At 37.3% G+C, this 72089-nt stretch overlaps 3 protein-coding genes across 3 annotated transcripts; all 3 read right to left on the bottom strand.

The window, feature by feature from the left end:
- Window positions 1-21484: 21484 nt before the first annotated feature.
- Window positions 21485-22616, bottom strand: LOC149176336 (uncharacterized). Its single transcript, XM_089419905.1, has one exon. It carries the CDS (start codon window positions 22434-22436, stop codon window positions 21672-21674), a length of 765 nt encoding a protein of 254 aa, XP_089276031.1. The 5' UTR covers window positions 22437-22616; the 3' UTR covers window positions 21485-21671.
- Window positions 22617-55693: 33077 nt separating this feature from the next.
- LOC149176335 (ethylene-responsive transcription factor ERF018-like) lies at window positions 55694-56327 on the bottom strand. Its single transcript, XM_089421442.1, has one exon. The coding sequence runs from the start codon at window positions 56325-56327 to the stop codon at window positions 55767-55769; it is 561 nt and encodes a 186-aa protein (XP_089277568.1). The 3' UTR covers window positions 55694-55766.
- Window positions 56328-59580: 3253 nt separating this feature from the next.
- On the bottom strand, window positions 59581-60711 carry LOC149176334 (replication protein A 70 kDa DNA-binding subunit E-like). Its single transcript, XM_089421441.1, has one exon. It carries the CDS (start codon window positions 60709-60711, stop codon window positions 59581-59583), a length of 1131 nt encoding a protein of 376 aa, XP_089277567.1.
- Between the last annotated feature and the right edge of the window lie 11378 nt (window positions 60712-72089).

The raw sequence follows: 72089 nt of genomic DNA, 5'->3' as shown, positions 1-72089 counted from the left end.
TCCTTGACCTCTGACCAGCTTGGTGGGCTTCAATTCTATGATGAACTCAATAAGTTTGGCAATCCATTTAGCCCTCCTTCCATCAACGTTTGGCTGCGTTAGGACATCGTTTACTAAAGCAGAAGGCACATATGCAACTACCTTTGAATGCAAAATGTATATTTTGAAAGCTTTCAAGGATTTGATAAGAGCATAGGCCTATTTCTCAATGATATCATACCTTAGTTCAGCATCCCTTAATGTTTTGCTGAAGAATGCCACTGGATGCTCTGAACCCTCATCATCTTTCTGTAACAATATTGCTGCAAGGGTGTCACCTGAAGCAAAGGAGAAAATATGGAACTCCTTGCTATAATCTAGGCTGATCAAAGTAGGAGCTTCCATAATGGCTCTCTTGATGGCTTCAAAGGGTCTTCTAGCTGCATCAGTCCATTTGATATCATACCCCTTTTTTAGTATGGAGGTGATGTGCTTTACCAGTTCTGAAAAATTGGGGATGAACCTGCTTACAAAATTTATTTTGCCCAGAAAGGATTGGATGTCCTTTTTTGATCTTGGAACAGACAAGGTCTGTATTGCTTTCACTCTTTTTGGGTCAAGTTTGACACCTGCAACAGAGATAATGTTTCCTAACAACTTGCCTTCCTCTAAAGCAAACTGTGACTTCTTAGGGTTCACTGATATCCCAAACTTTCTGCACTTCAGGAACACCTTCTTCAAATGTTGCAAATGATCTTGATGGTTGCTGGAATATATTGTTATATCATCTAGGTAGACAAGGACAAACTTGTGCTTCTCTCCTACAAATGCTATATCCATAGCTCTCTAAAAGGTGGCTCCAACATTCATCAGCCCAAAAGGCATCTTAGAGTACATGAAAGTGCCCCAAGGAGTGGTGAAAGCAGTCTTTTCTTAGTCATCTGGATGTAGAGCAACTTGGTTATACCCAAAAAATCCATCTAGGAAAGACATCACTTTGCCTCCTGAGACTTACTGGTAGCAAATGCTCCATCTTGGGTAGAGGATAGTTGTCTTTCTTAGAGCATTTGTTTAAGTTCTTGAAATCAACGCACAACCTGATTTCTCCACTTTTCTTCCTCACCACTACCAAGTTGGCTACCCATTTTGAATATCTCAGAGGGACTATGATTTTGGCAGCCAACAACTTCTTGATTTCCTTTTCAATCAGAGGGAGGAGCAAAGGATTTATGGGTCTCAGTTTTTGCTTGAAAGGAATGGTGTCTTTTTCCAATGGGATCTTATGCTGGATGATATTTTTGTCATAAGTTTTGAGGTCATTGTATTCCCAGGAAAATACATCAACAAACTGCTTCATCAAGGTGCAATATTCAGAACTTTAGGCATCAGACAAATGGGTGGACAGATTTATATATTTTGGATGATCTGGGCTCCCTATGTTATGCCTATGGACTGCACACTGATCTTCTTTTTGGGAAACCTTATGAGGCACGTCATTTTGGTTAAGTAGCTTCTCTAAAGGCACTAACCCTTTAGGTATGTAATTGCTAGGCAACTGAACAATGTTGTCTTGGCCAATTCTGTTCTTTAGCTGGGACTGGGGACTTTCCTCCAAGGTTTCATTCTCTTGATCGATTTGCATTTCAGAGAATTCATCAATGACTTGCAGAAACCTATTTACTTCATCATCATCCTCAAAAACTTTCCAATGCTGGACATTATCGGGCAAGGATGGTTTATATCTTATCTGGACTTCATAAACCAACCTAGGGGGCATGGGAGGGATGAACATGCTAGCAGACACAGCAAGGGAATCAGCAAGCTGCTTTTTTACTCTAGGAATATATGAGATACAAAAACTATCAAAGGAGTCTTTGAGTCTCCATACCTTGTCTCTGTATGCTTTCAGCCTTGGGTGCCTTACTTGGAATGTTTTGTTCACTTGCTAAATGATGAGATCAACATCTCCAAACACCTTTATATATATGATTCCTCTGTCTTTGGCAGTGTTTAAGCCCAATATCGGAGCCTCATACTCTGCTATATTATTGGTGACCTGAAAAGTCAGCGTAAAAGACATATGTGTGCTTTCTTGCTTTGGATACACCAGCACCACTCCTACTCCTGCAGTTTCCCTTGAACATGCTCCATCAAAGAACATATCCCAAACCTTATTTCCTTCTTTTTCCATGGCTTGGCCTACTGGTTTCTTGAGCTACACCGAGGCCTTCTGGGATTCTTCAATTTGGAGGATACATGCCCCAAAATCAGTGTCCACATAGTAAATGGGATGATTAGTGGGATTCTTCTCATCACTGATGATGTAGGCCAGCTAGGGTTCCCTGTACAGTCTTCTGCTTTCCCCGCCAAAAACTGGGATAGTGGCATAAGATAAGTCATTTTGTAATGTCCCACCCAACCTTTTAATCCACCCTCTAGAAAGATTCATGCCAAAATTAGGGGGGACATCTGCTACCACAATATCCACCATCATGCTCTTCATGGGCAGCTGAGTTAGGGTGATAGCCAAGTCTTTGATTAATCCCAGACATTTCACCTTTCTTGAATCAAAGGAGAATAAATCATGATAAGATCTAGTAATGTTAAGGCCTAACTCTTACATGACAGATTTGGGCATCAGATTATGGCTAGCACCTGTGTCTAGCAAGCAGTTATGGAGGGTTTTGTCATGAATGGTCAAGGAGACATAAAATGATGGGGAGCTATTATCAGAGGGTTCAGTCATTGGGCTAAGCACAACTGCAGGTTTATCATCTTGCAAATTTACATAGTCATTGGAGGCTTGTGTGGCTTTTAGCTCAAGGGCATCAAGGATAGGCTTCCTAAAGGCCTCACTCTTTACAAGTTCTATCAGAGGTACAGATATTTTTAACTTCTGGACTTCTGATTCAAAGCTGAAAGGGGAAGGGGACTTGTCAGGGCCTCTTACCTCTTGAGCTGGTGCTTTGAGGATGACTGGATCAGCTACTGGTTTTTTCTGCTTGTTGCTCTGCTGCTCTGTGGGGACAACAGCTCTTTGGGTAGGGTTCTCTTTGACATTACTTGCTCTCGACCTCAAGTTATATCTTTGTTGTTCTTCAATTTGTAGGACAACTTCTCTGTCCCACTCTTGGCTGGTCTGGTCTTTGAGTAATGACTCTTCATAAGCAGCCAATGTCAAAAAGGTAGCACTGCCCTTGTCTTCCATGTAGTGAATCTCATCCTCTTCATCAAACTGCTCCTCCTCCATGACTACGTTTTGGAAAGGAGCCTTAACCCTTTGTTCTTCACTGGCCTCTTTTCCCCTCTGAATGATCTACAATTGTTCATTTGCTCTTCTGAATGGATTTGGATTTCTAGGAGCAAATGTGCTAGGCAGCCTTGCCTTCCCAGAACTCTGCTCAACCTTTAGTTTGGATATCTCATTAGCCAATGACTCTATCACTTTAGTCATTTTATCTAATTTAGGCTTTGAAGATGAAGAAGAGGAAGAAGCCTCACCTCTCTGCCTCCTTCTATCAGCATGGCCTTTGAGTTTCTCTGCAGCCATGATATTAGATTCCACCTCTAAGGCTGCATCTTTCATTTCAGCAAGAGTAGCACATCTTATTTCTCTTAACAGCAGGCAGAAATCATAATCAAAGGCATTAGCATAGGTGAGTTTTGTAGAGGTGGGGGTAGGCTTTACTTCAGCTGGTATCTTACTATACATACGGTTGAATCTCTTATTAAAATCAGGCAATGATTCCCCATTTTCTCTTTTGAGGTTGCCAAACTTAGTATGGTACTATAGCAAGTCTTTCTTATCTCCCCAATGCTTTAAAAACACATCATCTAATGCTTCAATGTCTGCTATAGACCTAGGGGTCAGTTATCTAAACCACTTTCTAGCCTGTCCATCAAGGCTTTGGACAAATACTCTCATCCATACATCATCTTCACTGATATCAAGGTTATCTGCATAGCTATAAAAAGACTCAAGGTGCTCTTCAGCTGTTACTCCCTCTATACCAGTGAATTTAGGCATGTATTTCTGGTATTCTCCTACAAGCATGGCATTCAAAGGAATAGGCAGAACCAGGGGTCCATACCTAGCAGCTATGATTCTTTCCATCTTAGTAGGAGCTTGTGGGCCTGCCATGACTGGGGTAGATGGAAGGATACTGGTAGTTTGAAAGGTAGGGAGCTGTGAAATAACTGACAAGGATAAAGGAATATGATGGACTGTAGGGGAGGTTTTCTTTGGACTGAGATCCAAAGGGGAACTTATTGAACAAGGAGCTTTATGAATCTCTGAGGGTATTTCTTCACTGACAATGCTAGGCTCTATATCTTCAAAATGAACATGCTCAGTTACAAGCCTCTCTTGCAGAGATACATAAGATTGTTTAGGCTTACCTGATCCTGATGCTCCTTTCTGAATGATCTTTTTCTGCTTAACAATCTTCTTAGGGTCAGGCACTGGGTCAGTTGGTGATTTCTGAGGATTTCTCTGAGTGTGCCTCACAAACTGAGCCAGAACTGTGATGTGGAGTCACCAAAAGGTTGGTCCTCCAGTAGAGTCACCAGATAGATGATTACAACCAAAAATGTGTCCAGACTTTGTCTATCATCAAAGTTGGATCTGTGTCGTTCTCCCAGGGAAGCTGAGCTTCAATCTCCTCTCCCCGGCAACAGTGCCAATTATGTTAAGATTCCAAGAAACTCTCCTAGGTTGTAGCTTGGAGATGCCTGGTAACATATAAATTCAACTATTGTTGCAATGGATGAATGGAAGGAATGATGCTTGTCCAAGCCAGATAACCACTTCTACTTTGTTTCACTCCAGACATGCGTGAACACCCCCAGACTACAAGGCTTTAGACCACCAACTACTCACAGTTTAGATATTGGGTGAATATGGAGAATATTGACCACACCAGCAGATGCACAAGACCATGTGATGGCCAGCTACAACCAATAGAGATGTTTGCAAATCTAATCTACTAATGCAAAGACAGGATGACAACTCTCCTGCATTAGATAGAAAGAAACCTGGACCACCTATTCAATGATGCATACGAGATTTTAACACAAAGATAGGATGACAACTATTCTAATGCTAAATATCAAGAGCTTAAGAACACAGCATATCAGGAACAACTTAGAATAGAGGAAAATGGAGAGTGAGAAGATAACAGCAAAAGAAGCTTGTATTAGCTGAAAATGAAGACGAGACGCTGCAAGTGACAAAATATCTACAGTCTCCAGAAGTTGAACCTTACATCAAAATGCCAACCATCCACCTTGATTACATCTTGTTTATGGGTATTTATAGATTTACATTACAAGGGCACTTTGGCCATTTAGGTATGGAGGGGTCATAATTGACCACCAACTGCATTTAACTGCCTGATGGAGTCTTTGACTATGTTTGTTTGCTGCAGTGGATGAATCTGATCTGCTCAGGTGTTGTGTTGTCCTCTTAGGCAGTTGGAGTGCTCGTACCAATGAAGTTCCATAACTGGTAAATGCAGTTACATGGTCGTTCTCTGTAATTTTCTTCCCTGGCCATACTATCTGTTAAACATGGTGGTTGGGGTATGACTATGACTGGTACTGGTAAGCTGGTCATCTTCCTCCTTTGGGCAAGCGGAGTGGTCAGAGAACATGGACCGCATGGGCGAGTGGACGAGTTGAATGAGCGGAAAGGATGGCCGTCCGATTGAGGAAACAGACGGTGGAGATGGCTCGGTGGAGGCTATAGGCTGAGGTGAGAGCGGGATGAATTATGGCCGTCAGATCTTCGACAGGCAGATCGGACGATGATCGAGCGACAGAGTTGCATAAGCGTTAACGAGTGGGAGTGGATTGGATGGGAAGTAATGGTTTTGATCGCACCGCTTTCGGGCCCTAAGCGGTAAAAACCGAAAGTCGCGCGATTCCACTCAACGACCGACACGTAGTGGCAGATGAGAGAGAAAAACCGCTCTCATCACTCGCTAACGTTCGAGTGAGTTGCGGGCGCGATAAGTGCGAAAGCTGTCAGATCTCGGCGGAGATGATCTGACGGTGGGGATTTGTGGAGCAGGTCGCTTTATCGGGCACAACGGGAGCCGTCGAATCTACGGGAGGAAATCAATGGCAGGGAAGTGATGAAAGGTTTTAGCCAGCGCGCAAGGGCGTATGGCAAGGTTTCATGAGGATTTGGGCTTTGCGCTCAGGGCTAAGACCAAAGGGGTTAATTTGTCGGGTTTTAGGAGAAAAAGAGAGGAATGGAGGTGGCGGAGAGGAAGCAGGGTGAAAGAAAAAGGAGGAATGACCAATTGTGAGCCTTCTTTTGGACACAGATCAACAGAACATGCTTCTCTCTGTCAGTAAGAATTCAGCACTACATAGCAGAGCTAACAGGAACAACGAAAGTTTTAATTAAAAATATTAAAATGAAACATTTGCAATAATAAATTTGGCTAGTAATGTGTGTTAAGTTTTTATAACTTTTCCCTCCAATCACAATGGTGTTGGCATAGTTCAATATGAGAATCCCTAACATAATGCTTTTATCAAAATTATTGAATTTGTATGGCGTTGGTGCAATAATTTCGATGGGAAAACAATTTGCATTTGTATTTTCATTAATGACTATGATGTAGAATTTGTAAAATTCAAATTTTAATTAAAATGTATTAAAATGAAACATTTGCAATAATAAATTTGGCTAAAAAAATGTGTGGTAACTATTTTTGAATTTTCTCTCTAATCACAACCATGTCATCCCAATATCAACATCAGCCTCCCTAACACAATATTTTATCAAAATTATCGAATTTGTATGGATTTGGTGCAGTGGTTTGGATGGACAAACAATTTACATTTAAATTTTTATTAATGATTGTGACGTAGAATTGAATAATTCAAATTTTATTAAAATGAAATATTTGTAATAATAAATTTGGCTAATAGAATGAGTGGTAAGTCTTTTTAACTTTTCCCTTTAATCATAATGGTGTCAACCCATTGTCAATATGAGCATCCCAAGCACAATTGTTTATCAAAATTATTGAATTTGTATGGCTTTGGTGCAATGGTTTGGATGGGAAAACCATTTAGAACTTTGTATTACTCAAAAATTAAATATACATGGTTTTTCCATATTTCCCTCTGAGGATTTGGACTTCCTCAAAACACTATTCAAAATAGAAACAAAGTTGGATATCCCATACAACACCAAGCACCAAGAGCCCATACATAGTTAGACGCCATGGCCAACACTTACACATCATCAAGCACAAAAATCGATACAAAGACCAACAAACAGAAATAGGGTTGGATATTCGATACAAACACTAAGTACCAAGAACTCATACACAGTTAGACACCACGACTTGCACTTAACCCACCGTCAAGCATTAAAATCGGTACAAAGACTAACAAGACTAGTAACATCAAAAGTGCCATAACCAATACATAAGAAACCTCCATAAAAAATATGACCATCAAAAACCAAGATCATCAAAAATACTGACCCCTTTTATTAGGCCGAAAACAAACATATGAACCAATAGATTGCACATTCGACCAACTAAAAATCTAATAATTTTCTGAAGAGGAGATAGTCGTAGGAACCCTCACACTTGACCCTGAAGGATCCATTAGATCTCCACTATCAGATTCACAGGCTATATGACCCTCCACATGTGCCAGACGGGAATCAATCCTATCCAAACATAATCTCTAGTTTCTAAGCATCCTCTTGATGTATTCCAAGGTGGCTAAGACATTACACTGCTCCACTTGCTTATCTTTCAGGAACAAGCCTAACAAAGTTTTCATTTTCTAGTGCAAAGCTATAGAATTCAGTTATTGCTTCTTCCTTCCCTTGGTGTACCCAGAGTCAGGAACCCATGGCGACATGTCCTCGAGGATTTTTGAATCATAATGGGATTGACACTCAACCCCTACTTGAGTCTCCAACTTATGAATTTTTTTCCTTGTCTCTGTCAGAACAACATTGAAGTAGGTGGTAGCCAAATCATGAGCGAAGAGTCTCGCCCCTCTTTGCCCCTACGAAGCGCTGCCACCTCCCCCCTGTCTGCAACACATTCTCGGTCTTGGTGGCATAACTAAGACACAAGGGGTACACTTGGAACACGCACTATAAATTCCTCTACCTACAAAGAAGCAAGAGAAAAAACCAAACACATCCACTATAGGACCAAGAATCAAACCGACTAAATTGTCCCCGTAGATCAAAATACAAGTCGTAAACTCAATAGGGGTAGTTGCGTAGACAACAAAGGTTGCAACACCCTCAATGAAAGACCCACACCTTGACACCATGAAATAATCGCACAAAACTAGATAAAATACAGAGGCCCAACAACTTGATACATGCAGACATTCACAATAGCCAACCCCCAAGAGCCCAATCGACGAGACTATGAAATTCGTACATTGACACCCCAATTCTTTAATCAAAACAATAAATTCTTGCTTAGACATTAATAGAGCAAAGATGCCCTAAAGCTGACTACTAAGGCCCCTCAACCCCTTTCTATAGACTGATACTGGAGTGAAAACCATGAACATGCTAACCCTAACAACTCAGACCTAGACAACAAGCTATTGAAAACCAAAATAGGTAAACAAGAAAGGAAATTGACATGAAATTTCACGCTGCAATAAACAATTGATGTCCTCATCAACCCATCAAGAAACCAGGGGACCAGATAACCATGCAAAAACTTGTTTTCCAAGGAAAATCCTTTGCATCCTCTCAATCCCACGTAGATCGACAAATTCATGCTTCAACACCTCAATTATAGGTCACGCCAGGACCCAAAACACACCACTATCACACCCAAAGCAGAATACATGTGACAGGAGGTCGAGTAACAACCCTCACCTCCACTCAAAGCACCACAAACATATTCTAGAGCCTTCATGAGACAGGTACTAAGTATAAATTGCTAATTGTAGATTTTCATGCAAATGCATGTGAGGGCAGGGCACACCCCACCTTGCTTAAATGCACATCACATCTAGGATGTGGTGGAAACTGCCTCCAAAGCCCTTGTTTCATCCTCATTAACATCCCCATCAAGGATTTAATAAAAAATATTTAAACCAGTGTAGATCCAACTTAACTTTGGATCTATAAGCACGGAGTGGGATAAAATCTATAAAGGTGCAAACCTCTTTTTTGAAAGCAAAACTTGAGGAAATGTTTGCAGCTAGAAAGTTTTGATCCCTCTCGGTGCTCGATAGATCCAAAATTAAAATAGATCTACGCTAGTGGATAATAGACAACCATAACTATTCCCACAACTAATTAACAATTAAATTATAATATTTTTTAATATAAATAATAATTATTATTGTTATTATATATATATATATATATATATATATATATATATATATTCAATTTGGAAAAAAAAAAAAAACATAATATATCTATTTGATTAGATTTATGTTTTTTCCTTTATAATATGGATAATATGCGTTAACATTATGCACAATATATGTAAAGTTATATCTCGGTTTATATTTCAATTATAATAATAAGAATGTTTGTTTTATTGTTTAAAACATTTTAGTAAATTAGATTGGGTGATTTTTCATCTTCTTAATATGTGAATGTGTTTTTCATAATGATGTAAAAAATTATTAATAATTTTAGTTCTAAGAATACGGATTGATAAAATGTATAAACTCGATATATATATATTTTTAATAATTATGAATATGTGTTGTTCCCATGTTAAATGTGGCTTGTTATCTTTTGCACCTAATTAAAAAAAAAAATCAAAAACAAGTTGAAAAAATATCAACTTGTTGGAAAACATTGACATGGAAATAGTTAGCTTTACATGTATGTAAAGTTGTGTCAAAAACTTCTAGTTTCTTTGAGGCTATGAGAGATCTGAGGCATGGCATGTAAAGTTGTGTCAAATGTTGGGTGTGGAGCATGATTACTTAGAGGTCTTTGTTTTAGCCGGATGTATACCCTAGGAAGATTGTACACCCCTCCACGTGCGGGGGTGCGGGGGGACTTGTCCCCTCGCGGGGGTTCGGGAGGGGCCGATCTCCCTCGGCTGGGGGGTCTTGGGGCCAGCAGTCCCCCGGCGGGGATTTCGGGGGCAGCGCCCCTGAAGCTAAAAACAGATGTAAACTTGCCTTGTAAAAGCATAGTAATTTCTAGCCAATCTGGGCCGTTCATTAGGCGGATGATCTGACAATAGAACTTATGTTTAGTTTAGGTTTTTTTTTTGCCTTAGAAGGCAACCCCTCTCTTTATATGAGGGCATTGTATTGAGGCTGTGTAATAGATGTGTATTCTCAGAGCAAGAAACAGATAGGTGAGACTGTGAGAGAAAACAGAGGATATTCCAGCGGATTTGTTGTAGGTTGTGTTTCTTCATTTTGCTGGATAATAGAAAGGAAGCACTGGTTGTTCGAGGTGGACGTAGACCAAACTGGGTGAACCACGTATATCTGTGTCTCTCTGGTTTTATGTGTTTGTGTTTTTCCGCATATTATATGTCTTGCATTTCTCTGTCATATATATAATTTTTCTAACATCAAAAACTTCTAGTTTCTTTGAGGCTATGAGAGATCTGAGGCATGGCTATTCTTCATCTTCTATTATTTTTGTTAGTTATAGAAGGATTGCAGAATGATAATTGAGGCAAAAATACTGGATACTTTGTGGGTATTAAGATCACCAAATTTGTTTACATAACCCATCTTATATTCGTGGATGATGTTTTCATTTTTTTGTAATGTTTTTAGATTTGAATGAAAATATCTACATCAAATCATTTCTATTTTTGGTGATGTTACAAGTATTCTTATGAGAAACTCAAAATCACTGATTATTGAAGCAACCTTTGAATAGAACATTGTTTCAAAGATTGTTGATCTATTTGTTGTTGAGGTGGGTGCGTTGGACATGGGTTTTAAATATGTTAGTTTTTATTCGAAACCAAACAATTATGGAATTAGACACTGGTGTTGGTTGATTAAAAAAGTTGAGAAAAAACTAGCTATTTGGTCTATTATCACAATCTTAGTTAATAGTTTTAAGGCGTCGACACTTTAAGTGTCAACACCAATTTGTAAAAAATAGTATAAAATATCAGTGCTATTGTGAATTTGTAAAATAAAAAGTGTTGACAGCTGGAGTATCAATGCCAAAAAAAAAAATTATGTCAAAAGAAAAACACTAACAGATTCCACGTCAGTGAAGGAGTGGGCACTTGATCAAGGGAACGTTGGCTAAACAAATGGTGACATGTTGTGTCATGATTTCATATTGGATTATTTCCACTGCCGAAGGGTAATCATCATGGTAAACTAGTGGTGTAATTAATCATTTTTATGTATGATTGATTTATTGTCACGTTTAATCTCAAGTGTTTTTGGACGGTGGAAGTTATATTGTGCAGAGTTAAGAGTCATGTAGGGTTAATCCATTCTATTATGTTATTCACCAAGGTTACTATCTCAAACATAATGACACAAACTCATTACTAAAAGGGAAAGGGTGCCAAAACATGTTTTGTTTTCACTTGTCAAAACTCTATTTTTTAGACTTTTTTTCCCTGTAAAAGACAATAACTTCAGGCACGATTTTTGAACAAATGGGAACGAAGTTTTGAAAACAAAAACAGATTTTTTTGGGAATGGGCCCATTAACAAAAACCTTTCTCATATTTTTCACATCTATGATGGTTGTGAAGATTCAATTGGCTCTTTGAGGCCTACTTTTCAGGATTTCGCCAAAAAAGGTTCATGGACAACTGTTGATGAGCCACCTCATCAATTCGATTTGGGCATCAAATCAAAAGGTGAAAAAACACTTGTCAAAAGAAGATCAATAGTCAAGGATGAGGTGGAGGTCAGTTACATGTGGAAGAGCTTTTCAAGGCCAAATAATCAATCAATAGTTTAACTAATTGCAAATTCGAGACTTCAACAATTCTAGATATTTTGATATGAAAATAAAGATTATATCCCCGATTTTTAGTATTTTTTTCATTAATGACAGAGCGTGAGTTCAACAGATTCAAGAGCTCGATAAACATTCAAAGTAATAAGTGGCATAACATCATCAACAAATAAAATAAAATCCCATATTCAAGGGCATTTGGAAACTTAAAAGTCAAAAGCATCAACAAAAGACTAATTTTAGATTCAAATGATCAAATAGTTCCAATTTTGGGGCAACATTGAATTATGAGTGGGAACAGATGGTTCAGGTTTCAAGGCGAGATATCACTCACCATATCAACAAGGTATTAACGAGTCCAACAACTCCAATAGCTCGAGACACTTGCAACAATTTCTCATTTTTTATTTTTTATTTTTTATTTTGAAATCATTTGAGATTTTTTATTTTTCTAGAACAATAGTAGTAGTTGGTTTTTACAAAGTCTATAAAGACTGTGATTTTGTAATGAACAAGGGTTCGATTTTTGTTGAAAAATCTATTGTGCTTTATATATTTTGGAATATTTTAATGAAGAAATCCTGAAGCTACAACAAAGATTCATGTGTTGGGTGTTTTGAATTTGTTTTCTCCAGTTTGATGTGTTTCTTCTTGCCATGATGTAGCATCTTCTAATGATTGAATGAAAGAAAATAAACAAAATTTGTTCATTGCAATGGTTTGTTCATAGATTCAATTGTTTGCACTCTTCTTTCTAAAGTTGGTTTTGGAATTCATCTATTTGATGCTCCTTCTCAGTGGATAGTTCCTCTCATATTTTTCCTTTCATTAGAACAAATTGATGATTCAGAATTTCTTAGCTAACTTTCCTTTGTTGATTGTTTTAGTTTGATCTCACATAAGCCAAATTAGACTCCATCACCCAATGGTGTTTATTTTTTCCCATGTTCCAACCAACACAACCAACTTTTACATTAATCTGGTCATAGAACGTTTAATGGACTTGCTACTATTGTGACCTAGGGTAGTTGAGTTTTAGGAAAGATCACCCTCTGGATTGAGGGGCCAACTTCAATCCCAAAGCAGTTAGAGGTTACCTTAGATTTTTTCCCCCACAACCAGGGTTTTCTCTAAGTGTTAACATTTTGGCGACGTTTTCAGCGAGCGAAGGTGAAATATTCCCTGGGAGGACGATAAGATCCAAATCTGATTGCTGACGATGAACAACGGTCAGTCATCATTGAGTTGTACATCATTCACCTGGCGACTCCATTGTCAGATTCCAGAAGTCGTAACTTTCATGGCAGCTCCATTGTTCGAAGAATTCAGAACTTGAACTGTAGATCTAGTTGCCTAATCAATCAAGATGACTGGGTATGTTGAAGATCTTTTTTCTATTAAAGGCTTTAAGGAATATTGGGACAATTTTGATGATGATCAAATTGATGAAGCCTTCTCAAGTTTCTTATCTATTTATTTAAATTCATGCAAATATAGTTTTGAGGATAAAATTAATTTCTTAGAAGCATTTGCTAAGAAACTTGAAAAAGATCTCGAAGCCTTAGAGATTCAAATACAATCCCATAATTCCCAATATCAGAATCAATCTTTTGAAAGCCTTTTTCAACCAAGTCAAGAGGAGGTAGTGTTGCCCTCGGTTGTCAAGATTGAAGAGTGTTTTATTTTTTGGAATGAGTTTGACAATTCACAGTTGAAGTCATGGTTTGACATAGTGAATAGATCTGAGAAATTCAACCATGATTATCCAGTCATTCAATACCTTGAGGGTAATCAAATAGATAATCATTTTTATGATCTTGTAGTTGAATACATGGAGAGTTTTTTCAGTTTGAATTTTCAGCCATGTTTTCCCTGTGGAGACAAATTACATCATGAGTTTCCTTTGCCACTATACTATCCAGTTTTGATTTTGCTGAAGCATAGTAAAAAAACCACGATATTTGAGCAGCTATTGGATTGGTTGTATTGGAATTTTTGTATTATTTGATTGAGCAGTTATTTCAGTAGGTTAGAGTAGGAAATGACATGCAATAAGCTTGTTGGGGCAAGCATGAATTTCAGTTTGGTTTTTCAGCAGTGGGTTTTTCAGTTTTAATTTTTAGTTTGCAGTAAGCAGTGTGTGGTTTTCAGTTGCAGAGTTAATTGATTGCAAGTAAGGTTTTCGGTTTTAGGTAAAAGGTTGAGAGCATCCAATGGATTAGGGACCTGGTCTATAGGGGTTCTTGCTGCCATCTATGATCGACAACATCCCTGTGGAGCCAACTGTTATCATAATATTAGTTAATAGTTTTAAAGCGCTGACAGTTTCAGTGTCAGTGCCAATTTGTAAAAAATAGTATAAAATATTAACGCTATTGTGAATTTGTAAAATAAAAGTGTTGACAACTGGAGTATCAGCGCCAAATGTAAAATATAAATTGTTTATGTCAAAAGCAAAGCGCTAACAGATTCCATGTTAGTGGAGGAGCGGGGACTTGATCAAGCAAATGTTGGATAAACAAATGGTGACATGTTGTGTCATGATTTCACATTAGATTATTTCCGCAGTCGGACGGTAATCATCGTGGTAAACTAGTGGTGTAATTAATCATTTTTATGTATGATTGATTTATTATCACGTTTAATCTCAAGTGTTTCTAGATGATGGAAGTTATATTGTGCAGACTTAAGAGTCATGCAGGGTTAATCCATTATATTATGTTATTAACCAAGGTTACTATCTCAAACATAATGACACAAACTCAACTGTCAAAGGGAAAGGGTGCCAAAACATGTTTTGTTTTCACTTGACAAAACTCTATTTTTTAGAAGTATTTTTCCTGTAAAAGACATTAACTTTGGGCATGGTTTCTAAAAAAATGGGAACACATTTTTGAAAATAAAAGAGGCTTTTGTTAGGAACGAGCCCATTAAAAAACATCTCTCCCATAGTTTGCACAACTGTCACAGTTTGGAGATTCGAATGGCTCTTTGAGGCATATTTTTTAGGATTTCGCCAGAAAAAGTTCATGGACAATTGTTGATGCACCACCTCATCAATTCGACTTGGGAATCAAATCAACAGGTGACAAAACACTTGTCAACAAAAGATCAATAGTCAAGGATGAGGTGGAGGTTAGTTATATGTGGCAGAGCTTTTCAAGGCCAAAGAATTAATCAATAGTCGAACTAATTGCAAATTCGAGACTTCAACATTTCTAGATATTTTGATATGCAGATAAAGATTATATCCCTGATTTTCAATCATCATTTCATTAATGACAAAGCACAATATCAATAGACTCAAGAGTTCGATAAGCATTCAAAGTCACAAGTGGCATAACATCATCAACAAATAAAAGCAAATCCCATATTCAAGGGCATTTGGAAAATTAAAAGTCAAAAGCATTAACAAAAGACTAATTTTAGATTCGTATGATCATGAATTTTGGGGCAACATTGAAGTACAAATGGAAACAAAAGGTTCAGGTTTCAAGGCAAGATATCAGACACCAAATCAGCAAGGGATTAACACCTCCAACAACTCCAATAACTCGAGACACTTGCAACAATTTCTCATTTTTTTATTTTATTTTTTTGAAATCATTTGAGATTTTTTATTTTTATAGAACAATAGTAGTAGTTGGTTTTTACAAAGTCTATAAACACTGTGATTTTGTAATGAACATGGTTTCGATTTTTGTTGGAAAAAATATTGTGCTTTGTATGTTTTGGAATATTTTAATAAAGAAAGCCTGAAGCTACAACAAAGATTCATGTGTTGGGTGTTTTGAATTTGTTTTCTCCAATTTGATGTGTTTCTTCTTGCCATGATGTATCATCTTCTAATGATTGAATGAAAGAACATAAACATAATTCGTTCATTGTAATGCTCTATTTATAGATTCAATTGTTTGCATTCTTCTTTCTAAAGTTGGTTTTGGAATTCATCTATTTGATGCTCCTTCTCAGTGGATTGTTCCTCTCATATTCTGCCTTTCATTACAACAAATTAATGATTTAGAATTGCTTGGTTGTCTTGCATTTGTTGACTATGTTAGTGTGATCTTAAATTAAGCCAAAATAGACTCCACCGCCTAATGGTGTTTCTTTTTTCTCATATTACAACCAACACTTGAAAATTTTACATTAATCTAGTCATAGAGCGTTTAACATACTTGCTACCGTTGTGACCTAGGGTAGTTGAGTTTGAGGAGAGATCCCCCTTCGGATTGAGGACTCAGCTTCAATCCCAAAGCGGTTAGAGGTTATCTTAGAGTTTCCCCCCCACAACTAGTGTTTCTCTAAGTGATAACATGATCACTAAAGTGGCTAACACTTGGGGGAAGGTTGATATTGGTATAACCTATCTTGCAAAATCTTTTTGTATATTGGATGCATCTCTATTCGATGCCTAAACATATCATTAAGCATATTAATTCTCTAATCTCAAACTTTATCTAGTCATGTGTAAAAGATGTTAACAAGATACATTTAGTTTGATTGGAGGATATATCTATTAGGGAAGAGGATGGAGGCCAAGGTATAAATAACATTGAAAAATTTGGATGTGTATTGACAGTGAAGAGCTTATGGCAAGCCTTATTTGAAGAAGGCATATGGCAAGGATAATCATGGAAAAATACTTAAAAAAGCAGTATGTACAAGATTGAATAAAGTCTGGGTCTCGAGTTCCTAACAAAGTCTCATATATTTTAAACAATTTTATGAAGGTTAAACATTGTTGTTAGAAAACATGAAGTGGAAGATAGGGTAAAACACATCGATGGAAATTGGCTTGGATCCTATCAAAGGATTCTTGGATAATAGTTCTCTGCCATTCCATCTCATACTGTTCATCCATGATAAAGGTATTTATTTTTTAAATCAGTTTTAGATTGCTACTGATTTGATATTCTATTATCTAAGTTGTATATGCTCAAGAGACTTGGGACTATTTGATGAATTTGCTGAGATTTGGGATAGGTTTGTGATCAATTTATATTTGGTTGGTATCACTTTGTTAGAAAAGGATGACCACTTTACATGGGATGTAAAAGCAGTTCAAGGGCATATCACTGTTAAGGAGGCCTACATGTATATTACACAATCACATCAGAGGTTTGGGGAAAGGTGGTGGTTCAGGGAGGTCTAGAAATGGAACTTTCCCCTAAAACTCAAATGTTTTGGGTGGTTGGTTTGGCAGAACAAGATATTAACTTGAGAAAATTTATGCAGGAGAGGTTTTATAGGTCCTGGTAGATGTGTCACGTGCAAGGATGATAACGAGGATGTTTCACACCTTTTCCTCAAGTGTCCCTTTGTAGTTTCCATTTGGATCGATGTTTCAAAAATTTTAAACATCAATGCAGGGTGGGATTCAACAACAATGGAAACAAGCTTGATGGAAGGGAAGAAGGAATACAAGGAATGCATAACACTTCCTTTTTATATTTTTGGGGGCATTTGGAGGAGTAGAAATACACATATTTTCAAAAACACCCCACTCGACATTAGTAGAATTTGCATAAAAATCTATGCATATTTTAATGAGATTGGGCCTGTGGCACATAAGAGAAAACATAGATACCTTCAATAATTAGAGATCTAGAACATATATCTCGTGGGATTCTTTGATGGTGTTGCTAATCATAACATGTGTGACAGTGGGGCATACATTGTCTTACAACCAGACCAATTTTATCATTTATGTTCGAACAATGGTACATGTACAAATATCGGGGTAGAGATTATTGCTCTTCGGGGATTTTTATATTTTGTGGAGTGATTATCCATAGAGATATTAGTTGTCTACAAGGATTCAAAGCTGCTATTGATAGGGCAAATGAAAGGCATACATGCTTCAATCCCCCAATGCTCATAAATTGGAGGAATAGAATCAAAGAGTTGATTGGACATTTTATTGGGGTGACATTTATACATATATACAAGGAACTGAATAACATTGATGATACACTCTCAAAGAAGGGACACATATATCCACTATGGGAGATCAACTTCAAATTATAAAGGATTGGAAACATTTAGTTTACTTAATGACCACTCTTATTTGATGTTGATCTACAAGATTTTATGTTAAGATAAAGTTATATGCTTAGATTGATTTACAACGAGCTTATGACTGCATGGATTGGACATTTATTCGTCTTGTATTACAAAAGATTGGGCTATCAATCCAGATTATCGAGTGGATCATGGCATGTGTATCAAATACTTGGTTGGAGGTGCTCATTAATGGTTTTCCTACCGAGTTCTTCAGGGCGGGTCAGGGATTACATCAAGGTTGTTCTCTATCGCCACTATTGTTCATTCTTATCATGGATGGGATCAATCAGAAGATCCAGCTGGCTAAATCAAGTGGCACTTTCAAGGGCATTCAGATATGTCGTGAGGTTTGCGTCACTCACTTATTTTTTATTGATGATATTTTGACTTTTGACATGTTGTCGTTGTCACAATGGGAAAATCTATTTCACTTATTCCGACGTTATGGTCTTGCATATGGTTTGATTGCAAATGGAAAAAAGTTTGTGCTCTTATATTCATTTGGAGACACAAATGAGATCTGTATTATTGCTGCTACATTTGGGGTCAAATCCAAACCCCTTCAGGATGGTTTTACATACTTGGGCTACAGACTGAGGCCTAATAACTACCGTTTCCAGGACTGGTCTTGGCTGCTCTAGAAATTTCATAACAAGCTGACGAACTGGACTCATCGGGCTCTATCTCTGGGTGGTCGCTTCACCTTGGTCCAATCTGTACTCCAACAGTTGGCCATCTATTGGATGCACTTATTTACTTTTCCTGCCTGTGCTATTACTAAAATTCAGTCGATAACTCACTTCTTATGGTCTAATTCTGTGGGAGATGGTAAGTTTCACCTGGTTAAATGGGCCGACATAGCCAGGCCCCGCGACCTTGATGGGTGGGGCACTCTCAACACAAATATTTTTGGCAAATCCCTTATTATAAAGTCTATGTGGAGAACCCTCTTCGGCACTGACATATCACATCAAATCTTTCATTTCAAATACTTAAAAGAAAAACCTATCTCTGACTAGATCTGTAGGGGTGAAATAGGTATCAGAGGTGGATCGTATATATGGCGCAGTTTCCAAAAATCCAAACATTTGTTCCTTTAGCGTATTAAGTGGACCTTTGGGGGTGACAACAAGATCATGATTGGAAGGGATGATATATTGGGTGTGGATGCGGATTCTTGTCCCAGGGGACATTTACTGGAGACAATTCATCAACGTGGTTTGTTTTTATTGGCACATATTATATCAAAATGGAAGGGACCATTTCTGGTTTGGCGGGATGCTTCACAGATTGGATTGACGGGGAATTTGGCCCAACAATGGTCTCACTTCGTCCAATGTCTGAGAAATGCTGGTCTTTGCCGCTGTCTTGGTGGTGACTCCCTCACTTGGGGGGAAAGCTCATACAACACTCGGTGGTAGTATTTGACTGTTATTTTTTTCTCACATATTAATACTTCTTACTCTCCTCGGTCCTGGTTTCTCCCTATCTGGAAATCCCACGCTCCTCTCAAAATTATACTTTTTTATTTGTTGGATTGGAGAAATCGTATCCTTACTTGAGGCAACTTATGCAAACATGGCTTCTCTAGACCGGGCTACTGCGTTATGTGCCATGAGGGGGTGGAATCAGTAATCCATCTTCTCATTCACTGTAAAACTGCTTTACACATTTGGTCTATTATATTGTCTTTTTGCAGGTTACCCTCCACCACATTTTTGTCTATCGAACACTGTCTAAGATGGGGAGCATCCGAGGTGGGTCTTCAGGCCTACATCCCACTATTCACTTTCTGGGAGATTTGGAAAGCCCGCAACCACTACATTTTCCAAGGGGTGCCGATCAACACTCACTCCATTGTTTCAAAGGTCCTCTCATGGTTGGACTATATGTCTCTGCGGTGTGTGGACATCTAGGACATGTCCAGAAGATTCACTTCGCCACACATCGCTTTACCGACTGGATATTTTGATGGTGCTTCCCAACGGGGTCTATGTGGATGCGAGGCTTGGCTCCGTATTGATGCACTCTCATATTACAAGCTGCATTGGAAGGGTGGGAGGGGCTCAAATACCAGAGCTGAGATAATTTCCTTTTGGGGACTACTTTGGTTCGCACTATCAAAGAATATCCTGAACATAAACATATATGGGGATTCTAAGACCATCATTGATGGCTTCCTAGGCACATCGACGTTCGATCCACCCTACCTTTGGAGGTGGCGAGTGCAGATCAGGCACCTGTTGCGTCAGTGTCTGAGCTTCACAATCGCCACATCTACAAGGAGTCCAACTGCGTTTCAAATTCTTTCTCCAAAATGGGCATTCAGGATCTAGATAGCTTCATGTATTTCTCTTTTTTTTACTACAGGAAACATCTCAGAAGATGACAGAATTACCATTCCGTAGTAGCGTTTTTTGGTTTATACTATTCTCCAACATACTTTTATCTAGATACTCTCAATATTTTAAATTCTGTATCATTCTTTCGAAAACATTCTCACTATTTTAAAACTCTACACGGAATATTTAAGTTTTAGATATGTCTTCTACCTTTATACTCTTTTGATTCAAATAATATATATATATATTTGTTTATGTGAGACGAGTGCAAAAACAAATTTCTAAAATCCAATATATATGATATCTATTATGTTTCACTGTAAACACGGAATATGGTCAAATTTTGAATATAATAAAAAATGTAAGTTTTTTTTAAAACAAAACCTGTTAATTTTTACTTTTCAAATAACGTCAAACACTTTGGTCATAAGCTACCATACAAATTTAGGGAGTTGTCTATAATGCGACTTTTTGGAGATTCCGGTGACGGAATCCGGCGGAAGAAATTGAGCTTAAATCTTGATTTGTTGCAGTTAAAATGGTTTTTTAACTGCATATTTGGATTCAGCACCTTCGAAAACCCCTGAGACGCTTTCATTGTGCAGAAACTAGCTATCGAACTTGCGATTCCAATAAATTCCTGCCGGATTTCGACCGGAAAAACCCGCCGAAAAAGCTTTCAAAAAGTCGCGTTATAGACAACTGCCAAATTTAGCATTCAAATTGCATAACACAACCTCCTTTGAAAAGTTAAACAACCTATACAACATAATGTTTTCTCTAAAATGAAGAGTAACAAAACAATGTTATACGTGTGAATATTTAGATTTAAGAAAGAATATCATAATTTTTATTTTAAACTTTTTAAAAGGATAAAATGTAATTGCTTTGAATTAGTTGGTTTTTGAATATTAGTCTGTCAGATTAATCATATTTTTGGGATTTAGTCGACGAAGTAACTAATGTGTTCATCGAAAGAGTACTCTATTAATTTTTATTTTTTTATATAAATGATAAAAAAAAAAAATTAGATTATATATTTTTTAATGCAGGGATAAAACGCATAAAATTAAAATGCGCAAATGAAATATTTATTAAATAAATAAAAATAAAAATAAATAAATAAACCATAAATATAAAATATCATTTTTCCTCAACGAAAGAATTTATAATAATAAATAAATAAATTTCATTATAAAAATAAACAATTAATAAAATGTCACTCCGCTTAGGGACTTTTCTGTTAAAAGAAAAGTATATATTCTGATTTTTTGTGGCAGAAATCTCCAGCGGCCGTAAAGAAACTTTAGAAACCCCCTGCAACCAAGTCGTCTGTAGGTTGGAAGAGACTCTCAGAATCCTCCATGGAGATATGTAAGTGCGTAAAATCCTCTAAAGGTAGACTCGTGAATGTCCATATCTTCAAGAACTGAATCCCAAATTGCTGTATCCTGCTCCACCGAAATGTGTTGCCCTTCAATGCCGGATCCCGCTTCCGATGGGGAAAAAGAGGACACCGCATCATCTTCCAAAGGCAGCCGGAATTCTTCTGCAGCAAACTTGGACGCGGCGGCTTGAATTTGCGGCGGAGATAGAGAAGAGGCGCACAGAATTTCCGGCGGGGACTCGGAAAGATCCTCTAAAGGTATAGACTCGAAATTGTCTAGGTTTTCAAGAACTGAATCCCAAATTTCTGGACCCTGCTCCACCGAAATCCGTTGCCTTTCAATGCCGGATTCCGCTTCCCAACGGGAGGAAGAGGACGCCAGATCATCTTCCAGAGGCAGCCGGAATTCTTGTGCGGCAAACTTGGACGCGGCGGCTTGAATCTGCGGCGGAGATAGAGAAGAGGCGCAGGGAATTTCCGGCGGGGTCTCGGGAAAATTGAACTTGGCCTTGGATCCTCTCAGACAATAGACGGCACAGTCATAGGCGCGGGCAGCCTTTTCCGGGCTGTCATAGGAGCCCAGCCAAATTCTGCCCCTCGAATTGGGCATTCGAATTTCCGACACCCATTTCCCCCATTTTCTCATTCGAATTCCTTTGAACTGCCTCGACTTTAGTGAGCGTATTTCGGGTCTACTTTGGCCGTTCCGATTTGAAGGAGGTTTAGCCATGTCGGGTTGTTGTTAAGGTATTAAGAATCTAACTCAGAGCGTGGTTATGACGCTAAGAATCTTTAAAACAAAGATTATGATGGTGGCAGGATTCGAACTCGGGACGCACAGAGTTGCTACTACACTAGTGCAGTGAAGATTCGTGAACGAATGAGGCTGGGAGTGTATGTAGTAGACCAGCGGATTTATATAAAATGAATGCCCGAGGATTTTGTTTGGACAACTGGCTGTTTAATCAGTAGCGTCTACGCGTTTTTCGAAATCTGATTTGATCACTGAATTTGATTTCATGAGCGCCTCACTTTCAGTTTCATCACGTCAGACATGACATGGCTACTTATCAATTTTTCTTTTCTTCCTCTTAGTTGGCAGACAACCAAATTTAATTTCTCCACTTGACATGGTTCATCTGGACGCAACTAGAACTTTCATTCGTCACTGATATCGCCTGGAAAGCCAACTCAGAGTCAGCGTATGAACTTTATAGGGTTTGAATTTGGAAACCCTCGCACATGTTCTAATACTTTCCAGGGAGTTGGAATTTGGAAATCCCATTTTCTTGCTAATTTGATGGCGTTAACGGTTTTTGAACAGCCACCGGATTTCCCTTTGATGGTTTTTGTTTCTTGGATGGCTTTAACGCTTTCTAAAAAGCCATTGTCCACTGATATTTCAAGTGGACGGCTTTTGTTAATTTGACAGCTGTAGCCGCGATTGGAAAGCCGTGGATGGTTTTATTAAGACTGCGATCTGACGGAATAAAAAGACTCATTCGAAAACGACATCTTAATTTAATTTTCTTTGCAAATTAAATTGACGTTTGCATAGTGGCTGAAATATATTTTTATCTGAAAATATTTCTTAAAAATAATTTGATTATCTATATATAATTTAATTATCGAATTATATTTTATATTATAAAATAGTATAAAAAATTCCCCAGATTCGAGTGCTCGTTAGGACATTGACCCGAATCTTTCAAACCAAACGACGATGATCCCCACGCATGAGCCTCCCTCTAAGTGGCATCAATGAGTCTTAAATTCCTCACCAAGGGAATTATGGTTTCTTATGGTTTCTTACCCTAGTCTATCTTTCTCGCTGGTCAAGCTTGGGTGTGTAACTTTCTGCGCAATGGTTTCTCGATAGTGTTTATTCTTTTGGTTGTCTTATTCAAACACTTTTCTACTTCTTTTGACTCTCCCTCTACTCCCTTTGACCTTTGTCGCCTGGCCATGAATCTCAATAAACACTGTGGTCGTCATCCTGGCAGGGGGAGGGGCCATGGACAACCACCCACTACCTTCGATGAGTCCTTTGTTGAAGCTCTTTTCAATTATGGAATTCTAGCGTACATTAGGCATCAGGGGTTGGATCTTGAGGAGGAAGAGACAAGATGAGGCCAGTGAACGCTTTGGGCTCTCTGCAACTTTCTGGCTCGCCTGCTCAAGGAGAGGGAGCAGGGGAAATCGGAAGCAACAGGGTGGATTGTTGAGCTCTCTTCCTTTCACAACCATTCCTCCTCCTCCCTCAAGCGACTAGTGAGGGATGTAAGAATCGACTTTCCTCCTAACGTGCCATCCCCTCCTCTCCTGCTCCCTTGCCTTCACACTCTCCTCTTGTGGGCTCATCTTCACCTCCCATCACCCACGCTGATGGCTCATCCCCCTACCTCCCATGATTTGTCTCCTCTTGTCGCTGATGCTCCCCCCTCTTCACCACCCTGTCCGAGTCCCTATGTGTAACGCCCTGCAGTTGATACCAATTGGGCGCACGCTCCACCCACTCCACCCACTCCACAAAAGCAACTAAGGCATAAAACAGTACGCAGAGCGACCAAGGATGAGGCGGTATGTTGATATGCGCGGGCAGAATGGCATTCCACACTTATATGGCGAGTTGGGGGAGCTCGTCTAGTCAAGCCGACCGAGGAGCGAAGGCAAACGAAGGACGGATTGTGGGGCGGTCCCGCACCATGGGCGAGCCGACCTCCAAAGACGTTGAGCGATTATTTGGACGCAGCGGTTGGAGATATGTGGAAGGGTCGGCCGAGGGCGCGACCTCCACGCAAGGAGGTGTATAAACAAGCGGTGAGGCTGGACATTTGAACCATCGCTCTTCGCACTTGATCTCAACAAGAGATGCGAGGGACAAGAGGTGCAGCGCGGTATTGATACAAGAGATGTGCCCGCCCGCCGGGCACGGCTGCACGATGAACTCGGCATAGTGTTGGGTGGACGAAGGCGCGGGTGGAGGGCGTTCTAAGGCACCCGCCCACCGGAACGTTGAACAAGTTTTGGGTTGTGTTGGGCGTGGGTCGTGCACGGGCGCGCCCGCCCGTTTGGGCAAAGAAAACTTGTGTTGTAATTTGGGTAAGTCATGGTGAGACCACCGTGCGCTCTTGCACGGGTGGGCGCCCGACTTGGGTAAAACGCCGGTGGAGCCAAGCTCCCAGTCACTTGTAAAAATTCTTCATATATAATAAAAGAATTCTCTTGCATATGAATGTGTTCATGCTGCTGTTCTATGATGTTGTTATATTAATGGTTTCCACACATTAATATGTTATTCATGTTTTATGATGAATGTTAAGGCGTAGTTCGTAAAGTAAGATAACAATGGTGAATGTTAATTACTTAGGCGATGCCGCACCCAGCCAATTTAACAAAAAAAGAATTGGGGGCGTGACAGGTGGTATCAGAGTAGGTTCACAGGGAGTGAAGTCGTTGCTTGATGAAAGCAGAGAACAGACATGTATGCAGGGAAAAGTTATGGAGAAATCATGGATGAATAGTCTGGGTTTCGTGGACTTGATGGGGCATGGCAAGACCATTCAAGCTCTGGTGGACACGGGGGCCACTCATAACTTCATGACGACACGGTTGGAAAAAGAGGTTGCACTGATGATCTTCCCATCAAATGTGGAAGTCAAGGCAGTGAACTCTAGAGCTAAAGTGGCGGGTTTGGCACACGAAGTGCCTGTGCAGATAAAACACTAGAAGGGTCAGTTGGACTTCACAGTGATGGAGATGAACGACTTTGATATGATACTCGAACAAGATTTCTTGAAGGGCAACAGGGCTATTGTTGTCCCCTTCTGTGATGAGGTGGTGCTGGTTAGACAGTCACAAACTTGAACTTTGCCCACTCATAGGCAAAGGAGGGAAGTCAAGGTGCAGCATGTTTCTGCACTAAGTTTGGAGAAGGCTATGAAGGAATCAAATATGGAGACATATGCGGTGATGTTCAAGGATGTCGAAGGTGATGGAGTGAGGACGCTTGCTCCAGCCGAGATTTCTGATGTGCTGACCAAATGTGCGGATTTGATGCCTAATGAGCTACCAAAGAAGCTTCCACCAAGGCGTGCAGTGGACCATAGCATTGAGCTTGAGCCAGGAAAGCAACCCCCGGCTAAAGCACCTTATCGGTTGTCAGGACCTGAGTTGGAGGAATTGAAACGACAGCTAAAGGAGTTAGCTGATGCAGGTTTCATTAGACCTTCAAGGTCCCCTTATGGAGCTCCGGTATTGTTCCAACGAAAGAAGGATTCGAATGAGCTACGGATGTGCTGTGATTACCGTGCATTGAACAAGCAGACAGTAAGGAATAGGTATCCTTTGCCATTGGCTGCTGATTGCTTTGACAAGCTTGCGAAAGCCCGAGTGTTTTCCACCCTGGACTTGAGGCATGGGTATTATCAAGTGCGGATAGCTGAAGGAGATGAGAAGAAGACCGCAATAGTAACAAGGTATGGTAGCTTTGAGTTCCTTGTTATGCCATTCGGGTTGTGCAATGCTCCTGCTACGTTTTGCACTTTGATGAATGATGTCCTACAACCATACTTGGATTCGTTCGTAGTAGTGTACTTGGACGATATAGTGGTGTTCAGTGACAACATGGAGGATCATAAGAAGCACTTGGCGATGGTGTTCGAGGCACTGAGGGCAAATCAGTTGTTCTTGAAGAAGTCTAAGTGTGTGTTCGCTCAGACCGAGATTCTGTTCCTTGGGCATATTGTTGGTCAAGGGTACATACGGATGGAGCCGAGCAGAGTGAAGGCGATCGAGGACTGGGTTGAACCGAAGAATGTCCATGAGATGAGGGTGTTTTTGGGCATGACCAACTACCAACGGAAGTTCGTAGAGGGGTACTCCAAGGTAACATCATCACTGACAGACCTATTGAAGAAAGACAAGAGGTGGAGTTGGACGGATAAATGTCAAAAGGCATTTGATGACTTGAAGAAGAGGATGGTTATAGCATCGATACTGAAGTTGCTTGACTTCGAGAGACCGTTTGAGGTACACACTTATGCTTCGGATTTTTCCATAGGAGGGGTTCTTACGCAGGATGGGCATCCGGTGGTGTATGAGAGTCGGAAGTTGCAGGATAGAGAACGAAGGTATCCGGTTCATGAGAAGGAGATGACTGCAATCATTCACTGTCTTCATGTGTGGAGGCATTACCTGATTGGGAAGCCGTTTGTTGTCAAGACGGACAACGTTGCAGCAAGTTATTTTGCATCACAACCGAAGCTTTCTGCGAAGCAAGCTCGTTGGCAGGACTTCTTGGCAGAATTCGACATGACTATCGAGTATAGACCGGGAAGACACAATGCGGTAGCAGATGCCCTTAGCAGGAAGGGACAACTTGCAGCATTGGAAGGAGAAGACCGGGCAGCTAGGAGTAGGAGTCGAGTTCAGATGTCAGAAGAGATGCAGAATAAGCTCAAGGAAAGTGTTGAAACTGATACTTTGGCGCAGAATATAGTGAAGCAGATAAAGGAGGGGAAGACACGAAAGTTCTTTCTACGAGACGAGTTCTTGTTCTTTGGAAACCGACTCTATGTTCCAAAGTCATCTGGGCTCAGGAGGCACCTTTTGAAGGAGTGCCACGACTCACCATGGGCTGGCCACCCAGGGATGCGTCGTTCTTTGGCATTGTTGGAGAGAGGATTCTTTTGGGAGAAGATGCGAGAGGATGTAGAGGAGTATGTACATACATGCATCATTTGTCAGCAGGACAAATCGGATACTCAGAGGCAAGGAGGACTGTTGCAGCCTTTACCGATTCCTGAGAGACCATGGATGAGTGTCTCGATGGACTTCATCACTCAGTTGCCACAGGTTCAGGGGTATAATGGGATCATGGTCGTGGTTGATCGTTTTTCCAAGTATGCTGTCTTTGTTCCAACAAAGATACCTTGTGGAGCCGAGCGGACTGCGGAGTTGTTCTTTAAGAACATAGTGAAGTATTGGGGGATGCCATTAAGCATCGTGTCAGATAGAGATCCGCGTTTTACAGGCAGATTTTGGACCACATTGTTCAAGTTAGTCGGGACAGAGTTGTTGATGAGTTCGAGTTACCATCCGCAGACAGATGGGCAGACCGAGAGGATCAACGCATTGCTGGAGGATTACTTGAGACATTATGTGACGGCTGATCAGAAGAATTGGCTTGAACTCTTGGATATTGCTCAGTTCAGCTACAATATTCAAAAGAGTTCTGCGACGGGGTATAGTCCATTTGAGTTGGTGAATGGGCAGATGCCGGTTGCACCGCATACCGTAGTGACAGGAGGTTTCTTGAGGAGTCCTCATGCGAAGAAATTCATGAAGGCTTGGGATGAGACCTTGGAGTTGGCACGGTTGCGCTTGCACAAAGCTGCAAGGAGAATGAAGAAATGGGCTGATCGAGGAAGACGGGATGCGCACTTCAGTGTGGGAGATATGGTGTTTCTCAAGATTATCGGGGAGCAGTTTCAGCTAGCCAAGGGGACTGCGAGCAAACTGACACGGAAGTATGAGGGACCATTCCAAGTGAAGAAGAGAGTGGGGGAAGTTGCTTATGAGCTGGAGCTTCCGCACCATATGCACATGAAGCATCCAGTTTTTCACATGAGTCAGTTGAAGAGATGCAGACTTGATGCTGATCATCCAGAGAGAGCTGAACCGCCGAGAGGACCAGCCGGGATTGTGGACAAGCCAGGACTGGAGTTGGATAAGATTTTGAGCTACAGAACTACAGGGATTGGTTGCCACATGAAACGGGAGTATCTTGTCAGATGGAAGAATGCACCGGAGGAGGAAAGCTGGGAATCAGAGGACTCACTTTGGAGATGGAAGAAGAAGATTGCAAAGTATGAACGGAAGATACTGAGGCAGTCGGGATTGTCGAGGGCAACAATGATTTCGAGTGGGGGAGGATGTAACGCCCTGCGGTTGATACCAACCAGGCGCGCGCTCCACCCACTCCACGAAAGCAACTAAGGCATAAAACAGTACGCGGAGCGACCAAGGATGAGGCGCTATGTTGATATGCGCGGGCAGAATGGCGTTCCACACTTATATGGCGAGTTGGGGGAGCTCGTCTAGTCAAGCCGACCGAGGAGCGAAGGCAAACGAAGGACGGATTGTGGGGCGGTCCCGCACCATGGGCGAGCCGACCTCCAAAGACGTTGAGCGATTGTTTGCACGCGGCAGTTGGAGATATGTGGAAGGGTCAGTCGAGGGCGCGACCTCCACGCAAGGAGGCGTATAAACAAGCGGTGAGGCTAGACATTTGAACCATCGCTCTTTGCACTTGATCTCAACAAGAGATGCGAGGGACAAGAGGTGCAGCGCGGTATTGATACAAGATATGTGCCCACCCGCCGGGCATGGCTGCACGATGAACTCGACATAGTGTTGGGTGGACGAAGGCGCGGGTGGAGGGCGTTCTAAGGCGCCCGCCTGCCGGAACGTTGAACAAGTTTTGGGTTGTGTTGGGCGTGGGTTGTGCACGGGCGCGCCCGCCCATTCGGACAAAGAAAACTTGTGTTGTAATTTGGGTAAGTCGTGGTGAGACCACCGTGCGCTCTTGCACGGGTGGGCGCCCGACTTGGGTAAAACGCCGGTGGAGCCAAGCTCCCAGTCACTTGTAAAAATTCTTCATATATAATAAAAGAATTCTCTTGTATATGAATGTGTTCATGCCGCTGTTCTATGATGTTGTTATATTAATGGTTTCCGCACATTAATATGTTATTCATGTTTTATGATGAATGTTAAGGCATAGTTCGTAAAGTAAGATAACAATGGTGAATGTTAATTACTTAGGCGATGCTGCACCCGACCAATTTAACGAAAAAAGAATTGGGGGTGTGACACTATGGATGTTATATTATCGAAGAAGTTCTAGCTGACTTAGGTAGCGCGCAGGCTCAAGGCAATGCTTAGGTGCATGGTGGCTCCAACATGGCCTTAATGCAACTCCAATGCGACTCCTCCACAGGCAAGCGTTAGCCTCTCAAACTCCATGATGTGCTTCAGGTTGGTCAATTTTGGCGTTTTGGTTTGGTTTGCATGCATTTGACACATAACCACTAGGCTCATTGCTTCAAGTTTTGGTTTCTATCAACTTCTTGCCTCTCAGACTCCATGATGTGCCTCAGGTTGGTCAATTTTGGCGGTTTTGTTTGGTTTGTATGCATTTGGCACATAACCACTAGGCTCATTGTTTCAAATTTTGGTTTCTATCAACTCTCTTCTAGATGTAAATTGTTTCAAAGACTTTGACTTTGGTTTCCTCTTCCCGGAACAATTTTTTTTTGAGTTTTCTCTCTAGTTTCCTCACACACAGATAAAGATTCTCAATACTCTAAAAACTATAAATTATATATTTTTGCCATAAATATAATTAGTTAAAAAAAATAATATTATAAAATAATTAAAATAATATATTTTAAAATTTACATCTTTATTTATTAAATATTATTTCTTATTTTTTATATTAAATGTAAATATTCTATTATTATTGAAAACATAATATATAATTTTGTTAATTACAAAATATTATATAACTAAAAATTAACAATATTTTATTTAAATATTCACCCACAAATTCTGTACACTAGAATTCATACTTTACTTATTAAATTTATTAATAAAATTATAAATTATAAATTTATTTAATTTGATTTAAAAAAACTAATTAAAAATATGTACCAAGCTCGGAAAAAAGACACCACTTTATATCATTTGAAATCATAATCTCGCTTTTATAATCATAACTTTCAAAGCTTGTATTTTTTTCTAACCAATCTGGACTTTGTAGTGGAAAAACAATAAATCTCATAGTCACAAGTTTAAGCATTTTTTCCAAATTTTTAAAATTAAATAATATTTTAATTTATGATTTTTTTTTTTTAAATTAAATAAAATTTTAATTTATGATTTTTTTTTAAATAATAAAATTTTATAATTAATATTAAATAAGTGTAATAGGTTGTTTAGTACTTGGTTTTTATACAAAAAGTAATTGACAATATAAATTATTATAACTAAGATAAAAAATACATTTAATATATATATATATATATATATATTCAAGTTTTAGTGATCCATAATGAATTAAGCAAAGTTTTTAAGTGGAAATCACATAAAATAAATTTTAGGCATGGCAAAGGCTTAAATAGATAGCAATATAGATGCCAAAATTTTTAAGTAACAATTATATTTGAAAAATAATATCTATATTAAGTAACGACTATATTAAATGGCTAGTTTTTGAAAAATAATATTTAAATTATGATATTAGTTTATTAATTTATTAAAATCAAATATTAAAAAAAATCAAAATCAAACTCTAAATAAGTAGGGAAGTCAAAATTTATAAAAAAGAGTCAAGATAAGACAAGATCATTTAATAAATAAAAATAATTAATGGAAATAAAATAAACTAAATAAAAAATAAATAAGTAAAATAAAACAAAGATATACACAAATCAAAAGAAATATATATATATATATACAAAAAAAAAGTAATAAATAAATAAAATAGGGTTAACAATAAAATATGGTGCTCAGCCCATTAAACAAATAACAAAAGTACTAAAAGGAGTTAAGAATGAATAGGATGATAAAATACTTAAGAAAACAAGAAGGGTCAAGAAAATAAACTCTAATGAAGAATAAATCAACAACAAATACTATAAAAAAGACACCAATATCTACAAAGATAAACAAATAAACAAAATAGTTCTCAAAAGAAACCTAAAAAATAGGAGGATAGGAGAGGGACCCGACTTCTACTAATATTCCAACCATAGTCTCTATTCAAATTATTGGGTCTTTTTACATTACATTCTTTCTCTTTTCTTTTTTTTAGTGCAAAAATTATTTTTTGTTATTCATTAGAATAAAAAAAGTACATATTCTTGTTGTTTTTACAGCTTATAAACTTTTGACTAAAAATGTTCCCTGTGTAACAACACAGAGTTGAAGATTTCAAAGTTGTATGAGTGAAAACATAACATGTTTACATTCATCCACAAAACCAAATAAACAGAGAATTTAGAACCTAAATATACTATATAGACTAATATATTGGGCAAGTTACAAATAGTGAGTTCCAGAACAGAAAAAACACTAATTGATTGCTCAAGGAACTCGAACCTACCATGTTAGACCTTTGTTTCCTTGTATTTTGTGTTGTTGAAAGATCAATCTGCCCTAAAGATGTTACAACTCTAAAGATGGAAAACAATCTCATGTTTTGTATCCTAGCCATTAGATAATATATGATGTTTTGTTTGTGTTTTATCATATACCCAAACAATTTCTAGATAGCCCATATCAATTGTAGCATTATATAATATACTAGTTGCAACATTCAATAGTATATAACAAGGCGGATAGCGACCGTTGTGAAAACATACCTTATCATAAATGAAATGGAAAACAATTTTCATCACATATGAATATCATGCATGAGGAAAAATAGTTGTATACAGGGGGGTGAGAACAATGACAGAGGGGCATAGGGTTAATGAAGTCTAAGAATTTCTTAAATTCCTAGAAGCTATGGGATGATTGAATTAGAATGATCAGATCAATCACTAGGGGAATTTTGAGGTCTAAAATGGGCCTCCTAAGGAAATTATAAAATAATAGTGGAAATAATAAAATAAGATTAGATTGCATCATCAAATTTTAGAAAGAATTTTATTTTTTTTATTTTTTTTCAACTCATATTTTAAACTTATCTCCCTATGGGTTTACTCAAATTTCAAGCGGAAGCACTCGTTGGATGCAAAATTTGATTCCTCATCCAAGGAGTACCCATGTTGCATACTTTCAACGGACCCTCCTACATGAAAAATGTGATTGCAATCATGTTTTTTCATGTATTTCTCATTTTTCATGTAGAAAGGTCCATCAAAATTATGCAACATGGGTACTCATTGGATGAGGACTTAAATTTTGCATCCAATGAGTATTCCTACTCAAAATTTGTGTAAAACCTTAGGTAGTTAAGTTGAAAATACGAGTTGAAAAGTAGTTTTATTATTTTATTGTTTTTTAATCTTTTTACTTTTTTACTCCAAAAATGGTGAATCATCCCTCATGGTTGACATCATCATCTTGAATCCTATTGGTTCTTATAAACTTTATTTCTGTTGTACATTTTTCTTAGGAGGCCCATTCTAGACCTCAAAATTCCCCTAATTAAGATATCTAGAGTTTTTTCATTTGTCGAGGTGGAATAAGGTGATTGAAATTACAAGGTTGATGATTTCTTGTTTTTTTCCCATCGGGGAGTTACAATAGATCTTTGAAGAACATGAGACTTTTCGGTAGTCGGTCATCAAGGCTTGAAGTGTGGAAGCTTTTATTTTTTCACTATAGAGATCCATTGGAATGCCCACGGGAATGCATCAGTTTTCATAGTATAAACGGTCATGGTTTTTTGTTTTCATTTGGATGTTAGATCATCAATATTTATATCCACGACTTGGTTTTTGGGGATAATGAAGCTTTTATGTACTTTCACCTATATTTTTTTTCTAATATGACTATGTTTCTTTTCGCCTATGGTCTCTTATTTTTGGAATCCATAACACATTTATCCTCTATTTGATTCATATTTTCTGCTTTATGTATGTTGTACTCGTGTAGTGGAAGACATATTGCTACATTGGCTGGAGGACTATTTCTTTCTAGACGGAGATTGGTTCCTTCCTATCTAGGATGATTTGTTTAACAGGGTATCCTTGTTTGCAGGTGGTGAACTCGGGGCCGATGGGTAGTTTTCCTATGGGCTAAATCAACGGTATTTTCACAAAACCGATATTTTTTTTAAATTCTAGTGCGATCATGGAATGGATATGGGATGCAATAAAGGTGATTAATGACTTGTGTAGATCTTTCCATCTTCATTTATTACTATTAATTCGAGCACAATTCTCTTTGAAACGTTGTTGCACCCATATGATTTACAACCATGTATATGAGGTGGCACATAGGATGGTGACTGTCTCGAATGTTGCCACTTGTTTATCATTTTTTCTCCATTTATCTTAACGAGTTGCTCCTATTAGCTCGTCGTCGTAATTCTCAAACCCTTCATTACACATAAGTGTATTTCTTGGGTTATAACGTTCTTCCATTGTATCCATCCACATTGATACTGATAAGGCCATAAGCGACAAATATTTAATGAAGTGGATTTTGGGATTTCCCTTTATGTTCGCCACCCCGATAAGTAAGTTTCTTGGATTTGATGGTTTTTATGTCCCATTAAATTTGGGCAGTGATTAGGTGGACGACTTATTCATTGTTCTGTTCTTGTATTCTAGTTTAGCTTTCTACTTATGGTTGGTCCTCCGGGATTGTCATTTTCGAGGTGTGGCTTCCCCTTGCCACATCGATAGGCGGGAGCCAGGTGTCGACGACATTATATTTTTCGTTTGGATCCTATACACATATGGTTTTCACGTAGAGTAGATGTTCTCCGGATCTAAAATCCCTCATACAATCTACTTTGGAGGCACAAGCTAAGTATAGGCAAAATATGACATATGAAGGTTTCTCTCACATTCCATCTAGGGTGGATGGTGATAATTTTAACCCTAATTCTATACACTCTCAGTCTTTAGTGGAGCACTATTTTCACAGGGATCAACCATGCCAAAAAAAATTAGTTGTTAAGGTCGCATTGGAGATTAAGCAACCAGTATTTGGAAAGGACATTTACAAGGACAAGGTTTCTAGTTTGAAAAAGAAGACACTTGTGGGTCATTGGGAGTTTAGGAAGATGGATGTGGTGGGCATGAAGTAGTGCACGAAATTTCATTGGATCCAAATATTAAAGTACAGATCGAAGATCAACATACTACTAAAGAATTGGTATGGATTTCATTTCTTACATGAGGAGGATGCTTTGTGAATCATGCAATCTAATTGGGTTCGAGGTCACAGCAATTTGGATATACAACATTGGTATATCAGATTTAATCCAGCGATGGAGGTGTCATGTAGAATGTTGGTATGGGTGAAGCTCTCGGGCATGCCATTAGAACTTTGGACTAGAGGGGCCCTAGTTGAGATTGGGATGCTAATTGGAAAATTTATTTATTTGGATGAAGGATCTCTCAGAGGTTTGGATCAACGAATTGTATGGCTTCTTGTGTAACCAAACTATACAGATGGTCTCCTGGCTAAAGTGGATCACATTTGGGGTGATCTGTAAAATGTCGTGGATATTCCACTGAACAGTTCATCACAACATATCTGATAATACTATATTAAAAATATGAGATTCTACATTATTACAGTTTTATTTAATTTCTAGATCTTTAGATTTTACTGTAATTAGTGTATGCATGCGAATGAAAATTATGAAGAAAAGTAGAGAACGAAAAAATAATCACACATACACACAAGACAGAAGAAATGCTCTCTGGGAAACCCTCTTGGGGGAAAACCCAGCTGGAAGGTGACGTCGCTTGACTCTCTTTCTTTATCTGGAAATATGGTTGTAGGTACAAAGAACTAATGTCTGTGGTCCGGGGCTACTATAGTGCACAAATCCTCTCAGTGTGCTCTACCTCCTATATCTCCTGGCTACCTTTTCCCATATATGGAACAAAATTCTCTCGAAAGAATGGAATGCCTCTTCCTCCTAGTGGCCCAGTTATAACACAACTTGATAGCCTACTAGTGGTTAAGTTTGACTACATCAACTCTTAACTAGAGTTACAAAATAGACTCTTCTAGAGTCTTTTACATCACAAACATGTGGCTAGCCTCTTTTCCATGAATAATGGGGGCTGACATGACATCCTCCCGAACTATAGGTGTGAAAATAGGAAGGTCAACTTCTGAGTGGCATAACTTTTGCATACAGACTCTGATTGATGCGCTTCTTGTGTTGTTGGAAAGGGCTCTGCGTGTAGAATAGCATAAAAAGAAGCGTGTTATAGTGACAAAGTTTTTCCCCCAAAAAACATCGTTTTATGACTAAAAATTCTCCTAGAAGGTTTCAAACCCCGTTTCGCCAAACTGGGTCCCGCCGGTAAAAACGGTCCCATGCCCTAATTCCTCCACTTTTTCCACTCCAAATGCATCGAGATGGATGAAAAACAATACAATGATCCAATTAATATTCCACCTCCCCATTTTTGGAGGTTTTTTGTCCCCAAAATCTTTTACTAAATGAGGTGAGGAACGTTTTCCTCCACCTTCTCTTTGGCGTGCCATTTAGATTTGCTTGGAAGTTGTCCTTTCAACCCAATATTCCAAAGGTCATGCTACCCTTGTCTTGTAGTTCTAGACCTCTTCTGCAAAACTATATCTTATGTTAACTCTTCCTGAGTGTCTGGTGCTAAATCATCCACAGAAGGTAGGACCCGTTCCTCTTCCTTATCTAGCATGGAAGGCTCATAGAGTTTCAAATTCTATACATTCACAACTGAGTAAATGTGCATATATGGTGGTAAACTGATTCGATAGGCATTATCACCCACATTTTCCAGTATCTCAAAGGGACCATACCTTAGAGCCTTGATTTTCTTACTAGGCCCCTACAACCTCTCCTTTTTCAACTGTAGCCATACTCTGTCTCCCACCTTGAATGATTTCTCTATTATGTGCTGATCAAGCCTAGCCTTATACTTCTCCTGCGACTTCTGTAGTGTTTCCTGTATCTGTAGATGGATCTGCCTGACCTTCTCTATAAATTTTTCAGCCCTCAAAGAATCTCCTGTAAGATCTTCCCTCACTCCTCCTTGATGCCCATATGCAATATCCAAAGGTGAAGGTGGCAAATAATATCCAAAACAAGTATCAAATGGGGACTTTACTATAGAAGTGTGGACCTACCTATGGTTTTGGACGCGATGGTTTTCGGTCCATGGTTTTGGATGCGATAGTTTTCGTTCCATGGTATTGGATGCTTCGACATGTATAAATATGTATTGTAACATTGAAAGGAACATAATGAAAAATCACGCTGGTAGTCTCGGCTTTGGGATCCAGGGGAAAATCTCTATGTATATGTGTTTTATGTGTTATGCTCTCGCATTGTTTATTTTTTGTATTTTAGAATTCGTATGCAGGTAATTTCTGTACGGGGTTAAAACCTACATTTGGTATCAGAGTTGTTTTGGCTTCAAGGGGACGCCTTTATTGCTGAGGGGTTTTGCTCGGGCCTGTGGTAGACCCTATTCAGTGGGAGATCTACGGGATCGATTTTGGTGGTAAAAGAAGATGGCGAGCAGTGGAAAGATAGAGATCGAGAAATTTAATGGTCAGAGTTTTGAGTTGTGGAAACTCAAGATGTAGGATCTGTTGGTGGATAAAGATCAGTGGATCGCGGTAGATCCAGGTATTAAACCAATGGGAGTGTCCGATGAAGAATGGAAGGTGTTGGATCGGAAGGCAAAGAGCACAATACGATTGTGTGTCTCAAATTCAGTATTTCTGAATGTATCAGGGGAAGCTACGACGAAGGCTTTGTGGGACAGGTTAGGGACTTTGTACCAATCTAAGTCTTTGGTGAATAAACTGTTCTTATGGAAAAAGCTGTATAACCTAAGGATGAAAGATGGAGACTCGGTGACAAAACATCTGAACGCATTTAATACAATGGTAAGTCAGTTATTATCTGTTGATATTAAAATTTCAGTTGAAGATAAGTGCATCAGTTTGTTGTGTTCTCTACCAAATTCGTGGGATAGTCTGATTATTGCAATAGGTAGCAATGCAACTACCTTGCAGTTTGATGAAATAGTCTGATCCTTGCTGATAGAGGAGATGAGACGGAAAAATATGGAGAGCCAGAATGGTGATGCCTTGTCTGTATGAGGATGGTCCCAGAAAAGAAACAAAAATAAGTCATTGAGTGGGAGAACTAAGTCTAGAGGGAGATCTAAATCTCCAGAAAAACCTGTAAAGGTGGTGTGCTGGAAATGCGGAAAGAAAAGGCACTAAAAAAGGGACTGTAAATCTCAAGCTCCTGACAAAGGAAAGGGATCTGATGATGCTCCTTCTGCAATGGCGAAAACCACCTCAGATGAAGGTGGGGATGTGTACTTGGCTTCTTCAAGTACACATGTAGATCATGAGGCATGGTTGATTGACTCAGGTGCATCCTTTTACTTCACTCCCCAAAGAGAGTGGTTCTGTGAGTATGAGAAATACGATGGTGGTGATTTCTTCTTAGGGGATGATAGGAAGGCTAGAATCATTGGTTGTGGAAAAGTAAAGTTGAAGTTGCAAGGTGGAAGGGTTAGAACACTTCCGAGTGTTCTGCATATTCCTACATTGGCCAAAAATCTGATTTCCGTAAGCAAGATGGATGATGCAGGTGTAAAAACAGTGTTCGAGAAGGATACCTGCAAGATGGTTCGGGGAGCACTGGTATTGATGCGGGGAGTTCGAATTGGAACTCTGTACAAGCTGCAAGGTAGCACTGTTGTTGATGGGTGCAACAATTCTGTGGTTCCTAAAAGTAGAGCAAAAAATCTAGTGGTCTCTGGAGAAAAGACCATGTTGTGGCATCAAAGGCTTGGACATATTGGAGAGAAGGGCCTTCGAATACTTCATGGTAAAGGTATGGTAGAAGGTATGAGTAATAACTCTCTGGATTTTGATTTGTGTGAAAATTGTGTATATGGGAAGCAGAATCGGGTGAGTTTCCCCTCTGGTGGTAAGAGGGCGAAACAGATATTAGAGCTTGTGCATAGTGATGTGTTTGGACCTGTGAAGGTTCCATCACTGGGTAAGTTTGTGTACTATGTATCATTTATAGATGACTTCTCAAGGAATACATGGATATATTTCCTTAAAAAGAAATCAGAAGTCTTTGACAGGTTTAAAGAATTTAAGGCAGTGATGGAAAACCAGACAGAGAAGAAGATAAAGGTGTTGAGGACAGATAACAGTGGATAGTTTTGCAGTAAGGAATTTGAGGAATTATGTAAGAAGTGTGGTATAACATGGCAGAAGATCACTCCATATACACCTGAGCAAAATGGAGTTGCAGAAAGAATGAACAAGACGTTGATCGAAAGGGGAAGAAGCATGCTTAGTGGTGCTGGGTTAGGACAAGAATTTTGGGCAGAGGCAGTGGAGACAACATGTTACCTGGTCAACATATCACCTTCATCAGTGTTGGAGGATAAGACTCCAGAAGAGGTATGGACTGGTAAGAAACCCTCTCTTTCACATCTGAGGGTATTTGGATGTGATTCATATGTACTTTTTCCAAAGGAGAAAAGAACCAGGTTGGATAGTAAATCTGAAAAGTGCATCTTTATCGGGTATAAGGATGGTTTAAAGGGTTATAAGCTTTGGAACCTAGTAACAAGGAAGGTTGTGTACAACAGAGATGTGGTGTTCAGAGAGGTGAAAGATGTTATTAAACATGAAGTCCCATCAAAGGAACCTAAGAAGATAGAGTTTGATCTTAAGGAGGAAGAATTAGACTCTACAGCAGAAGAGGAATCAGAAGATGAAGAGCCGCACACTCCGGGTGTGAGAAGATCAGTTCGAGAAAGAAGGCAGCTAGAAAGGTGTAGTCCATCTGCTTTCTTTTCAAATTTTGCTGATGATGATCCCAAAACTGTGAAGGAAGCAGTAGATTCAGAGGATGGAAAACTTTGGAAAGAGGCCATGGTTGATGAAATGGCATCTTTGCACAAAAATGAGGCTTGGGATCTGGTGGAGTTTCCGGCTGGAAGGAAACCCATTGGCAGCAAATGGGTGTTCAAAAAGAATACAAATGCAGAAGGAAAAGTGGAGAAATACAAAGCTCGGTTGGTAGCAAAAGGTTATTCCCAGGTGTCAGGAATTGATTTTGGTGATATTTTTTCTCCTGTTGCCAAGGTAGCTTCTATTAGATTACTTTTATTTGTTGCTACTACTTTTGATTTTGAGGTAGAACAAATGGATGTGAAGACACCATTTCTTCACGAGGATATGGAAGAGGAGATCTACATGAACCAACCTAAAGGTTTTGCGGTGAAGAGTAAGAAATAACTGGTATGCAAGTTAAATAATTCTCTGTATGGGGACTTCGCTTCACTAGAAGCAAAGCAGATCACTGTGTGTATTTTAAATTAATTGGTGATCGTGTTATTTATCTGGTCTTGTATGTGGATGATATGTTGTTGGTTGGAAATGACAAAGAAATTATCCAGGATTTGAAAACCCAATTGTCCTTCAAATTCGACATGAAAGATCTTGGTGATGCAAACTATATTTTGGGCATGGAAATTAAAAGAGATTAGGCAAAGAGGAAGCTCTCGTTAAACTAGAGGAAGTATGTCGAGATAATACTGCAGAGGTTTAATATGCAGGATAGTAAACCGGTGAAGGTTCCTATTCATGTAGGTGTGAAGTTATCTGCTGAACAGTGTCCCAAGACACAAGAAGAGGAAGAGGACATATGCCGTGTTCCATATGCAAGTGCAGTCGGTAGCCTGATGTATGAAATGGTCTGTACTAGACCAGACATTGCACATGCAGTGGGAATATTGAACAGGTTTATGTCAAAACTAGGGAAGGAGCACTCGATAATAGTGAAGCGGGTTTTCATGTATTTGTGTGGCACTAGTGATTATGGTTTATGTTACTAAGGAAGACCAGGATTGTACAAAGTGTTGGATATTCATGGCTTTGTTGATGCAGATTGGGCTGGATATCTAGATCAAAGAAGATCTACAAGTGGGTATGTGTTTGACCTATTTGGAGGTGCAGTCATTTGGATGAGTAAGAAACAATCTGTAGTGGCACTATCAACTACAGAGGCAGAATACATGGCAGCCACTCATGCAAGCAAGGAAGCAGTTTGGTTGTAGAGATTGTGTTCAAGTATGGGGTTAGTACAGGGAGCTATAAGGATAGACTGTGACAGCCAAAGTGCAATTTTCTTGGCAAAGAACCCTGCTTATCATTCAAAGACAAAGCACATTGATGTTCAGTATCACTTTGTGAGGGATATGATAGAAGAAAAAAAGGTGTTGCTGGTAAAGGTGGACACTTTGAAAAATACTGCAGATGCATTGAAAAAATTTGTGAGCTCTGAGAAGTTCTCTTGGTGTAGAGAAACAATGGGCGTTTCAAGGCTAGATAAATGACTAAGCTCTCTTGTGGCCCCCTATGGAAAGAAAACAACAATTGGGAGAATGTTGGGTTGTGTTATATTCTTTCCACGACTAGCCCACGTAGTTTACAGGGGGATTAGAGGGGGGGCGGTTAGCCCCCCTCTACAGGATCTGGGGCAGTGCCCTGAGAAAATTTTTTTTGGACCCTATATTAGGTTGGGTGGACCTACCTATGGTTTTGTGCATGGTTTTCGCACATGGTTTTGGACGCGATGGTTTTTGGTCCATGGTTTTGGATGCAATGGTTTTCGGTCCATGGTATTGGATGCTTCGGCATGTATAAATATGTATTGTAACATTGAAAGGAACATAATGAAAAATAAATTTGGTAGTCCCGGTTTTGGGATCTAGGGGAAAATCTCTGTGTATATGTGTTTTATGTGTGATGCTCTCACATTGTTTATTTTTTGTGTTTTAGAATTCGTATGTAGGTAATTTATGTATGGGGTTAAAACCTACAATTTCTTGCTGGAATTGATCAATTTCATGGCTTGGTTGACACTTACCAGTGTAATTTTCGACTTGCCTTTGTGCACATTGATGATGAACAATTTTCCATCCTTGATGAGCCAATACTAGTTAGCTCTCCTCATAAATATTGCATCAAACATTTACATGTATGGACTACCAAACATGACTCCACGTACATAAAGGGGAACCACATCCATATATACTTCATCAATAAAATCAACACTAATAGAAAATCTAATTTTTCACTGTCTTGTTACCTTCAACTCTACATCCTTATTTATCCATCCCAGTGGATATGGGTTTGGATGGTCATGAACTTCCAACCCCAACTTCTTGACTAGCTCTGCTGCAATGAGATTCACCTGTGATCTTGAGTAAAACAAACCATCAATCTTTGTCTTCTTGACCTATAGCTTTATATGGAAGAGTTTGGTCATTGCTTTCTCTTCATGTTGCTTAAGGCTACTCAGATTCACCTCCTTCCGCAATAATGTACAAACAATATTCTCATCCATGTCCAAGTTGATTTCAACTTGGTTGCTCGAATCAGTGGCCATGATATTCTTCTTCCTGTTATCTTTCTTCTTGTTCTTCAGGTTTAGCTTTGGATGCAACTTCCAACAATTTTCCTCTATATGGCCATCAGTGTTGCAGTGGTTGTTAGGATCTTTGCGCTGATGTGTTGTGGCTATTGTCTTTTTATCTTTTCCCCCTTTTTGCTTCTTCTTCCCCTCCTTAGAAGCTTCTTGTTTCTCCTTCTGCTTTGATCCACTTGATTGCGCTCTTTTTAGGCCTATGTTCTCCAGGTACTGTTCCTGTACACAAGCCTCGTCCACCGATTTGGGCTTGAACAACATCACTTACTCATGCAGATGGTGGTACAAACCCCCCAAATACTTGAGGATACATCAGGGTTCTTTGGAGAGATACCCAAAATTATAACCATATTTCTAAATTATGTGGTGTGCTCCTGCATGCTTTGGATCGACTTTTGCCTGAAGTAATTCCACCAGATCCACTGGCCGTCCATGTACCCAATGGGATAAAATTGTGACTTAATTAGGGTTTTAAAATCCTCCCACTTAGTCACTGGAGTTCTCCCTCCAACCTCAGGGTTTCCATGTGGCTCTCCCACCAAGTCAGTGCATGAACCTCTAGTTTCAGTTGTGTGAATGAGATCTTTTACCCTTCCTCGATCTGATGGATGCTGAAATAAAATTCAAGTTGTTGCAACTAGTGGTTCAACTTTAGAGCGTTGATATCGCCATAGCATGGCTTCATATCGACTTTTGCTTCCATTTTGAATAGGGATTGATTCACGACATTCGAATTAGGTTGATATTTTTTGGGTTCTTTCTTCGGCTGGTTCTCCGTGTCGTCCCGATCTCCTGATCCCCCTTCTAATTTGTCCTCTGCATTCAAATCCCCATCTTCTCCAAATATACCCAGCTTATTGCTTAAGGACGCCATGAGGATGTTTACATTGCGGTTTATAACTACAACTTTTTGTTCAAGCCACGAAAACCTCACCTCTACTGGATCATGAGGTTTGTTTACAAATTTGTCAACCATGATTAGGGTTTTACAATTTTTGACCCCGCCAACCTAGATCCCCTGCAAATATCCACAAATACCCAAAGAAACCTTCTATGATACCAAATGATTCGTAAACCGTCGTGGATATTCCACTAGACAATTAGTCACAACATATATGATAATACTATATTAAAAATCTGAGATTCTACACTATTACAGTTTTATTTAATTTCTAGATCTGTAGATTTTACTATAATTAGAACATGGATGCAAATGGAAATTATGCAGAAAAGTAGAGAATGAAAAAATAAGCACACACACACACACAAGACACAAGATATTCTCTCCGGGAAACCCTTTCGAGAGAAAACCCATCTGGAAGGTGAGGCCACTTAACTCTCTTTTTCTGTTTGGAAATATGGTTGTAGTTACAAAGAAGTAATGCTTGTGGCCTGTGGGTTGCTACAATGCACAGATCCTGTTTGTGTGCTCTACCTCCTATCTCTCCTGGCTATCTTTGCTAAGTTATGGAACAAAACTCTCTCAAAAGAATGGAATGCCTCTTCCTCCTAGTGGCCCGGTTATAACACAACCTGATAGCCTACTAATGGTTCAGTTTGACTACACCAACTCTTAAATAGAGTTACAAAATAGACTCTTCTAGAGTCTTTTACATCACAAACACGTAGCTATCCCCTTTTCCATGAATAATGGGGGCTGACACGGCATCCTCCCAAACTATAGGTGTGAAAATAGGAATGTCAACTTTTGAGTGGCATAACTTTTGCATACAGACTCCGATTGATGCACTTCTTGTGTCATTGGAAAGGTCTCGTGTGTATAATAGCATGGAAAGGTGCACGCTAAAGCGACAAAGTTTTACCCCTAAAAAACGTCATTTGATGCTTCAAAATTCTCTCGGAAGGTTTCAGACCCCATTTTGCCAAACTAGGTCCTGCCAGTAAAAACGGTCCCGTGAGCTGATTCCTCCACTTTTTCCACTCCAGATGTATCGAGATGGATGGAAAACAATACAATGATCAAATTCATATCATGGGGGGAATCATTAATTAGGCAGAAAATTGACCATTAGGGTATCCCATTTCTCTACCTTTCTTATCACCGTACTGGACATCTTCTTGTGAAATGTCCCCATCATTTTTCTAGTTTAGGTGCAAGTCAAGTTGACGAATTCAAGAGGCAGGATTCTCATTCTAATGACAAAAATGTTCCAGCTGAGACGGTTATGGCTCCTTCTAGATCGAGGTCCCTAGATAATACAGGTATTGACTTTATCAATATTCCTCATGATAATAGAGATGTTGCTGATTTATCTCCTATTAATATACGTCTAGAGGATGGCACATGTTTAACTAAATCTCTTCCATCTGATCAGTCTATCCAACCCATGAAACCCACAATTCATGTTGGCCATGAAATTACTTCTTCCCTTAATCAAACACTCCCCTTTTTGTTTCCCGACTTTATGTCAAAGCCATCTGATAATGTCCACTCGACTAGCTCTCCTCTCATGGAAATTACCATGACCAATAGATCTTCCCCTATTAATTTTGGGTCATTCTCGAGGCCAATTTCCCCCAAAATTTCTATGGGAAGTGACCTGGATTTTTTATGCCAAACCTAATCTTTAGATATGGAATTGATTCCCATCAACCATTTTTTGGGATCTCCTGGACCACGAATTAGTCAGAATTCCACCATGAACGTTACCATCCATGGGAAGAGGAGAGGCCAACATAAGAATGTATTGCTAAGAGACTGAATCATTTATTAATTCATGAATATTTGGCAGAAATTTTGGGTACTATGAAGTCTTGGATTTCCCAAGCCAAGATATCAGACCACTCTCTGATCTTCTTGCAGTGGACCAATAATAATATCTAGATGCAATTCCCATTTAAATTCAATCACACCTAGTTTGGGGATTTAGGATTTGATCTTCTGATGCATTGGAACTGGTCTTCCTTTAAATTTGCTAATGGATCCTCATGGATGGACTAGGTGGGGGATAAACTAAGGACTTTAAAAAGAGTCGTGAGAAGTTGTGAATCTAAGAAAAAACGAGATCATTGGGAGAAATTAAAAGAGATTGATCGATAAATTGTGCAATTAACTGATCTTAACGATCCAGGAATTTTAAGAGATGAGTCACAAATGAAGATCATGGATCTTGAAGCTCGCAAAAGACACATCTTGCTCATTTAGGAAGAGACGTGGAGGTTGAAGAGCCATGCTATTTGGATAACGACTGCTGACAATAACTCCAAATTTTTTCACTATTATGCTTCTTGTAGGAGACATATAAACACAAAATGGGAAATAAAGGATGATGAGGGGGTTAAATTCTCTAAATTGCAGGACATTCACATAGCAACATCAATTACTTTGCGAACCTCTTTCGAGCTAGGATGAATGTGGACTTCGAAAATCAAATGGATGTCATACATGCATACCCACGCATGTTTGATGAGGATTATGACATGATAGTCGGAGGGACTATTATGAGGGATGAGATTAAACATGCCCTTAAATCATTTGCAAGAGACAAATAGCCTGTGACACATGGATGGTCTGTTGAGTTATTTACACATTTATTGGATGTTATGGGTCATGAATTATTGATGATGGCAGAGGAGGCTAGAGCTATGCGAAGAATTTTAGGCTCTTTAAATTGCACTTTTATCTCCCTTATTCCAAAGTATTCTAATGCTACAACATTTATGGATTTGCGACCTATCTATGCTACATTTCATAAAAGATGATCTCTAAGATTATTGCTACTTGTATTAAGAAGAATTTATCTCCATATAACTCCCATAAATAATTTGGTTTCTTAAAGAATAGACAGATAGAAGACATTGTGGCCATAACACATGAATGCATTCATTCTATAAAGGCACAGAAGCACGAGCCTCTGATTCTGAAGCTAAATTTAAACAAGGCGTATGATTGTGTTGATTAGTCTTATCTTCGATCAATCCTTCATAATATTGGGCTCTCGATTGAAGTGATGGAATGGATCATGGCTTGTGTGTCTTTGGTAAACTATGTTGTGTTGATTAATGGTGTTCCTTCCTCTCTTTTCAAGGCTTCTCGTGGCTTACGACAAAGATGTTCACTCTCCCCGTTACTTTTCCTATTGGTTATTGATGGATTGAGTGGGAAGCTAACACAGGATAACCACAATGGTGTTTTTCTTGGTGTTATAGTTACGAGGAAGAATTCTGTAACTAATCTCATCTTTGTTGATGATATCTTGGTTTTCGACCAAGTTTCTACGGATCAGTGGACATAACTTCATATGATCATCAACAAATTCAGGGAAGCTTCAGGTTTATTTATGAATAAGAGAAAGTCATTGAAAATATCTGCATCAAAAGAATGTGAATAGATTAAGTGGATTACATCCATATTATCTATTAATACATCAGAGCTAGAACATGGCTTTAGATATCTCAGTTTTACTCTGAGATCAAATAGGTACAAAATTTTAGACTAGTTGTGACTAATTCAAAATTTTGAGGATAGACTTTCTACTTTGTCACATAGATGGTTTTCTTTGGGTGGTCGACTAACCCTTACACATTCGATATTATAGGGCATAATCGTATATTGGATACACCTTTTCCTTCTCCCCAAGAAATTTATAAATTACATTAACTCTATCGTTTCTCATTTCTTATGGTCGAGTGCTTGTGGCCCTGATAGAATACACCTTTTTGGTTTGGAGGCCCTCACCAAGCGTAAGGTCGATGGGGGTTGGGGCTTAAAACATTTGGAGAATTTTGGATGGGCGCTTAAGATACAAATTTTTTGTAAGGCTATTTTTGGTTTTGTTCTTTGGAAAAATATCATTTCTAAAATATATTTAAAAAAACAAATTATACAGGCGTTGATACATAGTGGTTCCCCCTCTTCAAAAAATGGTTCCTATATTTGGAATGGCTTCATGAAAATCAAACACTGGCTTCATGGAAATCTTTGTTGGGATATTGATTTAGGTTCAAAGGTCGAGGTGGGTTTGGACCCCATCAGGGGTTTCGATGGAAATCATATATTACCATAGGATATCATTAACACAGAGAATTTTAAGGATGGAAATTTATCTTAAAGTTTAGAAACCTTGGCGAATCTTACTAGTGCCTAACATGCAAACTACAAAAAAAGTAGCGATATGTTTGTAAATATTTTCAAATTTCTAATGATTTTATATAGTCTCTATAAAACTTTGGCGATTTTTAAGGTAAAATAAATTTATGATATAATATTTAGGCGAATCATTTTTAGGAAAAATGGAAACGGGCGAATCTTTTTTTTTTGAAAAAACATAGAAAATTACCCCACCTGCGAATATTAGCCCTAAAATTTTCCATGATCATTAATCATATACACGAGTTGGGGATCTATGAACTTCATCAGTTGCGTTATCATGATGATTAATTTGGTCTATATCCAATTTGGATTAGATTTGAGGATTTGGGATTTGTTGGTTAGATGGTGGAGATCTGGGACATTTATATCCAAAACCTATATAATGTTGGAACCACGTTCAATGATAAGGTTGATATTCTTATTTGGAATGAAAGATCCTCCCAACATATATTAGTCAAAGAAATATACTCCCACATCTCTCCTTCTTTTAATCTATCTTTTGGGACAGAGTGATATCAAATGTTTTGGACTTGGCATATGCTCCTCAAAATGAAATGCTTTGGTTGGCTATTTGGTCACAACAGAATCCTCACTTGGGAAAACCTACGTGAAAGGGGTTTTCATGGCATAGGCAGGTGCTATATTTTCCTACAAGACAATGAGGATCACATCCATTTATTCTTCAAATTCCCAGGGGCTATTTCTATATGGGAAAGGATTTTACAGTATATGAAGATAGTTGTTGGTTGGTCATATTACTTTGTCAATGACTGCATCATTGATTGATTTCACAATTTCAAGGCTCACAAAATTTTTCCCTTTTTTATTTTTTGGGGTATCTGATGTGGCAAGAACAAACTTCTATTTGATGATATTCCATTCTCCATTGATATGACTTGCAATAAAATCATTACTTTCATCTTGGAATATTAACGACAACATGTTATTGGGAAAAGCATAATTTTGATGCCTATTGACTATTTGGAAAATTTCCCCATCAATTTTTTCGATGCGGGTGCTTAGAATTCAATCTGTGGATGAAATGGTTTTTTAGTTATGGATCCTGGTTTATATTATGTTTTCAATTGGTATGGTGGTCCTAGGACAAACTATAAAGTAGAGGTAATGGATTTCTTTATTGTGCTCTCTGGTCATCAATCAGATCCCTATATATCTTTAGAGATTCCAAGGTTACCATAGATTGGGTCAATTATAGATCTTGTCTTAACCATCCTTTACTTTGCAATTGGTTAAACCTCATTATAACATTGTCAGAACAATTCAATGATCTCTCTATCACCCATACTCGACGTTTTCAAAAGCACATGGCAGACAAATTGTCTAAGAGAGGTTTATATATGCAGGTGAGATGGATTCACTTTCAGGTTTTCTAGAATGGTTGTATCATTGGTGACAAGATTATCCCCCTCTCTTGACTTAGTTTTTTGCAACTTTCAATTGTTTTTTTTCCATGGACATTGTAGGCTTTGTTTATTTGTTCTCCTTGATCTGAATGGGCTTGGTTATGGCAGTGAAAGGCGGTGATAAGACAATGCTTTCCTATAACATCCCCCCTTCCACATCTACCCAATTTCACATTCCTTCTAGAGTAAACATGAGACAAAGAGTTACTATGGCATGAACCAAATTCCAAGCTCCAGTTATGGAAGTGGGGCCGACAAGATGACCACTCACAACATCCCTCAGGGCTACAAGACACTTCAAGGGCCAAAGGACCACCCTAGGTGACCAAACCCTGAGATGGGGCTCTTTTTCACTTCCCTAAGCCCACAACCACATGCATGAGAAGGTCTGTGTGTGGTTATATGCCTCTAACCACGTGCACAACATTGCCTCCATGCGGTTATAGCCCAAACTCTCCAATTCAAAGGGTGTGGTCCCGAGATCTAAGCGACTTTTCCAGGCCAGCCTTTAGGCCACTTCCCATAACTGCCTGGAACTTCTCAAAATGATAAATGACATAATGACAAAGGTCTTCATACAAAAATTGAACAAGAACTGACCCAAGATATTCTTATTCCATAACAAATATTCTGTCAAACACATGGAAAACATGTAAGCTACATGTCATGAATGCATATGTGATCATAAGAGTCTAAGATTCATATGAGAATCACCAAGAAGGCTCTATTCCATCTCCGCATAGATGCATCAAAACTTATTATTCCATGCATTCATCAACCATTCATATATTCACAAAACATGTTAGAGGCCAGAGATAATATACATCATATAATTAACATATAACCAACCAATAACTAGCATAGGAACCATGGAAACTCAACCATAATGTCACCAATATAATCACTACAAGTATACATGAATCACAGTAGAAGAATAGTTCTTATTAACATATGAAAATACCAACCAAGTCAGGGACTTCCATGTACCACCTGACCATATATTGGGCTGAAACAAATCTCCCTTTCAGCCAATGACCCTCGTGCCATATTCCAAGCATGAATGTGGGATCTCATGGCATAAAATAAGACAAAACCAGCCAGGGATTCCAGAGCCCAGCCACTTCAACCAACAACTAGTGATTCCACCTCTACGATCAAACATAACTAACACCAACCAAATCGGTCTCTACCCAAGTTGTCTAGGGCTCTAAGAACTAGTAACTCAACCCACAACCTTCTAGGGCTCCAGAACATTTGTACAACTCGACTCCAGGGACTAGTAACTCAACCCACCAAGGGATCCAGAGTGATTGTCCCAACCTAGGCTCCACGAATAGTAACTCAACCCAAGTTGTTCGAGGGCTTCCAGAGCGTTTGTTCCGACCCACAACCATAAGGAACATGAGCACCAATAAAAAAAAAAATCGAGTGGAAAAACCCACAACACCATGGCTATCCAGGAAATGACAAGGTAAGTCTAAAACCATCGTCAATGTAGGAAAATCTACGTGCCAATGGCAACACATAACCAGAAACTCACATGCATATACGATGCATCTAGAAATCAACAAGGAAATCACACATGTAGCCTATTACCTACAAAGCAATCCAGCTATAGCAGCTGATCCAACTGTTCCCTTGCACTTTCCTTCTTTTCTTTTGCCTTCTTTCTCCAATCCAAGTGAATACTAGAGTGCTCCAAGCATCCTCCAAGATTTCTCTAAGTGTGTGAGAGTATGTGAGAATGAAATGAGAGCTCCAAAACTGAACTCACAAAAGCTTAAACCAACAAAATCTGTAAATTGATCCTTAGGAGCCCTTTTATCATTAAGGCCTCTATTCTCTTCATTTTTCTTCATTTTCCCTTAAACTTCCCTCTCATACAAATTTGTGTCTCTTCACCTTCCTTTTCTCCTATTTTCCTTTATTTCATAAATAAAATGCCAATTATTGCCTCTTTCCCTTTTCCAATATATTTGCCAATTTCCTTAGCTATAATATATCGAAAGTGATATCGACTATAATATCTTTTCAACATTCAGCTTAGAATACGTGTCCCATGATCTTGGTCTTATATTTTATTTACATGGAAAATCAACCAGGGGATGTTACATTGCTTCTAAGGTTTGAAAACTCCATTGTTTTATCACAGTTTTCAGTTACTTTATGTTATGATATAACTATAGTTTTTGTTTAGCTTTTCCTTGACAATGTTGTGCCTTGGCATTTTTGGATATGTTACAAAGGCTATCTTCTTATATAAGTCTATGGGATATTTTTTGTCAATGAGATTGCACTAAGTGCGATCACAATACAAAACATTATTTGATCTTTGGTAAATATAAACTGGTTTATTAATACAAACCTATTTGTTTTTTTTTTTGAAAAAAAAAAAAAAAAAAAAAAAAAAAAAAAACACAACTACTTTGTAAAAAATGTGATATAAATGTATAGACCCCGCCCTAAATCAAATCCAATTCTTTTTTAAGTTTCCAAAAAAGTGACATGGCAGCCAAAGAAAGAGGACAGGGTTTGCTTTAAATTAAATGTAATTTTAAATTATTTCTAAGCTTGTAGAAAGCCCAACATGGAAAAATTCTCTAGCTCCATTAAAGATCATATTATTTTTAATATAATTTTAATTAATTTAATATGGAAAAACATTTAACATTCTTGTGAAATCAAAATAATGCTAGTACATTATATTTATAGCACCTTGAAATAGCTTAAGAAGAAAATGTTTAGGTTACAAAGTGTATAACACTACTAATGTAGTCGATAAATGTTACACATAATGGAGTTGGATAAGTTACTTCTCATTAAATTTGAAATAAAATTGATAAGTTACTTTTCATTAAATTTGAAATAAAATTGCTGAGTATTCAATGGTAGTTATGACCAAGAAATAATTATTGCTATTATTGTTCACACCAAGATGAAAATTTTTCGATTTAAAAAATGCAATAATATGACGATATACAAAACCATAATCCAAATTATAAAACTTTTGATGCGAATTATACATAATAGTTTTATTTTTAAAAAATCCAAAACACAAATAAAAATATAAAATTTATTTTTAAAATTCTAAAATATAAATTTTATTTACAAGTGTAAGGGTCTTTAAAATATAAATTTTATTAATAAGACCCTCGCTAAAATATAAATTTTATTGATAAGTGATAAGGACTCCGAAATATGCGTTTTATAATTAAGTGATAAGTTCCTATATGTTATTGCTGTGAGTAAAAAAAAACTAATTAAAATACATTTCTAATGCTTTAATTAAATTATAAATATACACCAATGTACATTAGCTTTAAATATGCATCATTATTATACTATTTCAAATTAATATTTTAAAAAATAAATCCATAAACACTATCTTCAGAGAGTTTAAAATTCTGTGATCCATACTTGATTGTAAGAGATTTCAGCAAAATCACATAGAGAATCATTTGTTGATGTGTTTCGAACCAACTAGTGTGGTTCATCGTAAACAATATTATCCAAAAAAATCTTTCTCTCACAAACATCCAAACTAATATATCAAAGTTATCTATAAAGTTTTATGGAAATATTATTAAGGTGTACATGAGTAAACAATATTATCACCATCTATTGGATGGAGGGTCGCCTCTTATGCTAGTGCTCAATGCCTATCATGCGTGGGTCGATGGTTTTCATGGCGTGACCCCTGAGCTGATTATCTATGGTCTTTTTGCGGTGACAGCATCAGGCCTAGAGCCTTGGCTCTCGGCTTTCCCCTGTGTTCTTTGCTTAGTTTTTTAATGTAAATAATGTTGTCTTTGTCTATGTTGGGATTGAAGTGTATAGGTCTGGAATCAGTTTTTAGTTTTAGTTGTTATATGGGGACAGAGGTAGAGATTCTTTTCCTCCCTTTGGCCTGGATGTTATTGTTTTTTCTGAAATAATATAAGCACTTTAATTTATAAAAAAAAATAGCATCATCAAACAAAAGTTCCATAAAGTATTAACAAAAAGTTTATAAAGTCAAACTGTCATAAGTGAAAAAGCTATCCATAAAGTTTTGCATGTATTTTATTTAATGTATGAATAGATCTTCCAGAGTTAACCGGTGGCGTGTGAGCTTGTCATTCACCTGCTTTTTCTATGTGTTGTCACGGGAATTTGCAGGCCTCTGTGAACTATAATTGAAGTGTACTGTAATTTGTCTTTTTTTTTTGCGACTTAGAGGGACTTAATAGGTTACTTGATATGTAACTAGCAGTAAATGTATGGGGTTATGTTATGTCTTTTTTTTAAGCCTAAGTCGTAACAGAAAAATTTGAATGAAAATCTCTAGAGTTTCAAAGATTTCACATGTCTTGAAATACCAACTTAACTACTCCAAAACAAATGTACAAATAATATACAAATGTCAATTTCATATCTATTTTTAAAAATTTATATTTTATATCTAACGATCTAAAATTAAACTACATTAAAAAAAATTAATCAAATTAATCCATTGTTGATTTACCCGAAAAATCTCTCATAAAATCAAATTAATCAATAAAATTTTAGAATTTCAAAAATTTAAAAATAATTTTAATTTTAGAACAATATTTTTAATATATTAATTTTTATAAAGCTTTATGATTTTTTTTTATAAAACAAAATAAAATCTCTTTGACCACAAAATGATAATAAAATGAATCAGATATAAATTAATTTGTAATTAAATATTTTAAAATTTATATAAAAGATTTCCAAAAGTTATTTTATAAAACAAGGTCAAAGCTCTTTGATCATAAAACAAAACCATATAAATGATAATAAAATGAATCCTATATAAATTAATTTGTATTAAATATTTTAAAATTTATATAAAAGATTTCCAAAAGTTAAATGTCGTGGTAAGGTTTGACACTCTAACATTTATAGATTTCTATAGTAGTATTTAGATATTGATATTGATTTTATAGACCAATATTAATTATAGTGAATGTTAATCATCATTATTCACAAATATAAAAAGCATACTCGATAATAGACATTAGATATTACTGTCATTCACAAATTTCTTAAAAAAAATTCATTTTTTTTTAAATAGACATTAGACATTACTGTCATTTACAAATTTCAAAATTTCATTTTTTTTCACCGGAAGAAATACCGCCTATAATCCTCCCAACTATTAGACCACATCATCCCGACTAAATTTAAAATTTCATTTACCAAAAAACCAATTCAAAATAGTGAAAAAAATTATGATTTCAAATTAATAAAATGATTTATAATATTAATTGATTTTAGAATTTCCAATATTGATGTATTATATGAATTTTGAAATTTAACTTTACAAATATTAAATCATTTATACATGTTTAAATAAAATAAAAAATAAAGGTCATTTTTTCATACTTGGGAATTTTGTAAAATTGAATAAATGAATTTAATAACATGCATATAAAAGAGACAGGTGGTGCATATGTTCAGTCGGTGGCTCAGGCTCCCATTTGTAGGAGGTCGAGTATAGCCATTCATTTGAACTTTCAGGGCAGAATCACCAGCGGCATTAAAAATAAATTAGAAAGCCCCCGGTCTGCATTCTTCATTCGGCTGGAAGATTAACCCATAATCCTCCAGATACGCATCTAACGGAGGCAAATCCTCTAAACTTACAGAGTCGTTACTGTGCAGATCTTGAAGAACTGAATCCCAATGTGGGACCAATTAGAGAGAGGAGACTGAAACACATAACACAGAAACTTGCAACTTGCAACTTTAAAACTTGTTTTCATTCGATGACTGAAACAGGTTTTTATACACAGCACAGATTTTCCTGGAGTCGGTGGGGCGATGGCTTCTCTAGGAAGCTTTCCCATTTGTCAACGACTTCTAGACACTACTTGCTGAATTTTCTAGAACAGTCTATTAATGCGGGTGGTTGGAATTATGTCTTCCAACACTCCCCCTTAATTCCAGCCATATGATAAATATACTATAGCACAATAAACAAGACACTATACTCTTAATTGTTTTGCCTGCTGGTCTAAGTCTTAGCTAGGCTTACAACAAAACATTTCATTTTTGCCTTCTTATTAAAGGGTCCATGCTTGTTCCTTTGTTGATGTAGTTTCATTTTCACCTTTCTTGTCATAAGATAGTGATTGAGCTTCTCTTTTCTTGATCGCAGGTTAACATTGTTTGTATTCAACATTGCTTCACGTTCTTGGGACTTATACTTGTCCTTAATGCTTGCAATTTCTTCAAGTTTTGTTGCTTCTTCCTGATTGTCAATATCTGCACACTAAAAAACAATGTTAGATTCATAAACAGAACCATATTGATTTTTGTCATCGTGCTCTTTGGAAAGAGCTTTGCTTCCTTCATTTTTCATAGTTGATTGATTCATGTATTCAACCTCTTTCGTCAATTCTGTTGCTGCAAACATGTTGTCCTGCGTTTGATTTGTGTATGGAGGTAGGCAACTCTTCTCACCAAACAACAACTCATCAATAAGATGCTTTTCATGCGTGATATTTAACCACTCATCATGGGATACATAATTGTCATCGAATTTGACTTCATAAATCTCTGCATCACAGGGTGTTTCCTAAATATCACACACTACTCTATTGTTAGCTAAAGACATACTTTCAGCGTTAATCCCAGCAATGATGCTTTCAACACAATCGCTTTTAGCGACAACACCTTCATCAACTTCAACTTTTTCACTACCCTCCATATTGTATTTCATTTCAATAATATCCCAAAATATTTTTGCATTGCATATTTCACCAAATTCATAAAAATATTAGACAAAATATTTTCATCTAACGCTGATATGATGAGAAACAATGCTACTGTATTTCTACGCTTATCATCAAAATTTATAGAAGCTTTTTGGACAAATTTCCATAAATCCACTGAACCAAGCAATCCTTCGATTTTAGAGAGAGGACACTGAAACACATAACACCGCAACTTGCAACTTGCAACTTTAGAACTTGTTTTCATTTGATGACTGAAATAGGTTTTTACGCACAGCACAAATCTTTCTAGAGTCGGTGGGACACTGAAACACATAACACCGCAACTTGCAACTTGCAACTTTAGAACTTGTTTTCATTTGATGACTGAAATAGGTTTTTACACACAGCACAAATCTTTCTAGAGTCGGTGGGACGGTGGCTTCTCTAGGAAACTTTCCCAGACACTACCTGCTGAATTTTCTAAAACAATCTGTTAATGCGGGTGGTTGGAATTACTGTCTTCCAACAAGACCTTGCTTCACTGAAATCTCTTGAACTTCTAGGCTAGATTCAGTTTTCAGACCGAAGCAAGATGGCGTTGCGTTATTTTCCGAAGGCAGCCAAAATTCTTCTGTGGGGGATTTGGCTGCGGCGGCTTGAATTTGCGGCGGACATGAAGAAGCGCAGTAGGGAATATCCGCTGCGTCATCTTCCGAAGCCAGCCAGACTTCCTCGGCAGCGAAATTGGTTGCGGCGGCTTGAATTTGCGGTGGACATAGAGAACAGGGGTAGGGAATATCCGCCGTGTTACCTTCGGAAGGAAGCCAGATTTCTTCGCTACGGCTTGAATTTGCTGTGGAGATAGAGAAGAGGCGTCGGGAATATCGGACAGGGAGTAGGGAAAATTGAAGTTGGCCTTGGATCCTCTTAGACAATACACAGCAAAGTCGAAGGCACGCACAGCCTTTTCCGGGGTGTCGTAGAAGCCCAGCCAAATTCTGTCCCTGGAATTGGGCATTCGAATTTCGGATACCCATTTCCCCTCTTTTCTCATTCGAATGCCCTTGAATTGCCGTGACTTCAGTGAGCGGTTTTCGAGTTTGCTGTGGTCGTTTTGATTTGAAAAGGGTTTAGCCATTGGGTCATTGCGAAGGTGTGAGGAATCGAAGTGAGAGATTGGTGGTGAAGTTAAATAATTATGTAGAAAAAAGGATTGTGATTGTAAGAGGATTTGAACTCGGGACGCATAGAGGGGCTACTACAATAGTGCAAGTGAAAGTAAAAGTGAATATCTGTTGAGGTATGAGGGTGCGAGTGTTTTTGTTGCGGCGGATATGTATAAAAAGAAGGCGCGAGGCTGTTGTTTTGTACAACTGGCCGATTAGCAAACGCGGGATGGGCTTTTGAGTTGCAAATATGGCTATTTTATGTCAACCATGACTCTGATTTGATGAGAAGTCAGAGATGTTTTATGTAATGAATTTTAGGCGCTAGTTGCAAATATATGGGCATTTTATGTCAACCGTGACTCTCATTTAATGAGCGCATCACTTCCGGTTTCGTTGAAGTCAGAGATGTTTTATGTAATGAATTTTAGTTGGCACACCAAATTTAAATTGACTCGGTTCAAGAAACCACAACCCATTTTTTTGACAGCGTCGTCTCACTCTCCAATGTTTTGGTTACTTAATAGTTTTTTGTACTTAGAAGGATGCATTTACTTGGAATGGATTTGAATTTATGCCCAAACATATTTTGTTATTTTAAAAAATTTAGTTACAAAATTATTAATAATAATTTTAAAAATTAAATTACGGTAAGTTGTAATATTAAATAAAAATAAAATTATTTAATAATAAAATGTTGTTCTTATGATTATAATAAATTTGGTGTACTTTAAATATCTATTTAAACTAACGTCTTTTATTTTATTTATTTAAATACATTGAAATTTAAACTTCTTTCTTTTTATTTATTTTTTATTATATACATTAAAATTATTTAATAATATATTGTTTTTAAGTGAAATTCAGTTCAATTTAAATATTATTTTGATTGTACATATATTTTGTAGATTGAAATTTGATAATTTTAATCATATACCTTAATTAATTCATATAAAATTAACATAAAATTAATATGACAATAATTTATCTTATTAACAAATTTTTTAAAAGTTTAATGGATTTTATCATATTAAGGGACAATGTGTATTGTGTTTTTCTGGCCTCTTGAATTTTTTACTTTTGGTCAAGGAGATTTCCTAAGCAATCAAAAATATATTACATTATTCTATATTTTTTTTTTTTAAGTTTTATGTTCATTTAACTATGTGTTCATTTTTTTCTTCTTTTAAAATTAGGTTGAGTATAGGTAGGGGATAGTCTGTCTATTGGATAGAAGAATGATCTATCCACGGTGGGATGTTATCACCAAAGTTGTGAGAAGTTTAGTCGATCTTGAATGCCCCTTGAGATAGTTTGATTCCCACAAAGTAGCTTCCATCCTCAACCACTTCCCATATATACATATATTCATTTTTTTCGAGATATAAATAGATTATAATAATTAAATTTGCATAATAAAGATTTAAATATAATATAAAAATATAATAATAATTTTATTAATATATAAATACACATTTTCTATAATATTTAATTAACAAGAATGTATAATAATTTTAATATCTTCCACAAAAATAAAAGATATGGGATTTTCTTGAATTAAGTGTTAGTTTGGATTTGTTAATGATACTTTTGTTGTTTGATATTATGGCTAATCCTCTCTTACCTTTTTTTTCAACCATCTTAAACATATTTTATGGCTAATCCTCTCTTACCTCTTTTTTCAACCATCTTAGGGGGTAATGTGATGGACGAGAGAAGACATATCGGTAGGGTGAGTCAGCAAGGCAGATATTCCAGCTTGGCCCAGATATTGCTGCAAGAACACATGCCCTGCTAACAATGAAATCATATGTTTTGCGGTTAGAGCCATATCTAATAACAACGACGATGTCCAATTCAGAGACCAAGCATGGCAAAATGTTGGCGATTGTAGTGATGTCTTGGGGGAAACAAATAGTATGACCAATGCATTTGTACTGCCCACCTCCTGCATGGGTGACTTGGAACACTTGGGCTGATACGTGATATGAGAATTTCCTCTATTTGTGTTAGAGTAGCAAGAAAAAACGGTTGGTTTCCAGGGTCCATGTTGTTTGCAAGCGAGAAGCGGTGGGTGGATTTTGGAGTTGGACATCGGGAGCAACAAGGTTACCATGTAAGAATTTTGCTTTCATATTTGGGCATGATTCTTTGCATATGGAGTAGATATGCAAGGGAGAGAGGTCATTTATCCTTTCACGAAATTGGTGGTGTGCATGGTTAAGGGAAATTGAGAAAAATATGGGGATGGGAGGGTGAAGGAGGATGAGTCGATGGTGGGGTGTGCAATGTATATGGGGAAGAAGTGCTAGTGAATGGAGAAAGTTGAAGGGTAGGTACAGTTGGAGCAGGGAATGTTGAAGGACATGGGTTTCCAAGTGAAGCTTTGAGATGTTGGGGAAGAGAAACATTACACGGGGGTATACCTGGAAATGCTTGGGTGTTTAAATCAACTTTATATTTGAGCCATCTTTGTTTGTTGGAGGCGTCTTTATTCTGTGCATAAAGGAGTCTCTTGCGAACATTTCTTGAGGGGTTTGCAGAAGATGTTGGCATGTCCATTGTGATACAAATATGGGGACACAAGTATTAGTGAATATAGGAGATGGGAAACAGTAGTCTTGAGTGCAAGGATAAAGTACATAGCCCCCAAAACCATGAACTTCATTATTGGTTATATTTTCAAAATGGTGCCTTTTAGCTTATAAAGTAGATGTGCCTTTTGATAAAGTGGCTGCAGTTAATTGCTTGGACAAACCTTTTTAATAGAGCTTATGTTTCTTTGACATTACACACTAATGTCGTGCCATTGAAATTTTGTTGTTGAAATCAATGTTATTTCAATGAAGTATTTTTTGTGGTGATCGATAACTATTTATCATTGATTTACCAATTGATTTAAGGTAAGTAAACATCAATCGTTTATAAAAATTCAGTGTTTGTATTTAGTTGCACAAAGCACACTTTAAAAGGATGCAAACATTCTATTTTGTTTAGAAGGAAGAAGAAAAAGCATATATACTCCATGTAAAGGTAAAAGATGGAGAATTATGCAAAGGTGGAAGTTGCAACATGTAACATAGGTGTATATACATAAACGAGAGAAGTAAAATGATGAAGTGAAGAGAAGAAGAGGGCAACAGGGGACGAAATGACAATGAACGAAAAAGCATATAGAAGTTATTATTTACACTTTAGCGTGGCATGGGGAAAAGAAAATGAGTTTCAAAGGTGGCGAACAATTGAAGTAGTAGACATTATTTCGATATCCTGGAGGAGAACAAAACATGCAGAGCCATAGTTGATTTCCTCTGAATTGATTAGCACAAACTTCAAACAGTCGACACCATTGAAGCTATCTGTTTTCACAAACAGTGTGAAGAGGAAAGGACGACATGAAACCCTTGCACGAAGCTCGTGGATAGCATCAAGATCACTAGAGAGTATGAACAAGTCTTTTGATTGGACACCCATGAGTTCAGTTGCAGCATCATCAAAACCAGTAACATTTTTCAATAGGCCTGTGTGTTCATGCATTTCAAATTTTAACACATAACAATAATGACATTCCGGGAAGTCCCCACCACATTTTGTGCAATGCCGCATTCCATTTGAGTGGTTGACAACTTTTTTCATGCATTGCATGCCATCAAATGAGAAAGAGAATGCAATGAAGTGGAAATTTTGCATGTCAATAGAGGTGATGGTTCCATGAACAAAGAACCATGTTACTTTTCTGGCAAGATGCGAGTCTATGAGGTTGACAATTGTATGTTGTGGGTGGCGCCGCTTGGAAGACCTTGAGAATTTTCTACTTAATGATGGTGAAGAGGCCAAGCGGCCTCTTTGATCAAACCATGACTGGAGCTGCTCAGTCTCTGGAATGTCGGGATCTAGCACGACGCTAGTGATCGAGATAGTCCCGACAGTTCTTCCATTAAATTTGACTATGCAACCGCCTTTGATTACAAGCACGATCGAAGCACCAGAAGAGGCAAGTTCAATAAGTTTCTTGCCTACGGTGTCACAATGCTGCCCCCATAGGGTGACGTCGATACTATACCCAGACATGTCTTCCAAGCTTAGAGTTTTTCTAGGTGTTTCAGAGCCATCTCTTCGACGAATGGTGGAAGTTGTAGAAGTGGACATGAAAATGCCAGTGATGTCAACAATTGAGCTGAGGTTTGCAGATATGATTTTATCTATAGATTTTAAACGGAAACTGTGGAAAGGAATTGTCGAAACATCATCTAGGGAAGGTTCAATAGTGGAAACTGCATAGAGCGAGACTTCCCATTTGCTATTGAGATGGTTATAATTTGTGTTTGTTGGGTTCACCGTGCCATTTGAAACCATGTAAATCTACCCAATTTGGACAACGTCATGCAAGAAATTTGCTAGATCACCGAAGGAAAAGAGATGGATTGCATCATTGGTATAATCAACGACTTCAAATCCAAAGACCTTTCCGGAGGCTCGAGCATTGTTGTACGAGCGAACGGTTATGTTTCCACTGACCCTACCCTGGATCTACCATTTTTTATAGTAGGGCCTTAGCGCCATGAATGGAATGGAAATAGGTAGAGTAGAGGACAACTGAGTTGATGATGAAGGAGAAGCTTGTGTCGAAGGAGCAGTATACGAGGTGGGGCCGTGTGACGTTGAAGAGCCCGATTGGTATGTGGACGGTTGTACAATTTGAAGAAGGGTTGGGTCCCCAATCAAAGGTGCATGATGTTCAAGAACTTTAAGTTAAATAACTTGGAGAGTCCTGAAAATAAGGAAAGAAAGAGAAATGAAACACGAAATTATTTGGAGTGACAGTGGCACAAAGAGGGAAGGAACAAAAAAACATGATGGATATGGTGAAGAGTGAACATACACATAGTTTTGCAAAAAAGTGCAAGTGACTTCTTTGAGAATGACAACTAACCCCAACTCAAGGGCACTAGAGATGACATGGCCATTGTAAGCAGGCGAAAGAAAAGTTCTGTGCTTAGAGGTACCGTTAGAGAGGGAAATTCAGTAGTGTTGGGATGTTGTCTTTGTGGAAGCAAGAAGGGCGAGTTCAACTATTTGGAGAAATGGTTGGATCCTTGTAGAGCTAGCCAGCAACAAAGTGATGGTATTCAATGTCAAGGTAACTTCCATGATGAGGAGCAAACAAGGTGTCTTGAAAGGTGAAAGCGCGTGAAATTCTATCAACATTGGAAAAGAAACGAAATAAAGCAGCACGCATAAATGAAAGAAGAACGATTCACAATCTAGATAGCTGCCAATAGTGAAAGGTAACGGAGAAGCAAGTTTGAAATGTCTAAGCATAGAAAGTTGGCTCTTATTATATGACGTTTCAGAAACTCTACAAGGGGTTTTTTGCACATTGTGACAATGAACATATTATTTTAAGCTATATATGTAGTATGAAAACATTGATACTTTCCATTTGAGTGTACAAGGCGATATGGTTAGTAGGTTTTCGATTCTCACCTGCTTGTGAATGAAATTCCGGGACAATTATCCAGTTGAAGGAAACAACATGACGTGCAGTAGCAACAACAAGAGCAATATCAAGAGATCAGCAACAACAAAACAACAAAAACAGAAATTGCAACTCAATGAAGCAATAGAATAGTGTGAGGTGAAGAGGCTAAATTGAGCACACACCCATCTACCAACTAAGCAGAGGGAGAAATAAATGAGATTCAAGACATGTCACAGAGATCGCGAGGCTACCAATGATAGAGACAATAAGAGAGATGCTTGTCGGAGCAAGAGTAAAGTGAGAATAAATGCACATAGTCGGGTCATTAATTAGATTATCGAATAGAAGAGGCCTCACCGCCAAGATTTGTGGATAGGTTTGAAACCTTAGACAAAGGAAAATGTGACATATTGATTCAGTATATACGAGATTTTCCGGGCTTTGAAAATTTGACACGAGAAGAATCCTTTTGGAAATATTGGAAGCAGAAAGTTTGATCCAGCATATCAATGTGGTTCGTTTCAATAAACGCATATCATAAAGTGGCCAGGGCATAATACATATCAACTTCGTGCGAGCGAGAACAAAGCGAAAATAAACGCAGATAGTCAGTCCATTAATTAGATTAATAAATGGAATAACCACTGATACTAATATGCGTGTATAGGTTTTAAGTTGGAATCGTTAAACAATGTGGCATATTGATTAAACATATATCAGATTTTTCACATATTGAAACCTTGACATCAGAATAAATATTTTGGAAATCTCCGAAAACAAAAGTCTAATTCATCCTATTAATGTGGTTCCGCACAAGGGCATAAAACATACGATCTTTGTATGAGGGAGAATAAAACGACAGTAAATGCACATAGTCGGTTAATCAGGCTTAATTAATGAATAAAATAGACAACGAAAGCAAGATACGTGCATAGACAATGGATCTTATCGGAGCTCGTATTCCAAAAGTTGTGATAAGGGGCGGATGCAATTTTACATTTAAGTTTGATATGATAAAACAACTAGGTCTACATATTGGTGGTTGGAGGTCCATAGCACAATTCAGAGTTTCAGAGTTTAGATATTTGGTTATTATTATATAGGACCAATGTTATATGTATCAGAAATTTCTAAAATAATTCCTGCGATGTTATAACTTCGATATAACTCTAGCGGATTCGCTATTCCATTAAATTATTTTCGATTACTATATTGGGTTCAGAACCTAATCGAAAATTGGAGGATTAAGCCATTTCGACGATTTAACATATGTGGCATTTCAACAATTTTGATATGACAGTGGATGCAATATTCCAATTGCCTTGCGTGTAGTCGCAGGTCCATATCGCAAATCGACAATCGGCGAATCAGAGGGATGAGAACTTCCAAATTTTGCGATATTACGAAGTTGCGATATAAAAGTATCAAGAACTTTAAACTGCTAGGGAAATGGCGAAACAAAATAATGAAGGAGTTTCATTGCAAAACTAGACATGGACGTGCCTTTTCTCTCTCTTCCAAATGGACGTGTGGCACAATATGATTGGTTCCGATAAGGGATGTGTGGTGGATAAAGATTTGTTCCGATAAAGCCACATGGCATGACAAGACAATGGAGACATGGCAGGCAGTTTCGGCATTTTCAAGGCCCCAAGGGGGGAAACAGGGTGGCATGTGTCTCCAATTACAAGGTGCCACGTGGCAGTGAATGACGTAATAGACCGAAGATCAACGTTCAGAGGTTGAGGCATGTTGTTGCATCAAAGTAAAATATTGGATTGAAATCCTCTGATTAAGGGGATTTGATATGGGGGCTGGTCCACGATCACAAAGAAGGAAAGACACGAGGCTGAGAACCAAGGTGATCACAATCGTCGATCGCATATCGACATTTTGCAACATGTTCCATTTCAAAAGTTTCGATAGAGGGGGTCTGATATTGGGTTATCGTGTGGTTAATAAGACTCAAAGAACCTTGGGCTTAAAGCATTTAACAAAGGAAAATAACGCACGTTGCGATATTCGATATTGTCAAAGCTACTAGTGTTAAAGTGGCAGGGAGGGTTGATTACAGGTTAACAAAGAAATTCTTGGCAAAACCAAAGAAGGACGAGGTATTTACTCTCTCCTCAGAGGGACATGTAGCGGATAAAGGTTGGTTTCGATAAAGGAAAAGTGTTGAAAAGCAGTAAGCTACATGGAATAGGGTAAAATTCCTACAAAACCATTAAAAAAAGTTTAATTATTATAGCCAGGGTGAACTTTCAATAAATTTCACAATTCTTTATTTTAATCCTTCCTTCTTTGGTGTATCAGCGCAAGTGTTCCACAATTTTTTAGACTTTCACTAAATTTCACAAATTTTTTATTTAATCCTTGCTTCTTTGGTATATCGTGCCAAGTTTATCTTTCGTGAGATACAACTTATTACCTCTAAAATACATTGCCTCTTAAAATGTGTTGGTGCAACTTTTATGTCACGACATATCACACCTCAATCTTTTATTTGTTGTGACCTCTTTATGGCCTAACATGTTCTTCGGGGTTGGAATTTGAAAATCTTGTTTTCTTGTTAATTTGATGGAGTTAACGGTATTTGAAAAACCATCCGCATATCACTTTGATGGTTTTTTTTTATTTGAAATGAAATGATATTTTAAGGTCCACAAGACTAAAAATAGTCTATGAGACCATTAGTTCCTTATTTTTCGCTTTTTGCAATTCAATCCTTTTCCGATTCAAATTGATGATGAGTTGGTCCAACCTTCCAACAATCCCCTCGCTAAAAGACAATGCCAAGGAATTGATGCTAACATGTTCTCATAACTTTCTTTGATGTCTTTGAATGCATCACATTCCAAAATGAAATGTTTTTCCGATTCCACAGCCCCAAACGTGCAAAATGTACACACCCGTTCTTCCCAAGCTTCTTTAGGCCTTTTCCACCATCCTGTTTCACACCAAAGTTGATGTGAGTTGGTCCTTAATTGAGCAGTAAGAACCTTTTCCCTCCGCGAAATGCTAGCTCCAATGAAATATTTTTGTTGTAGATCACACCTAGTGTTCAATTCCTCAATGTAATATTTCTTCTTTCTACCCAACTCTTTTCCCCTTACCTTTTTACGAAACTTCTCCATAACAAAATCCTTTAGCTCCTTGCTATTTGTGGGACAGGCATTGAGGTAGATATTCCATTTTTGCATCTATATGTAGTTTTGTTTCATCCATGTTTTCTTTCTTTCACTCATGCCTTCATTGAAGATAACATTAGACCATCTACCTACTCTCATTTGCTCAGTTCTTTTTAGATATCTTATGAGTCGCACCATAGCAATTGCTTCAATGGGAGTTGGTCCTTTTTCACTCAACATTATCTCATAAGATATTGAACTTTTTATTTTGAACTTGCTCATGATCAAGCGTTTTTGGATTTTCTCAACTTCTTTCCATTTTGAGACGAGAGTGCTGCTAGCCCATAATTCACACCCATATAACATCACTGGACAAACTAGGAGTCCAAAAAGCACTTTAATCATTTTCCAATCCTATAACTCTGCCTCTCTACATCTATTTTGAAGAGCATATAATGCTTCACACCCTCCTAAAATTCTCTTCTTTCTGTAGTCCTCCCAATTGAGTTTGTTGTTGAAATCAATCCCAAGGTACTTGTACTCATTTACTTCTTCAAGAATGTTGCCTTCAAAGAAGAAAGTATGTTGGCTCTGCTTCCTTTTATTAGAGAAAATCATTATTTTAGTCTTGCTAGTATTGACTTGCATCCCACTGCTCTACAAAAATTCTCAAGGGCATATAAGTGCATTTGCAATCCATAGGCCGATTTAGATATCAATACAATACCATCAGCATATAAAAGAAGCTTTATCACAAACTCCCCCAATCGAACACCATCTCCACCTTGCAGATTTAGCCACACTTCCAATTTATCAATATATAGACTAGAAAGAGTAGGGGATAAAGGGAAACCTTGCTTGTTTGACTCCAATGTCACTTCTAAAGATTTCTTAAATACCTGTTGAGGTTCTAATTTTGACTTTCACTTCTTCATAAATTCTATGGACAATGACTCTATAATGCACAGGGAACCTCTATAACCTCTATCTAAAAAGCGATTCATATGTCAAGTGTACAATTTTTGTTAATTTGACGACTTTATTGGTATTTGGAAAGCCATTCACATGCCAATTTGATGGTTTTAATAAGAGTGTGATCTAATGGAATAATAAGGACTAATTTGAAAACTACATTTCATTTTTTTTTTCAAATTAAATTTAGTATAAAGAGACGTTTACATCATCACCATCCTCTTAGATTTGATGGTTGTTGAGATATATACTTTTTGCGAGTAATTCTTAAAAACAATTTGATTATAAAATTTTATGTAATAAAAATATTACAAAAAATTTAACAATAATTGAAATATATGTTTTTAGAAATATCTAAAAAGACAATCTAATTATCAAATTATATTTTATATAATAAAAAATTTAGAACAATATATTTTAAAATTTAATGTTTATATATTAAATACTATTTTTTATTTTAAATTTAAATTTCTAATAATTTTTAGATGTTAAGAGAACATAGTATATATTCCTTTTAATAACATAATATTTATTCCTTTTAATAACATAATATTTATAGAACTAATAAATTAACCATGTTTTGTTTAACATTCATTTTTTATTTTTATTATTATTCTGAAAATTCGTATTTTACTCCTTAAAAATATTAATAAAATTATATTTAATTTGATTTTAACATTTAAAAAAAAAAAAAATATGTGGACAATTTATGAAGGACTCAAAAAAGTTTACTTTAAATCATAATCTTGTTTTATAATCATAATTTTTTTTTAAAGTCAAATGTCTCCTCCCAGCTCTTAGCGGTGAGGTTTGAACACAAACTCCCTTACTAAGGAAACTTTTAGTAGTTGGGTGAGGTTTGAACACAGACTGCCTTACTAAGCAAAAATCGGGTGAGGTTTGAACACATACTGCCTTACTAAGGAAACCCTTTCTCAACCGTTTTTAACTAGAATCCAACAATTATCAACCATTTTTAACTAGAATCCAACAATACAATTTCGAGTAAGGTTTTGATTTCTTTTTCTTTATATAAAATACACTCTTCAAAACTACTAATACACTCAATTTGTATTTTTCTATTCATTCATTACATCAAAGCTCAAAGCCATTATATCAAATCTCATCATGTCACTTGAAAGAATTGAATTTAGGTAGGAAGGATACAATCATTCCTCCCAACCAGCCAAGATAGACCAAATTCACAATATTTGATTATTTAAATATTTTATAATAAACGAAAAATTTAATTATTGAAATTCATCCATGAATATACTTTTAATTATTATTATTTTATTTTTTTTATAATAAATATGTATTTATTATTATTATTAATAACAATGATGAGTCAACATGCATTCATGGATATTGGTCGCTGATGGTTGTCCCCCGTTGCTAGTTTAACAATTAAATTTCGATAAATTTTCCTATTGTGTAAAAAAAATTAATAATCAAAATATGGATAAATAAATAATTGCTCCCTGCATTTAATATGTCATATATGTAAGTGTATGTTTTATGAAGAATATCACGAAACATTAATAAAATGAACACGTTTGACTCAGTGTTTACATATACAGGGAAAAGAAAAGAAAATAAGTCTCACTTTATACAAATATATTTATTTTTTCAATTTACATTTAATAATATAATATATGTATTTGTCATGTGGTGTTAGTTCTAGTAGTTGGGAAATTTGTTTGTGATTCTCTCCAAGCAAATTCTATCTTAGTAAAGTGACATGTTGGCCAATTATAATAAAGCTAGAAGGGTAAATGTCCCAAAATGAGATGTCACTTACTAAGTTATAATTTTTCCACTAGGTATTAGTTTTAGTTTGTAGGTTTTGGACACTAACTTGAGGATTATAATGATAGGCACATTTGAACCTCAACCTCGCCCTAATAACCCCAATCAATTAATTATTTCTATATATTAAATAAAATAATGAATCTGAATCATAATACTAATCCTTGATTCTATTTAGGTATTCTAGATTGGATTGGTCTAATGTGGGCATCAATCATGTTATGCTAAGTCTTTCTTCATTGTAGTGGGCCATATCTGTAATAGGTGTCCCCACTAACATCGAACTTGATCCTTGATGGCATTTAAGGCTATATGGCATTACAATTTGTGGCATCATAGTACCCACCTAGATAATTTTTTGACATCATTTAGATTGATGGGTGTATGTTTAGGGTCTATTGATGATGGTCAATCATTCTTCTCCCTTGCGCACTTGCAAGGTTCCTTCAATGATCACATTCCAATAGGTGACAATGATAGATCGATTGATGGGTGTATGTTCAGGCTCTATTGATGATGATCAATCATTCTTCTCCCTTGCGCACTTGCAAGTTTCCTTCAATGATCACATTCCAGTAGGTGACAATGATAGACCAACTTGAAGTGATTGGTTGCAAACATGTTTAAAGTGTGAAGGGGGCTCTCATTTAATGCATGGTCTGATTATATAAACATTTATCATAATTTTTTTATTTATCAATATTGCTTTTCTTCATAAATTATACCCAAAAACCCCTTTTATAAACAAGTGTGCATTATAGATGGTATATCTATTGAATAAATAAAATATATTATGACCAAATTGTCAATCACAAACTAGATTATTACTTAGTAGGCTTTGGGATCTACGAAATAGATCATATATGATAATTCTAATCAACTCACACACCATGGAAAATACGACTATTACATCGGTTAGATAACAACTTTTCATGGATTGGGATTATTCCTATTTTAACATATTGGAATATAATTTCACATTGGATTGGGATTAATCACATTTTAACATATTGGAATTGGATCATTTCACATCAAAGGGTTACATATAGACATTAGAGAAATTTTGAGGTAAAAAATGAGCCTCAAAACAAAATTGTACAACAAAAATAAACTTTATAAGAACCAATATGAATCCATATGAAGATGTCAACCATGGGGTGTGATTTACCATTTTTTGAGTAGAAATTTAAAAAGATCAAAAAAAAAAAAACCCCCTACTTTTTCAACTTTTTTCCCTACGATTTTACTCAAATTTCGAGTGAGAGCACTCGTTAGATGCAGAATTTAATTTTGCATCAAAGGAGTACCCATGTTGCATACTTTTGAATGACCATACTGCAAGAAAACTGTGAAATACATGAAAAATGTGATCACAATCACATATTTTCATATATTTCATATTTTTCGTGTAGTAGGGTCCATCGAAAGTATGAACATGTGTACTTGTTGGATGCAAAATTAAATTTCGCATCCAATGAGTGTTCCCACTCGAAATTTGAGTAAAACCATACAGATAAAAGTTGAAAATATGAGAAGAAAACGTAGTATTTTTCTTTTATCCCTCCAAAACTTGATGAGTTAATCTAATCTTACTTTATTATTTCCACTATTATTTTAAAATATTCCTTACGAGGCCCATTTTAGACCTCAAAATTTCTCTAATGATATTGCTTTCCAAAGAACTTCTACAATATCCACTCTATAGAAAACACTCTCAATGCCTATGAAGGGGATACCTACACAACTTTCGACCTTAAAAGAGTAATTGGTACAGGATTAGAATGTTTTGTTTATATATATTTTTTAACTATAACTGGAAATTTTTGCATTAAAAATCTGCATCAGGCTTGCAATAATGCCTCATTTGTACATCAAAGAACATAATGAGCCATAGAGTAAGAGAATTTGTGTCTGAAACATACCATAATAGCAAAAGCTAGGAATTCTCTTCTATATACAATTAAGTATTATCTACTGGTCTATAAGCATAAAGATTACAGTAACCTTGTAACAAAAAACAAAATTTACATTTCAGTGGGTGCAATTTTTTTTTTTTTTGCGTTATGTTGTTGATAAGTCCCATTTCTCCTCCTAGCCATTTTCCTCCTTTGTTGGCATGTTGAGGTTTAGGATCTCCAGGGAACCTCCACATAAGCAACCGATTACTCCACTTGTTTTCATATTTTGAATGGCTCTTGTGTTTTTGGGCATGATGATATTCCAGATCTTTAAGGAATCAAACATTTATTTTGTAATATCCCTTTTATTGTAATCTTGACAATGCTAAGAGGGGGAAAGGGATGAATAAGTATTGTTCCAGATGGATAAATTTTACTTCTTTTTACCCCTTCTTTAAAGATCAATTGAATCATTCATTAGCATTTACACCAAATATAGAAAACAATTGTTAAATCATGAGCAACAAAACATGTGCACAAGTAAACCATAAGCAACATAATACATGAGCAACACATGAACCATCACAAGTAAATCATGAAAACACCAAAGAAAAACACATAAATATCATCATGCACATAGAGACACCAGATGTAAGGTGGAGACCAAAAGGGAGAAAACCATTATCTATTGTTTTGTTTCACTCTTATTCTCATTAATGTAAATATTATGTTTCCATCATATGCACTAACCACCACCAGTGTTCAAGCCACAACTTTCCAATCACTCGAGCAACTCTCTCTTCATGCCATTACGCGTCAGAACTTTGCAGACCACCATTTTCTGGAAGCCACCAATTTCATGAATTTGCAGGTCACTATCTGTTGGATGCCCTAACACCTAATAGTCTTTGTAGCCACCATTGGATAGAAGCCTCTACTCCCAAGTTCTCAGGCCACTACTTGAAGGATGTTGCTACAACCTAAAATTGCAAGACACCTATCATTGAAGGCCCAAACATTCAAGCTCTCTTGTGGACCTCGTTTCACAATGTTTCAAACTAGAATCCACCTAATGGAAAACTCAAATACCATAGGCCTTATTTTGTCCATTTTCACACTAGACCCATATACAACTGTAAGTTGATTAACTGGATACAAACTCTCCTCTTTGATCAACAACTCAATTCTCTCACACTTCAACAACAAACTTGTAGACACCTCTCATCAAACCCTCAACATACACATCAATTCTATAAAAGCATACATAACCTCTGTTCTCACACTCAACTAGTGCAACTCAAACACATAATGGAAAAATACATACAAATGCATAAACAAATGACATCATATATCTCTACAACAAATGACTCAGCCCTCAAAAATGAATCCATTACATAGCAACATTCAACTGTCACTAGCAACACTAAACCCTCAATACATCAACACATACTAGGATAATCATTACAAGGAAATACATAAGCTACAACCTTCTATAAGAAAGCCAAAGTATTAACTCAACCACGTAACACCAATAGCTAAGCCCCTGCAACAATGAATACAATAATTAGATTCAAAAGCTTTGCCTCAAGCGCATAGGTTCCTTGATCTCATCAGCTATAGGTGTCATGAATGATCAACTACATATCCATACACAATTGTTACTCCATCGCCATGCACACTCTACTACAGGACATGTGCACTTTCTCTATCATCAATTGACCCATCATAAGCTATATTCACTCAAATTGTTTAGCTACAAGCATCGTTCTCCCCTTCAATGCACTATCCAACCATGGGAAGTGTGTATCTTTTCCAATCACACTTCCTCTGTAAAAAATTCTTAGTTATACGGACATGTATCACTTTGGCTCAACACACACACCTTCCCATTGTATCTAGCTCTCTTTTCCTGTCGACATGCGCATTGGTGTATGGAATTTTGATTTTTCTAGTGAAACTTATACAAGCACTTATTTTTGAAACTTGATAATTACTTCAAATTATGTAGATGATTATTTTCCACTTTCAATGTATCATTAAGCAATTACATATTCATAAATTGAACCATAGACACAATAGAACAATAACACAAAAATAAAACAAGATTTCACACTGGGAAAACCCACTAAGCGAGAAATCCCAACCATCCTTTTCGTTAGAGAATCAATGCAACAAGAGATATATCAAATTCAAACTAACCAGAAAGTTCCTCCACCAAGTGTACAATTCATCTCTCCTCAATTTGATTGCAACCACAAGAGTATAGAGATAACACAGAAAATTTCAACTCCCTTTTCCACAGATATTCGACCCTATTCCACATAGATGTATAAAAATGTTCTACCCTTTCCATGGAGACGTATCACATAAATTTGGACCTTATCCACTGAGGCAAACCACATAAATTTCAAATCCTCTTGCATAGAGATAAATTAGAGAATC

The sequence above is a fragment of the Pinus tabuliformis genome, chromosome 4_1 (assembly GCF_031772625.1).
Source record: "Pinus tabuliformis cultivar Carrire ecotype Pingquan chromosome 4_1, CPIR1, whole genome shotgun sequence".
NCBI lineage: Eukaryota > Viridiplantae > Streptophyta > Pinopsida > Pinales > Pinaceae > Pinus > Pinus tabuliformis.
The sequence above is the reverse complement of the archived record's forward strand: the minus strand, read 5'-3'. Positions and strand labels throughout refer to the sequence as shown.

Coding starts and splice junctions, on each gene's coding strand:
- LOC149176334 (XM_089421441.1), bottom strand. CDS start 60,711: ATGGTTTCAAATGGCACGGTGAACCCAACAAACACAAATTATAACCAT.
- LOC149176335 (XM_089421442.1), bottom strand. CDS start 56,327: ATGGCTAAACCCTTTTCAAATCAAAACGACCACAGCAAACTCGAAAAC.
- LOC149176336 (XM_089419905.1), bottom strand. CDS start 22,436: ATGGCTAAACCTCCTTCAAATCGGAACGGCCAAAGTAGACCCGAAATA.